This window comes from Xenopus laevis, chromosome 6S, assembly GCF_017654675.1.
Source record: "Xenopus laevis strain J_2021 chromosome 6S, Xenopus_laevis_v10.1, whole genome shotgun sequence".
Lineage (NCBI taxonomy): Eukaryota > Metazoa > Chordata > Amphibia > Anura > Pipidae > Xenopus > Xenopus laevis.
In genome coordinates, this window is record NC_054382.1 from 136098758 (window position 1) to 136169679 (window position 70922).

General features: G+C 43.3%; 3 protein-coding genes and 5 non-coding genes across 10 annotated transcripts in view; 3 read left to right on the forward strand and 5 right to left on the reverse strand.

Annotated features, from left to right (window-relative positions):
* The first annotated feature begins 1292 nt into the window (after window positions 1–1292).
* LOC121395214 (lamina-associated polypeptide 2, isoforms alpha/zeta-like) lies at window positions 1293–3336 on the forward strand. Of its 2 annotated transcripts, XM_041568244.1 has the most exons (3): window positions 1293–1774; window positions 1862–1900; window positions 1985–3336. In XM_041568244.1, the coding sequence occupies exons 2-3, from the start codon at window positions 1872–1874 to the stop codon at window positions 3267–3269; spliced, it is 1314 nt and encodes a 437-aa protein (XP_041424178.1). In that variant the 5' UTR covers window positions 1293–1774; window positions 1862–1871; the 3' UTR covers window positions 3270–3336. The 2 variants fall into 2 exon arrangements, with proteins under 2 accessions (XP_041424178.1, XP_041424177.1); XM_041568243.1 differs by lacking the exon at window positions 1293–1774 and having other exon boundaries at window positions 1782–1900.
* Window positions 3337–22684: 19348 nt separating this feature from the next.
* LOC121395275 lies at window positions 22685–22803 on the reverse strand. Its single transcript, XR_005962379.1, has one exon. It is a non-coding gene; the product is annotated as a 5S ribosomal RNA (ribosomal RNA).
* A 2837-nt stretch (window positions 22804–25640) lies between these two features.
* Window positions 25641–25759, reverse strand: LOC121395286. Its single transcript, XR_005962383.1, has one exon. It is a non-coding gene; the product is annotated as a 5S ribosomal RNA (ribosomal RNA).
* A 2632-nt stretch (window positions 25760–28391) lies between these two features.
* Window positions 28392–28510, reverse strand: LOC121395277. The gene has a single exon (XR_005962381.1). It is a non-coding gene; the product is annotated as a 5S ribosomal RNA (ribosomal RNA).
* A 2340-nt stretch (window positions 28511–30850) lies between these two features.
* LOC121395297 lies at window positions 30851–30969 on the reverse strand. Its single transcript, XR_005962388.1, has one exon. It is a non-coding gene; the product is annotated as a 5S ribosomal RNA (ribosomal RNA).
* Window positions 30970–33285: 2316 nt separating this feature from the next.
* LOC121395308 lies at window positions 33286–33404 on the reverse strand. The gene has a single exon (XR_005962399.1). It is a non-coding gene; the product is annotated as a 5S ribosomal RNA (ribosomal RNA).
* Window positions 33405–35109: 1705 nt separating this feature from the next.
* On the forward strand, window positions 35110–46018 carry cyhr1.S (cysteine/histidine-rich 1 S homeolog). The gene is given in 4 exon segments (NM_001127677.1): window positions 35110–35422; window positions 40404–40642; window positions 42135–42346; window positions 45497–46018. Coding segments are annotated over 4 exon segments (1098 nt in total). The 5' UTR covers window positions 35110–35167; the 3' UTR covers window positions 45889–46018.
* A 9383-nt stretch (window positions 46019–55401) lies between these two features.
* LOC108695481 (tonsoku-like protein) overlaps window positions 55402–70922 on the forward strand; it is a 17919-nt gene continuing 2398 nt past the window's right edge. The window contains exons 1-13 of one of the 2 annotated variants that reach the window (XM_041568233.1): window positions 55402–55703; window positions 57575–57670; window positions 58016–58158; window positions 58631–58793; window positions 59345–59474; window positions 61297–61468; window positions 61608–61722; window positions 61998–62143; window positions 62254–62406; window positions 63496–63621; window positions 64842–65004; window positions 68483–68544; window positions 68642–68731. In XM_041568233.1, coding sequence (XP_041424167.1) covers window positions 55682–55703; window positions 57575–57670; window positions 58016–58158; window positions 58631–58793; window positions 59345–59474; window positions 61297–61468; window positions 61608–61722; window positions 61998–62143; window positions 62254–62406; window positions 63496–63621; window positions 64842–65004; window positions 68483–68544; window positions 68642–68731 — 1581 coding nt within the window. In that variant the 5' untranslated portion in view covers window positions 55402–55681. The remainder of the gene's footprint in view (window positions 55704–57574; window positions 57671–58015; window positions 58159–58630; window positions 58794–59344; window positions 59475–61296; window positions 61469–61607; window positions 61723–61997; window positions 62144–62253; window positions 62407–63495; window positions 63622–64841; window positions 65005–68482; window positions 68545–68641; window positions 68732–70922) is intronic. The other variant, XM_018224011.2, reaches the window with a different exon arrangement.

Here is a 70922-nt window from a genome sequence, read left to right on the forward strand (position 1 = left end):
CACAACCTCAATAAAGCTGAATTATCAGTCTATAACCCACTGACAAAAGATAAAATGCCGGATGGCTCACCTGGAATGAAGGGGAAATCGCGGAATACAGCTTTGGATCAGGCAAGCCCTGAAAGTAAGCGACGTAAAGACTGTGCATTAAAAAACAAGATGGCAAACGGGAGTCACACAGATATCGCGCAAGTACCAATTCAGTTACAAAGTAACAGGCGCGATGATTTCAACTACAAACAAATAGCTACAGAAGTAGCAAACTTAATTAAACTTTAGAAAAGACTATTGAAAAGGCAGTAAGCACATTGAGACTAGACATAAATAAGCCTACAGAACAACTTAACCTCACAAAATAACATGATGCTGGAAATGGAGGAAAGAGTCTCCTCACTGGAAGATAATTCCTCAACCATTAATAATAAAATGGTATTTCTGCAAAAAAAAGTTAAGGCGTTAGAAACCAAGACCGAAGACCTAGAAAACAGGTCTAGAAGAAATAACTTACGTTTTATTGGAATATCAAAACAATATACACAAGAGTCTCAGCTACAGTTATCTCCCAATGGCTCCCCAAATCTCTAAACATACAAAATGACATTCCAATATTAAAGATTGAGTGAGCCCATAGTAATACAGAGAAACTTTTTTTGAAAAAACAGGTTACAAAATATATATAATTTATATATAATGATTATTGCACTTGGACACTTTGAGATAGAACATGACTATTTTGTAACCTGTTTTTTCAAAATTGATTGTTTCTCTGTATTACACATAAGGGTTACATTTCTTGTATTCCACATAAGGGTTAAATACGGGGGAAAGTTGCATGATGGGAAAAGAAGGCGTGGGAAGTTGGGTTTAAATGGGTTACTGCACTAAGAATTGTATCCTGATGAAGGGTGGGTGTTCCCCCCCCTGAAACGTTGAATGTTTGTTCCCCCCCCTGAAACGTTGAATGTTTGGTGGCTGAATAAAAGGGGATACTCTCCGACTGCATTAACCAGTGTGTGTGTGCGGATCCGTTTTCTATACACATTCTTGACAAATGCAGCACTCAAATTCATAATACTCAGAAAAAATATAGATTGCTAACTAATTTTCTTGAACAAACCAGTTTAAATGATACCTGGTGAATACTAAATCCTTCTGAAAGAGAATTTACTTTCTATTCACATTCTCATGGTACAGCGACAAGAATAGGCTACATATTTACTTCCACTAATCTATTGAACCACATTCATGAAACAAAGATAGGTAACTTCACCTACTCAGATCAGGAATTTCCTGTCCTTTGCATGGCAGTGGGCCAATAAGGGGTTAATCCCCCGCCGGAAGGCGGCACAGGAAGTACAATAAAAGTCCATCCGGGTCCCCCCGCGCCCATCTCAATTTTCCTGTCGAAGATACCCCCCATACCAGAGGTGCTACTCTCTCCCTCTGAAGCGCCTGGGACCGAGGTTCTTACCTTGTGTGTGTTCCAGGGGAAGCCGGCGGGCTTCTGGCCTTTGTTGCCGATGGCGCAATCAGCCGCAATGCTGCCTTAACGGAGGTAGCGCATGCGCGATAAGACGCCAGCGCCCATCTCTCTAATGGCGCCTACGTTTTCACGCTGCGAATTTACGCACGCGCCTTTTCGCGCCGGTTTAAAAGGACGAGCGCATCACAGGTTAGTTCCTCTTATGATTTCAAACGAACTGGCTGGTGTTCATTTCTGGCAAGACAAGACTGAGGAATCTGTGTGCACCTGTATTCTCGATTGATCCCAGGTGTAAATTACATGGAGGTTTTAAACGCTGGAGCCTTATTCTTTGGAATATCTTTTTAATTACTTGACAATGTTATTTATTTCCTCCAGACTGTCAATTATGAGCTGCAGACGCTCAGGCTCCAGGGGGTAAGGCACTAAGAGAGTTTTTTTCCATCGTGATTGATACAAACTACAAGCAGCGGTGAGTAATTATAATACCTTATTTTTCAGGAGTCCCCCATTAAGAGAGGAATCTCAAAGAAGGAAGACTCCCAGAACTGATTGTATTGCATGCGGAGAAGCAGCAATTCTAGGCAAAAGGCTCTGTGAGAAGTGTCTGCAGGAAGTGGCTGGGCCCTCCTCTGATCAACTGCACTCTATTAAAGACTGGATGCAGACTACCATAAAAAAATCTATGAGTGATATGGTCAATGTAGTTACTGAGAAAGTACTACACAATCTAGATGAAAGACACAAGGCGCCCTCCTCTATGACTGAGGTCAGTGACAGACCTCACAGGAACACGCACTACTCCAGTGTTTCTGAAGGGGAGCTATCTTTAACCGATCAAGAAGAAGAAGAACAGTCTGAAGATACCTGTTCTTTCAACCTTGAATACCTAGAGCCACTCATCAAAGCAATGAGATTTTCTCTGGAACTTGACAATACTGAGGATACTCCTAAACATGACAAAATGTTCAGATCAGCGGTCAAAAAAGGAGAAAAATTCCCGGTACACAGAGTCATTAAAGAAACCATTTTAGAGGAATGGAAGACGCCAGATAAAAAACGTAATTTCTCCAGAAGACTTAAAAAGATGTATCCATTCGAAGAAGAGGACTCAAAACTCTGGCAAGCCTCCCCTAAGGTGGATGCGGCCATCACTAGAGTGGCTCGACGTACTACCTTGCCTGTGGACGAAGGAGTCTCGCTAAAAGATGCGATGGAAAGAAGACAAGACATGACACTCAAAAAATCGTATCTAACATGTGGAATGTCCAACCAAGCCTCCATAGCCATTACCACTCTGGCCAGAGCCAACCACATTTGGATAGAAGAACTGGAACAAGCTGTCAAAGCGGGAACAGACAGAAAAAAGCTTATTGAAATGATCCAAGATGTCAAAACCGCAAACGAATTCACTACGGAAGCATCCATGGATCTTGTCAGACTCTCGGCCAAAGCTATGGGCCTTAGTGTGGCGGCCCGTAGAGCTCTCTGGCTGCGCCACTGGCATGCTGACCCGCAAAGTAAACATAACCTTTGCTCCCTCCCATTTGAAGGGTCACTTCTGTTTGGTGAAAGACTCGACAAAATCATATCCAAAGCCTCTGCAGGAAAATCGGCTTTTCTTCCTCAGGACAAAAGAGACAAGAGGCCCTTTAGAAAAAATCCCCTGCAGGAGGCCAAACAGTATAGACCGGGAAAGCCCTTTACTAGGCAACCCTGGAGAAGAAACCAGGGACAAGGGGCACCTGGAAGAAGGGACTTCAAACAGGACAAAAAATCGGCATGAGGGTGCGCGAGCCCCTCTGTCTTGCCTTGGAGGAAGACTTCAGAATTTCAGGACAGTGTGGGCTCAACACGTATCCGATCAATGGGTTGTAAAAACCCTAAGCAATGTTATGCCCTGGATCTTCAAAAATTTCCGACGTTTTACTTTGTGTCTTCAGAAAAGCCTCGATCCCCACTAGCTGTTTCTACCCTAAAGATGATCCTTGGGGACCTACTAGACAGAAAGATCATCACAGAAGTCCCCAAAAGAGAACATTACAGAGGTATATATTCTCACCTATTCTTAAGAAGAAAAAAGAATGGGGATTTCAGAGTAATTCTGAACTTAGGCCATCTGAACAAATTCCTCAGAACAAAAAAATTCAAAATGGAGACACTGAGGTCTATATGCCAGTTCATAAACCATGGAGACTGGATGCTCAAGATAGATATACAAGATGCCTATCTGCATGTTCCAGTGTGGGAACCACACAAACAATTCCTACGGTTCCTGATCCTGGGAAAGCACTTTCAATACCAAGCGCTCCCATTCGGACTAGCTTCAGCCCCAAGAGTTTTCACCAAGGTGCTTGCTCCCATGATGGCTTTCTTAAGGCTAAAGGGGATCCAGATTTTCGCATATCTAGACGATATATTGGTGAAAGCTCCTTCCAAAAAACTCCTCCTACAACACCTGAGTATAGTTCTAGATACTCTGAAAAAATGGGGGTGGCTCGTCAACTGGGAAAAGTCCATGTTGGAGCCAACACAACAGATTCAATTTCTGGGAGTTATCATAGACTCCAAAAAACTTCAAGTAAGTCTAACAGAGGAAAGAATTTCAGACATACAACACCAAGCAGATTATCTGTCTCGTCATCCATCCTTGACTGCCAAGAGATGTCAACAAATTCTGGGGAAACTTATGTCCACCATAGAGGCGGTGAAATGGGCACAAATTCAAGCAAGACCTCTCCAGATAGAATTCTTGAACCAATGGAACAGGAATCACCTGGAAAACTCCCAGTTGATTCACCTATCACAGACGACGATCACTCATCTCTCATGGTGGCTCAGGAGAGAGAACTTGCAAGTTCCTGTATCTATCGCCTCCCCTACTTGGGAAACACTGACCACGGATGCAAGCAGAGCGGGGTGGGGAGCACACTTCAAACACTTCCAAATTCAAGGGAAGTGGACACCCATAGAAAGCAAAAAATCCTCCAATTGGAGGGAACTGAAGGCGGTGCTACTAGCGATCCTACACTTCCAAAAACACCTCAGAAAAAAATCTATACTGATCAAATCAGACAACCTAACCACAGTGAGTTATATAAACAACCAGGGAGGAACCAGATCCAAACAACTGTTGTGCTTGACCACAACTATTTTCGAATGGGCTCAAAACAATGCGAACCATCTCAAAGCCTCCTACATACCAGGGACATCGAACACCTTAGCAGATCTCCTCAGCAGGAAATTTCCGGCTATCGGGGAGTGGGAGTTGAACCAGCAGATTTACGACCTAATATGCCGAAAGTGGGGTCACACATCCATAGACCTGATGGCTACCTTTCAGAACAAGAAGAATCTAGTGTTCTGTTCGTGGGACAAGGACCCCAGAGCGACCTTTTGGGATGCTTTCTCATTCCAATGGAACTTTCAACTGGCTTACATCTTCCCTCCAATCTCGATGTTAGCAAAAACCATCAAAAAAATTCAGGAGGACAAAGCTCAAGTCATCCTCATAGCTCCCTGGTGGCCGAGAAGACTCTGGTTCCCCCTCTTACTTCAGATGTCTCAGGAGGAGCCCTTCAGACTCCCTGTAACTCCGAACCTTTTACACCAGGGATCCCTACTGCACCCAGACCCAGGGTACTGGGCCCTGACTGCTTGGAGATTGAAAGGATAAAACTCAGAAAGGAAGGACTCTCAGAGGGAGCAATCAACACTCTTATTTCTTCTAGAAAGATGTCTACCTCTTCCAAATATAACAAAATCTGGGAGAAATTTTCCAGCTGGGGGTTAGAGAAATTTGGATCGTCTTTCCTCATCTCAGAGGTCACCATCATCGAATTCCTGCAGTCAGGTTTAGAGGCCAGTCTCAGCGCTTCTACCTTGAAAGGTCAGATTTCTGCCATATCTGCTTATACGGACATTCAATGGTCCTCATATCCTCTGATCAAAAAGTTTTTCAAGGGCCTCATCAGAATCCATCCTCCAGTTAAAGACACAGTCCCTCCCTGGGACCTCTCCCTAGTACTGGATGCACTGACCAAAGCACCCTTTGAACCTTTAGATGATTTACCATTAAAAATCCTGACGTTGAAGACGGTCTTCCTACTTGCCATTTCCTCAGCAAAAAGAGTGGGAGAACTACACGCTCTCTCATCTGATGCAACTAAGATCCAGTTCCTTCATGATAAAGTTACTCTAAGAACTCGAGAAAACTTCATTCCCAAGGTTGCCACAAAATTCCACATGTCCCAAGACATAGTGCTTCCTACTTTTTTTGAGAATCCCAAGAACGAAGAAGAGAATAGACTCCACAATCTCGATGTGGTGAGATGCCTAAAGCGCTATATACACAAGGTGTCAAGTTTCAGGAAATCTGAAAATCTTCTTATTCTCTTCGGAGGTCCTAGACAAGGCATGGGAGCTTCCAAAAAAGTAATCTCAGCATGGATTAAAGAATGCATTCTCATGGCCTATTCCTCTCAAACAGTACCTGGGCCATCATCAGTCAAAGCACACTCCACCAGAGGTATAGCGGCGTCTTGGGCCTTCCATGCCCAAGTTCCAGCTGACGAGATCTGCAAAGCTGCTACCTGGAAAAATTTACATACTTTCTCAAAACACTACTGTTTCGATGTTTATTCAAAAAACCTAGCTGGGTTTGGGCTAAGTGTCCTCTCAGCTGCTGCAATAAAAGTTCCTGAATAATCCCTCCCTATGTGTTCTGCTTTTTACATCCCCTTATTGGCCCACTGCCATGCAAAGGACAGGAAAACAGAAAATCTTAACATACTTACCGTGATTTTCATTTCCTGGACTGTAGCATGGCAGTGGGCAGGGGTTTCCCTCCCTATTAGGGGGTATTGTCTCCAGTCGTTGAGATGGGCGCGGGGGGACCCGGATGGACTTTTATTGTACTTCCTGTGCCGCCTTCCGGCGGGGGATTAACCCCTTATTGGCCCACTGCCATGCTACAGTCCAGGAAATGAAAATCACGGTAAGTATGTTAAGATTTTCTGTTTTCCCTTCATTTCTAGCTGATAAGCAAGAATTCCACACAATGCTCAAAAGTCGATGGGATACCTTCCTCAAGGTCAATGATGAACATAAAGACAACCCTCACTTACTTTGGGAATCTTGGATGCCCTACATACAAGGAGAAATAACTGCATTCAAAATCTCATTTACTAAAAAACTAAATGCTCAAGTACTGAAGTTAAGTAAAGAACAAATTTAAAACAAACCCTAATTACAATAAAAGAACAGCTCTAGAAACATCTATTAAAGAGATAAAAAATTGATCAAACATGAGGGATTCAATTCATCAAAGGTATTTCAAATCTAAATATTTCAACCTAGGTAACAAAGCAAACAAACTAATGTCCAACCTTACAAAATATTGATCAAATCAGAAGCTGGTTAATATTAAACTACCTAATGGGAAACTAACACATAATCCAATAGAGATAGTGGATGCATTCAAAAAATTTTTATGATCAATTATATTCCAGTTCTGAAACTAATTTTGAGAAAAGAAAAGTCATATTGGAAAATATTAACTTTCCTCAAATATCTCAAGATGATTTTTCGGAGCTAAATTCCCCAATCACTGAACAGGAAATTTGATCAGTTATTTCATCTTTGAAACTTTGGCTCAATTGTTCAATACAATAATTTCTCAAAAGAAACCTCTACCCTCTAGTATGCATTCTTTGACAAGAATAATTCACAAACAAGATAAGGATCTTTCAAAAAATTAGTCATATAGACCAATTGCTCTACTAAACCAGGACCTGAAAATTTTAACAAAAATAATGGAAACCTGCCTTTCTCTAAGCCTCCCAAAAATGATTTCTCCAGAGCAGGGTGGTTTCATAAATGGTAGATCAGGCACTAGAAATATAAGAACAATTATCAATATCATTCAACTAGTCAAATCTAAGAAAATACCCACTACTTTGATTGGAATTGGGAAGAGAAGGCCTTGGATAATATCTGTTGGAAACATTTAATGGACTCTCTTTCTACTTTTGGGTTTCAAGGTCTATTCATTGATTTAATTCAAATATTAAATTAAGACACGCATAATTGTTGCCAGCTAGATGTCAATACATCTGAGAAGAGGTACAAGACAAGGATGTCCGCTCTTACCTTTATTCTTCAACATATCTCTAGAACCCCTTATTAGATTTCTTAAGAACTCAGCTGCCCTGCCAGGATTACAATTTAACAAAGATACATCAAAATTAACGATGTTTGCTGATAACATGCTTCTCATTGTAAAGGACCCCAATGATAACCTAGAAAACATATTTTCTATACTACAAATGTTCAAATCCATATCTGGTTTTAAAATAAATATTAGAAAAAATTAACTCATGGAGATTTATGGTCACACCTCTACCAAGGTTCTAAAACTATTAGGTATTGAAAAAAAAACAGTCCTATATAAAACATCTAGGCATCTACATCCCAGTTGACTTAAACAGATTATATTCTCTCAACATTTCGCCAATGATCAAAAATATCACCAATATTTGCAAAAAATGGATAAACATTCCTCTGAACTTAAAAGGGAGAGGAAAGATACCAAAGATATCCCTTCAGAAACTAAAATACCCAAAATTATACGGAGGATTGGGTTTACCCGACTACAGATCATTCAAATAATCAGCTATAACAAGATATATAATAGAATGGATAAATCATAAAGGAAAATTTGTAAATGTACTGTTAGAAACAACAACTGTCTTTGGAGAAAACATTTTACTACTACTTCAAAAACCATTCAAAAAGCATCCAGTGGAACTGAAAAATAACTCAATATATACTGCAGCAAAGATATCCCATGTTCAGAGCAATCTCAGATGAACACTACCTGGAAAAAGAAGGGAATACATTTTTTACAGGACATCATATCTCCATTAACCAGCAAAATTCTAGGATGGGATGAATTCAAACAAAAATTTCATATTATTCAAGACAAAGAGAAATTATTCTATCTTCAACTCTCACACTGGTTTAACCGACTTGAATCAAAGGATTCCTTAAATGCTTATAATTCTAATATCTCTTCTTTCTTTGATACATTTTTTGATTACAATATAGAGGTTAACATCAATCAATCAAACCCATGGAATAATATTGATTCTACATATCATCCAATGGATTCAACAGCAAAAAGATGGTCTAAATATATTCAAAAAGAAGTTACCATAGAGACTGTTTAATGCTATAGATAGGGATGCACCGAATCCACTATTATGAATTCGGCCGAACCCCCGAATCCTTTGCGAAAGATTCGGCCGAATACCGAACGGAATCTGAATCCTAATTTGCATATGCAAATCAGGGGTGGGAAGGGGAAAACATTTTTTACTTACTTGTTTTGTGACAAAAAGTCACGCAATTTCCCTCTCGACCCTAATTTGCATATGCAAATTCGGATTCAGTTCAGCCAGGCAGAAGGATTCGGTTGAATTCGAATCCTGCTGAAAAATGCTGAATCCCGAACCGAATCCTGGATTCGGTGCATCCCTAGCTATAAATAATTTTGACAAATTAATCTCATCTGAAATATGGAGAGAACAAAATTTCAGATTAGTCCGTTTGGCATACAAAGGATTTAATATCCATTCAAAGGATTCCAAATTTCTCAACTCCTGTCCTAAATGTGATGTTCCTGCCCCAAATTCACCTACTGTGGGAATGTGTTTTCATTAAGAATTTCTGGACAGATATTGAAAACCATCTAAAGACCATTTTACATTCACAGATTTCATTGTCTTCGCAATCTGCCCTCTTAGGGATGACCAACTCAATAAAATTAACTTCAATAGCACGGAGAATTAAAGACTGTAATGCTTCACACATTTCAAGATATATAAAACTAATTCTAGCATCAGCTAGAGGAAACATCTTCAAAAACATCTTAGAAAAATCTATACCAACCATGAGCGAGGTGATACTTGAATTAAAATCCCTTCACACCAACGAAGCTTTTGGTTATAGATTTGACAATACTCATAGTTGCCTAAACTTCAATTCCAAATGGAAGATTTTCTCTCAAAACATGAATACTATAGAAATAGACAAAATCAACAATATCCTTGGTTGTTCCATGAGATCTTAGAGCCTATATAGTCTAGTCCTGATAGCAGAGTTATACTAAAATGTATCCTATGTAAACCCTATCATTTTATTGATCGTTTTTTTTTTCTTTTATAGCTTTATTCTTGAATTAAAAAAAAAACTTGATAAAGCTCTGAATAATTGTATAAGGCAGGAAAATAAACCAAAAATCTCTATTGAAAAATTGAGAAGCCCTAAAGCATTAGGAGGTCTTTCTCTCCTGGATTTTTGCAAATTGAATCTATCTTCCATCTCCATGTAATTGAGTGGTTAATAGGTAAATACAAGTTTCCCAAACCCAAATTGGAATTAGTAAGTGATTCTAAAACACATATTTCTTTGCTCCATAAGAAATGGTCAGATCAATCAATTGGTATCAAAAATAACCCTTTATATAGAGATACGATGATAACCTGGAAATTTATTTCTAAATTTAATAAAACAAATTGTGAATTTTCCCCTTTTGTATCCCTATTTTGCTTGTTTAGTTTTTCCAAAATGGGTGGGGAACAAAACAAATAATACAAAGATGGGGGAAAAAAAGGAATTTCCCAAAGAGGGTCATGGGGCCTCTCCCCATCAGGAGCTCAGTTATGTAAACTTACCCATGCTTCTTTTCCCTCTTTTGAAGACTGCAGAGAAAACATTGATGGGTATTTGAAAACTTTTGAGACTGTGGGGCAAATTCACTAAGATTCGAAGTTGCGCCAGGCACAACTTCGCCAGGCGTAGTTTTGGCAGCACTCTGCAAATTCACTAAAATCCGAAGTTGCGCTCAGGGGTAGAGTAAGGTTGCGAAGTTGCGCTAGCGTTGATTCGCTATGTAAAGCGAAGTTACGCTAGCGAAGGCTAATTTGCATACGGCGCCAAATTCAAATTTCAATGGAGGAACACGTATCAGCACTACAAATGCCAAGAAAACCTTCAAATCATCAAATAAAAATTTTATTTTGCCCTACACATGTGCCCACTGTCTAGGTAAGTTGCCATGAGTCAGGAAATGTAGGGGGGAAGGAAGGGAGCCCCAAAAAATTTTTCGACCTTTTTCAGCCTATCACCCATAATGTAGAAAACACGCCAGCGTTTTTTGGGACTTAGAAAAAAATTTGACTTTTTTTGAAACAATCCCTATCTACTCTATTGCGCTTCGCCAGGTCTGAGGTGGCGAAGGAAGTCTAGCGTAAAAGGTAGCGTTCAGTACACTGCGCAAGTTAGTGAATTTGCATAGTTACGTCGCTAGCGAAAATTCGCCTGGCGTAAGGGTGCGAAGTAACACTAGCGAAACTACGCCAGCGTTCGTTAGTGAATTTGCGCAGTAACGAAAATGCCAAACGCTACCGAATTAACGCTAGCGTTCGGCGCTTAGTGAATTTGCCCCTATGTGTGAGGACTATGCGGTTTTCAAAACTGAGTAGACCAAAATATTGGTTGGCAAACGTACAAGGAAGGCCTATGATACCTAATGGGAAATTCACATACAACGTTCCAACTATAAGGAGGTGAGAAATAACTATGCCATATCCTCAGAGACTTCTCACCAGTCCTTCCAAAACTTAAGCAAAGTAGGTGGAGACACCTACTGGGAACTTCTTTGGCAAAAGGCTGAGGAGAGCCTTTGATCAATGGGTTACCACCAGCCAAGTTCAAACTCATGAGGAGCCAGTGTTGGACTGGGACACCAGGGGCCCACTCAAAAATCTTTCACTAGGGGCCCACCAATTAATCTTAGAGCAGGGGCCCACTCTCAGTACTATAATTCTTTCTCTCCTCACCTCTGTTCTCCTACTCTCTTTTCTTAACATACTATAATCTGTTATTCCATCTATATGGCCACTTTGTTCTCATAAAAATAGGGAATGGCCATGAAATAGGCCAAATGTCTAGCAGCAGGAGGGCCCAATGACACCTTGGCCCACCGTGACTTTTCCTGATATCCCAGTGGCCAATCCGACACTGTGATGATCTACGTCAACTATGCCTACTTGAACAGGTTTTAGAGAAGTGTGCCCCAGATAACAGGGGATGGGTTTGGGATCACTCCCCAAAACCCTAGAAGCAAAACTGGCTGACAAATGCTTAGAGGGACAAGCCTAGGCTCAGAACCTATAAGTTAACCCTATGCTTTTAGCAGGTGAACCCCAGGGTGGGGATAGAGGAAGGGGTGGACCACGCATGCCCCAAATTATACCTAGGATGTCCTGGCTCCCTGCACACCTTCCCTCGACTGCTACTAGGAGTTGTTTTTGCTGTGGATCCAACTTAAACCTTCAAGCACAGTGCCCACATCCTCCCAATGTTCCTGGTATGCCTACACCTTGACCAGTAGCTGCTCTTGCACAAGAAGCCTCCATAGCTCAGCAGCAATCAGTACAGACTGTTCGGGAGTTCACCCAAAGTACATCAGACCTTCACTTCACTGACACCTCAAACCCTAATGAATATGTGATACTGGGGTTCAATGGAAGGATAAGCAACAATGTTCTAATCATATTATCCCAGTGGCAATAAATGGCAAACCTGCTGAAGGCTTCTTGGACTCTGGGGCTTATATCACCTTGGTGGAGCCACATATCCTCTTACTTACAGACATCATTCCTGGACATACAGCCTGTATCTGTCTAGCAGGTGGCACTAAGAGGGAGATTCCTGTGGCCAGGGTCACCCTAGATGTTTGTAATGGGTCCACCCTTCATCTTGTGGGAGTCATGGTCCAACTGCCAGCCACAGTACTGGTGTAGGTGACATCTGCTGCAGCATTACACAGACCAATCTTCCCATGGGAGCAATTGATATTCCTACAGGGATGACACTCTCCAACTCATCTGGACAGGTAACCACTGACAACATAGTGACTGACCTTTTAGCCCCAATTTTAGGAATGCTCAAGGAGCTGACCCCACTCTAGCAGCCCTAAGGGAAAGAGCAGAAGTTGCAATTGACTTGGTTGGTCCACTGTCCAAACCTAGCCACACAGGGAAACAATATATCCTTACGCTTGTAGATTAAGTTGCTCGCTACCCAGAGGCAATGGCACTCCATCACATTGATGCTGTCGCCGATGCCTTGATCCACATATTCTTCAGGGTGGGATTCCCTAGTGAAATCCTATCAGATCAGGGCCCTCAGTTCATGTCTCAAATCCTGCAGTGCCTTTGGCAGCGATGTGGAGTCAAAGCCATCCACTCCTCACCATATCTTCTCCAACCAATGGGTTATGCGAGAGGTTCAATGGGACCCTCAAGAATATGCTGAAAACATTTGTGGAGTCAGGTGAAAAGGACTGGAAGTGCTATCTACCCCATTTGCTGTTTGCCTACAGGGAGGTCCCCAAGAGTCTACAAGCTTCTACTTCTTTGAATTAGTGTATGGGCAGAGGGTACATGGTCTGCGAGGGGGGACCCCAATACTTTGACACCCCCTTTGTAAGTTACGTACTAAAATTCAGTGAGAAACTAGAGCAAATGGCAGTTATAGCCCACCAACACCTCTCCATAGCTCGACAAAAGCAGAAGACCTGGTATGACAAACAAGGCCAGTTACTTTGCTTTCTGAAGGGGGATCAAGTCCTTCTCCTCCTCCCAACTTTCTAATATTGAAGTGTAAAGTCTCATGTTTCCCCTTCTAATGTGTTTGTGAAGTGGCTGTGGGAGGGGGGTCAGCGATCCTGTAACTGATCCATGAGTGGAATCCCTGAGTTTCATTAACCCTTTGCCTGCCAAGCACGTACGCTGTACGTTCTGGCAGGCAAGGGCTTTAACTGCCAAGCACGTACATTGTACGTTCTTGCAGTTTAACATGCTGTACTCTGCATCAGCGGCTTTAGCCGCCTCTGCAGAGACTTAGCAGTGCTGACAGCCCCCTGGGCAACAAGGCTGGGGGGCTGTCATGTCGGTCCTGCAACAGGATTGTTGCAGGATCGACCTAAAATCGCAAAAAGAAGCAACTTACCAGCTCCTCCGTCTTCCTTCTGCTCTCTGCTGCTCTGGCGACGCCCACGCACTTCCTGACTGCAGTGACTCAGCACACACGCTGCTGAAAGAGGATTAGACTCTCTCCCCTGCTCCAGCAATGGTAAGTGGCCTTTATTTGCTAAATTACACACTACACAAACACTACATACACACTACACTACATTGTATAGATCTGTACACAGTTACACAGTCATTTTAGTAAAGATTTTTTTTTTTTTTTTTTTTAATTTTTTTGGAAAGTTATGTACACTTATTTGCACTTATTTCACACTTATATACACACTGTCACACCACTTTTAGAAGTGTATACACATGTATACACAAAAAACTCACAAAGAGGGATTTTTTTTTTTTACTTTTTCATTTTACTAATTTGTGTTTTTTTACCCCTAAAAACCATTTGTTTTGGCAGCATGACTATTGGGTAATCGATTTTGGCCACTAATTATGCTGTTGGATCAGTAATTTTGTTATTTCATTGATTTACACAATTTTTGTGGTTTTATTGCAATTTTATCCCTGCATTATTTTTCCTTATGTATCTTTAGTATAGTTTTGCTGTTTGGTGCTTTGGTATAGAATGATAGATTTTACTTTGTTTGATCCGTCAGAATATGTACTTTCCAAAAATGTATGCTGTTCTGGGGGCTTTTTACAGTTTGGGGGTCTTACAACACATAACGCAAAGTTGGAGTACTGTTTTCAGCAGCTTAGTTGGCTAGTGTGAAAATTCATATGCATGTTTTTCATTTGGGGTCCGTACACACCACATACTTGGGTAAATCTATGCATATTGGGCATCAAGCTATTCATCAGACCTCTGACGTCCATATTTAGGGTGATTTTTCTTTGTACGTAAAACATTGTGTGCGAAAAATGCGGCAAACTGCAGCATTTTTAGGCAATTTTCAGAAATGTTGTAAAAACCTCTAAGTTTAGAAAAGCTTTGCAGTTTGGTAGTTTGGTGTAGAAAGACGTCTTTATCTTTGTTGGATTCGTCAGAATGTGTACTTTCCAAAAACATATGGTTTTGGGGGGTCTTTGCTGTAAGGAGGGTCTTGAGGCACATAATATGAAGTCAATGGTCTATGTTCACAGAAGGCGAATCGGCAGCGGAGAAAACTCATATGCACTATTTTTATTTGGGGTCTGCACATGCCAGCTGCCTTGGTGTATCTATGCATATTGGGCATCAAACTGTTCAGTCGTCCCTTGGCATAAATATTTATGTTATTTTACAATTGTATGCAAGAAATTGGGTGAGATAAATGTGGCCAATTGCAATATTTTTAGGCGATTTTCAAAAATGTAAAAACCGTTGCTTTTATCGCCAAATTTAGGAAAGACTTGCGACTTGGTACTTTGGAGTACAAGGACATGTATACCCAATTTAGATTCCTGGGAATGTGTACTTTCCGAAAATATATGGTTTTCTGGGGTGAACTTACTTTTATCTACATTTGCCCCCTTCAAAACAATATAAATGTGTTGATTTTGCAGTATCTGAAATGACAGACCATATGGGGGTCTTCTTTTGGGGCCCCTATATGCCACATGTTTAGGTACACCTATACATATTGGGCATCAAACTGTTCAGAGGACCCTAAGCTTTCATATTTGGGGTGATTTCTCTTGATACCTAAAAGTATGTGGGTAATACGATGCTGCAGGGTAGAAATTTTGAGGTGATTTTTGGAAATGTCACCGAAATCACCACATTTAGGAATGATTTGCAGCTTGGTACTTTGTAGTACAAAGACATGCATACCCAATTTAGATTCGTGGGAATGTGTACTTTCCGAAAATATATGGTTTTCTGGGGTGAATTTACCCTTTTCTACTTTTGCCCCCCCCCAAAACGATGTAAATGTCTTGATTTTGCAGTATCTGAAATGACAGACCAAATGGGGGTCTTCCTTTTGGGGCCCCTATATGCCACGTGCTTGGGTACACCTATACATATTGGGCATCAAACTGTTCAGAGGACCCTAGGCTTTCATATTTGGGGTGATTTCTCTTGATACCTAAGAGTATGTGGGTAATACGATGCTGCAGGGTAGAAATTTTGAGGTGATTTTTGGAAATGTCACCAAAATCACCACATTTAGGAATGATTTGCAGCTTGGTACTTTGTAGAACAAAGACATGCATACCCAATTTAGATTCGTGGGAATGTGTACTTTCCGAAAATATATGGTTTTCTGGGGTGAATTTACCCTTTTCTACTTTTGCCCCCCCCAAAACGATGTAAATGTCTTGATTTTGCAGTATCTGAAATGGCAGACAATATGGGGGTCTTCTTTTGGGGCCCCTATATGCCACGTGCTTGGGTACACCTATACATATTGGGCATGAAACTGTTCAGAGGACCCTAAGCTTTCATATTTGGGGTGATTTCTCTTGATACCTAAAAGTATGTGGGTAATACGATGCTGCAGGGTAGAAATTTTGAGGTGATTTTTGGAAATGTCACCGAAATCACCACATTTAGGAATGATTTGCAGCTTGGTACGTTGGAGTACAAAGACATGCATACCCAATTTAGATTCGTGGGAATGTGTACTTTCCGAAAATATATGGTTTTCTGGGGTGAACTTACCCTTTTCTACTTTTGCCCCCCCAAAACAATGTAAATGTCTTGATTTTGCAGTATCTGAAATGACAGACCATATGGGGGTCTTCTTTTTGGGGCCCCTATATGCCACGTGCGTGGGTACACCTATACATATTGGGCATGAAACTGTTCAGAGGACCCTAGGCTTTCATATTTGGGGTGATTTCTCTTGATACCTAAAAGTATGCGGGCAATACGATGCTGCAGGGTAGATATTTTGAGGTGGTTTTTGGAAATGTCGCCAAAATCACCAAATTTAGGAATGGTTTGCGGCTTGGTACTTCGGAGTACAAAGACGTGCATACCCAATTTAGATTCGTGGGAATGTGTACTTTCCGAAAATATATGGTTTTCTGGGGTGAACTTACCCTTTTCTACTTTTGCCCCCCCAAAACAATGTAAATGTCTTGATTTTGCAGTACCTGAAATGACAAACCATATGGGGGGGGGTCTTAATTTTAGGGCCCTTATATGCCACATGCTTTGGTACACCTATACATATTTGGCATCAAACTGTTCAGGGGACCCTAGGCTTTTATATTTGGGGTGATTTCTCTTGATACCTAAAAGTATGTGGGTAATACGATGCTGCAGGGTAGAAATTTTGAGGTGGTTTTTGGAAATGTCGGCATAATACCAAATTTAGGAATGGTTTGCGGCTTGGTACTTTGGAGTACAAAGACATGCATACCCAATTTAGATTCCTGGGAATGTGTACTTTCCGAAAATATATGGTTTTCTGGGGTGAACTTACTTTTTTCTACTTTTGCCCCCCCCCAAAACAATGTAAATGTGTTAATTTTGCAGTACCTGAAATGACAGACCATATGGGGGTCTTCCTTTTGGGGCCCCTGTATGCCACGTGCTTGGGTACACCTATACATATTGGACATCAAACTGTTCAGAGGACCCTAGGCTTTCATATTTGGGGTGATTTCTCTTGATACCTAAAAGTATGTGGGTAATGCGATGCTGCAGGGTAGATATTTTGAGGTGATTTTTGGAAATGTTGCCAAAATCACCAAATTTAGGAATGGTTTGCGGCTTGGTACTTTGGAGTACAAAGACATGCATACCCAATTTAGATTCGTGGGAATGTGTACTTTCCGAAAATATATGGTTTTCTGGGGTGAACTTACCCTTTTCTACTTTTGCCCCCCCCAAAACGATGTAAATGTCTTGATTTTGCAGTATCTGAAATGACAGACCATATGGGGTCTTCCTCTTGGGGCCCCTATATGCCACGTGCGTGGGTACACCTATACATATTGGGCATCAAACTGTTCAGAGGACCCTAGGCTTTCATATTTGGGGTGATTTCTTGTGATACCTAAAAGTATGTGGGCAATACGATGCTGCAGGGTAGATATTTTGAGGTGGTTTTTGGAAATGTCGCCAAAATCACCAAATTTAGGAATGGTTTTCGGCTTGGTACTTTGGAGTACAAAGACATGCATACCCAATTTAGATTCGTGGGAATGTGTACTTTCCGAAAATATATGGTTTTCTGGGGTGAACTTACCCTTTTCTACTTTTGCCCCCCCCAAAACGATGTAAATGTCTTGATTTTGCAGTATCTGAAATGACAGACCATATGGGGGTCTTCCTTTTGGGGCCCCTATATGCCACGTGCGTGGGTACACCTATACATATTGGGCATCAAACTGTTCAAAGGACCCTAGGCTTTCATATTTGGGGTGATTTCTCTTGATACCTAAAAGTATGCGGGCAATACGATGCTGCAGGGTAGATATTTTGAGGTGGTTTTTGGAAATGTCGCCAAAATCACCAAATTTAGGAATGGTTTGCGGCTTGGTACTTTGGAGTACAAAGACATGCATACCCAATTTAGATTCGTGGGAATGTGTACTTTCGGAAAATATATGGTTTTCTGGGGTGAACTTACCCTTTTCTACTTTTGCCCCCCCAAAACGATGTAAATGTCTTGATTTTGCAGTATCTGAAATGACAGACCATATGGGGGTCTTCCTTTTGGGGCCCCTATATGCCACGTGCGTGAGTACACCTATACATATTGGGCATCAAACTGTTCAGGGGACCCTAGGCTTTCATATTTGGGGTGATTTCTCTTGATACCTAAAAGTATGCGGGCAATACGATGCTGCAGGGTAGATATTTTGAGGTGGTTTTTGGAAATGTCGCCAAAATCACCAAATTTAGGAATGGTTTGCGGCTTGGTACTTTGGAGTACAAAGACATGCATACCCAATTTAGATTCGTGGGAATGTGTACTTTCGGAAAATATATGGTTTTCTGGGGTGAACTTACCCTTTTCTACTTTTGCCCCCCCAAAACGATGTAAATGTCTTGATTTTGCAGTATCTGAAATGACAGACCATATGGGGGTCTTCCTTTTGGGGCCCCTATATGCCACGTGCGTGGGTACACCTATACATATTGGGCATCAAACTGTTCAGGGGACCCTAGGCTTTCATATTTGGGGTGATTTCTCTTGATACCTAAAAGTATGCGGGCAATACGATGCTGCAGGGTAGATATTTTGAGGTGGTTTTTGGAAATGTCGCCAAAATCACCAAATTTAGGAATGGTTTGCGGCTTGGTACTTTGGAGTACAAAGACATGCATACCCAATTTAGATTCGTTGGAATGTGTACTTTCGGAAAATATATGGTTTTCTGGGGTGAACTTACTTTTTTCTACTTTTGACCCCCCCAAAACGATGTAAATGTCTTGATTTTGCAGTATCTGAAATGACAGACCATATGGGTGTCTTCCTTTCGGGGCCCCTATATGCCACGTGCTTGGGTACACCTATACATATTGGGCATCAAACTGTTCAGAGGAACCTAGGCTTTCATATTTGGGGCGATTTATCTTGATACCTAAAAGTATGTGGGTAATACGATGCTGCAGGGTAGAAATTTTGAGGTGATTTTTGGAAATGTCGCCAAAATCACCAAATTTAGGAATGGTTTGCGGCTTGGTACTTTGGAGTACAAAGACATTCATACCCAATTTAGATTCGTGGGAATGTGTACTTTCCGAAAATATATGGTTTTCTGGGGTGAACTTACCCGTTTCTACTTTTACCCCCCAAAACGATGTAAATGGCTTGATTTTGCAGTGTCTGAAATGACAGACCATATGGGGGTCTTCCTTTTGGGGCCCCTATATGCAACGTGCGTGGGTACACCTATACATATTGGGCATCAAACTGTTCAGAGGACCCTAGGCTTTCATATTTGGGGTGATTTCTCTTGATACCTAAAAGTATGTGGGCAATACGATGCTGCAGGGTAGAAATTTTGAGGTGATTTTTGGAAATGTCGCCAAAATCACCATATTTAGGAATGGTTTGCTGCTTGTTATTGTGGAGTACAAAGACATGCATACCCAATTTAGATTCGTGGGAATGTTTACTTTCCGAAAATATATGGATTTCTGGGGTGAACTTACTTTTTTCTACTTTTGACCCCCCCCAAAACGATGTAAATGTGTTGATTTTGCTGTACCTGAAATGACAGACCATATGGGGGTCTTCCTTTTGGGGCCCCTGTATGCCACGTGCTTGAGTACACCTATACATATTGGGCATCAAAGTGTTCGGAGGAGCCTAGGCTTTCATATTTGGGGTGATTTCTCTTGATACCTAAAAGTATGTGGGTAATACGATGCTGCAGGGTAGAAATTTTGAGGTGATTTTTGGAAATGTCACCGAAATCACCACATTTAGGAATGATTTGCAGCTTGGTACTTTGTAGTACAAAGACATGCATACCCAATTTAGATTCGTGGGAATGTGTACTTTCCGAAAATATACGGTTTTCTGGGGTGAACTTACTTTTTTCTACTTTTACCCCCCCCCAAAACGATGCAAATGTGTTGATTTTGCAGTATCTGGAATTACAGAACTGATAGCTCAAATGAGGTGTCTATATTTTAGGGCCCCTATATGCCACATGTTTGGGTACACCTATATATATTGGGCATCAAATTGTTCAGCGGACCCCAGGCTTTCATATTTGGGGTGTTTTACATTGATACCTAATGATTTGTGGGAGATATGATTCTGTAGATTGGAAGCTTTGAGGTAATTTTTCAAAAAATTCACCAATTTCTATAAAACATTATAACTTTAGGAAACAATTGCAACTTGGTAGTTTGGAGTACAACGATATATTTACCCATTTTTGATTCACCAGAATCTGTTCTTTCTAATAATGGGTAGTTTTCTAGGGTAAACCTACTGTTAGTGGAATGTTTGGCCTTGAAAGCAGAAGTATGCCGTTTGGGGAGCGGAGCTTTGGAAATTTGGTTGTGTACTGCTTTTAGATTTTGATCTATACAAGTGAGAAATCTCCATAAAACTATATATATTTGGTATTGCCGCGTTCAGGAGACATAGACCTTTCCAAATAGGCTGTGTTCTCATACATAAAGTAAATGATGTTTCTGATATATGTGATTGTTCTTTGTGAAACATGATTTTTTTCATTTTATTGGACACTTAGAAGCCAATATTTTTTTACAGAAGTAGAATTACACCAAAATTCCTGCATATTTTGAAAGTTCAGGTTGTCCTGAAAAAAACAATATATTGTTTTGCTGGGTAAACTAAAAGACCGCCCCAGGAAAGGCCCTTAAAGTGAAAGAGTGCAAAATATCTAAAAACTGCTTGGCAGTAGATGTTCGCATCTAGGACAAAATGGCTGGCAGGTAAAGGGTTAAAGGCATCTATTAGAATTGATACAATAGTTGCCTTTGGGTCTATGAGAAATAAGACTGGGGTGATTCTGGCTGGGGCCCACCTGCTACTGGCCGCTCCAACCCAGACTAAAAGCAGAAGACAAGAATCTGTAGGGCATTGGATTCTTCATGTCAGTACAACAATTCTGTACAGATACCGTTCATGGATTTGTGCTTTTGACAGTTTTATTGTCTATATCAGTGACCCCAAACCATTGTCTCATAGTCCAGCACGACCCTCATTCTCCTGCAGGAAGGGGTATTGGCTACATTGATTTAGATTCCCGAGCCACAATATAATTATTGTCCCACCAGATCAAAGACCAAGATTTGCTGTTTAGTCAAATGTTGGGCTGTGTCCCTGTTCCCCCTATATTGGCATATATATTACTCCCACCCCCACAATGTAGAGGCACATTTATCAAGGGTAAAATTTCGAATTTATGTGAGTTTTTTTAAAATTCCCATAAACTCACATGAACTCTAAATTTATTATAAAAATCAAAATTTTTATACTCGGGTGAATAGGATTGACCCAAAAACTCAAATCGAATTCGATCAGAATTCGATTCGAATTTTAAAAACTCGATTACAGTATTTTTATCAGGAAAAAAATTGAATGTCAGGAAGGCTTCAAACAACTCCAAATTGATCCCTGGATGTCTCCCATTGACTTTAATAGCAATTCTGCAGGTTTTAGGTGGCGAATAGTCAAATTTGAGTTCTTAAAGGGCCATGATAAATCTCGAAAATCGAATTATAATTTTTTGAAAAACTCAAATCTAATTTGAATAACTCCCTAGTCAAAGTTGACAGTGTTGACCATAAAAAAACTCGGAAAAAAAATGTAGTCACTGACTTCTACATCCAAATAATGTTGCCCCGAGGGGAAACTCCTTCTGCTCAAAGCCTGAGCCCAGTCCTTCATAAATGTTGGGGTCTGTGGGCGACACCAGTCTGTGGGTGAGTAGGAAACAGATTTCCTGTCGCCAGATACATCACCCTCAGCCATGTTTGTATCCCAGCTAAGCCTGTGAGTAAAGTCTCTGAGATCAGATCCACATCCAGATCCCCTACAGCAGGGACCTTTATATCATGTCTCTCTCTGCCCCCCTCATTATCTGCAGCTCCATGTGATTCCCGTTCCTGTAGGACAGTGAGTGGATCTGCCATGTTGCACAGCTCCTCAATGTGACGGATCTTCCTGGACAGCTCGTCCTTCTTTATTTCCAGCTGCTCCATCAGATCAGTGAGTGTGAGTGAGAGCTTCTCTTTCTGGCTGGAGATGTCACTCAGGAGTTGCGTTACCACAACTGCAGGGAAACACTACATTATATTTTAATTACTTTAAAACACTTTCATTTTCTCATGAATGTTCTTTTAAATGTGGAGAAATCCAGCTTTTTCCCTCCTCTCATCGACCCACTGACACCCCCTCCCCCACTTCTGATATTAAGGGTCTCGTCCTTTTTTTTCCTTTTAACGTTTCACGTATTTATACAATAATTTAGTATTCCTGTGACTCCTGACTGCAATGCTATTTCCGTGAGTACTTTAGCCTGTGGGCTAGCCTTTCCCAGCTGATATATTGCAGAGATGCCCTTGTCTAACAAAGTTTGCACGTGTAAAATTCAGAGTTTTCGTGGCTCCCTTCTAGGATTGTCTGTGCAACACCAGCTCCTGCAGCTTTGTGGCTGTTCCAGGAATGAAAATCATAGAGGAGACTGCCCCCTGCTGGTCACAATATCAAAGTGCAAAAGCCTACGACACCTGGTATTCCCAGGCGGTCTCCCATCCAAGTACTAACCCGGCCCGACCCTGCTTGGCTTCCGAGATCAGACGAGATCGGGCACTTTCAGGGTGGTGTGGCCGTAGGCGATGAAGAGTTGACTTTTCCTCCTCTTTTGCTTCAGGTGTAGCAGAGATCTGATCTGAACTGAATGTGCAGCTTCTCTGTAAGTGAGGACAGACTCACCAACCTCTGTGTGACCAGTAACTTGGTTGCTTTATAGAACTCAGTATAAAGACTTCAGTATAACGTGTGTAACAGGACGTTTCATAGAGATTATACACAGGAACAGGAAGAATAAAACACTCAGGGTTACAGGTCAAACATGACATCACATTGCTAAGCAACCATAGACCCTCCCTGCATTAAAGGAATTGTTCAGTGTGAAAATAAAAATAAATAGGCTGTACAATATAAAAAATGTATCTAATATAGTTAGTTAGCCAAAAATGTAATGTATAAAGGCTGGAGTGAGTGGATGTGTAACATAATAGCCAGAACACTACTTCCTGCTTTTCAGCTCTCTAACTCTGAGTTAGTCAGTGACTATAAGGGAGGCCACATGGGACATAACTGTTCAGTGAGTTTGTAATTGATCCTCAGCATTCAGCTCAGATTCAAGTCTCTGATTGGTTACTGCCTGGTAACCAATCAGTGGAAAGCAAGAGAGCTGAAAAGCAGGAAGTAGTGTTCTGGCTATTATGTTACACATCCAGTCACTCCAGCCTTTATACATTACATTTTTGCCTAACTAACTATATTAGAAATATTTTTTATTGTGCACAGTCTATTTACCCAGTTTTTATTTTTACACTGAACTATTCCTTTAAGTAACATCCACTGGAACAATCTCTTGTTGTTTTCCAACACCCCTTCTGAACAGTATGGAGATTATTTCACAAGATTCATTCTTTCAATCAGTTTCTCAAAATGATCCTTGGCCAATGGTTGGGTTAATGCGTCTGCAACCACAGTCTCTGTTGGACAATTCTGCTATTCAATGATGCCCTGATCTTGAGAGTCCCTCAGAAGGTGACATTTCACATCAATGTGTTTCATACGCTGGTTCACCTTTTCTGTTTGTAACAACTTATTACATCTTTGGTTGTCTTCCAATAGTAGGGTTGGTTCATGTATTTCCATAAGTCCATCAAGAGTTGATGGAACCAGATAACTTCTTGACAAGCTTGTGCTGCAGCAACATATTCAGCTTCTGTTGATGATAAGGCTACTGTGGCTTGTTTTCTACTGGTCCAACATATGGTGACTTTTCCAAGTTGAAACAAAAATGCTGTAGTTGACTTGTGATCTTTTACATCACCTGCCCAGTCTGCGTCTACATAACCAGTTGACTTTGCTATGTGTACTGCTGGCAACTTCAAACTCTTATTGATAGTCCCTTTCAGGTATTTTATAATACGTTTTACTGCATTCCAATCTCGCTGATGTGAATGTGCAGCTTCTCAGTAAGTGAGGACAGACACTGTCAGACTTCTGTGTATTCTCTCTATGAAACGTCCTGTTACACACGTTATACTGAAGTCTTTATACTGAGTTCTATAAAGCAACCAAGTTACTGGTCACACAGAGGTTGTGAGTCTGTCCTCACTTACAGAGAAGCTGCACATTCAGTTCAGATCAGATCTCTGCTAACACCCCGTACAACCTTCTATTTCCCAGGAAAAACAAACCTTCACCCTGCTGCTTTCCATCCTCCATCCCTTTCACCCCTTTACTTACACCTCTCTGTACTCTCTCCCCCTCACTAATATCCTTCTTAAGGTCTGGAGCACAAAACTCACCCCAAAATCCAGGTCTTACCAGGGACCAACAAAGAGCTCAAAATTAGGCTTTTGCCCTACCACCACCTAATGCCCAGTTATACCTACTTTATTTGCTTTGGTAGCCGCTGAATGACAATGCCTAGAATTGAATAACTTATTATCTACAACCCCCCCCCAGAGCCTTCTCATCTAAGGATACCACTTGAATGAAACGCTTTAGCAAAGTCTAAGCACATCACATCCACCACTATCCCAGAGTCAAGGTTCCTGCTCACCTCGTTTGTCATTTGGTGAGATCTGTTACGCATAAAACGACGCTGGCCCAGACTCATTAGCCATTTTGATGTTCCATGTAGTCCAGTACCTCCTCACTTATTACTCCTTCCGAAATCTTTCCTGCCACTGAAGTCAGACAAACAGGCCTGTTGTTTTCAGGCCCGGGATGGGATCTCTTTTTGCAGCCCATTGGCCATGGGCCAGTCTCTCGGCACCATACCAGAAATCATTGTGTCATGAAAAATTAAGAAAAGAGGTTTAGCAGTCACAGCGTTTCTAAGTTCGATCAGTACCCCGCATGAACGCAGTCCAATCCCAGACATGAGTTTACCTTTACGCACTTGAGTCTCCCTTGAGTCACCTCCCAAGCGACCTGCACATCACTAGTTATTTCATTTGAATTGAGTTGATTGTAAAAGAATCCCTTGTTAGCCATTTCCCTTGTTAGCCGTTTCCTTCTCCATTGTGTAGACAGAGGCAATTGTGAGAAATTCAGCTTTTTCCCTCCTCTCATTGACTCACTGGCACCCCCCCTCCCCCACTCCCGATGTTAAGGGTCCCACCTCTTTTTATCTTTTTTTTCCTTTTAAAGTTTTATTTATTTATACAATAATTTAGTATTCCTGTGACTCCTGGCTGCAATGCCATTTCCGTGAGTACTTTAGCCTGTGGGCTAGCCTTTCCCAGCTGATATATTGCAGAGATGCCCTTGTCTGGCAAAGTTTGCACGTGTAAAATTCAGCGTTTTCGTGGCTCCCTTCTAGGATTGTCTGTGCAACACCAGCTCCTGCAGCTTTGTGGCTGTTCCAGGAATGAAAATCATAGAGGAGACTGCCCCCTGCTGGTCACAATATCAAAGTGCAAAAGCCTACGACACCTGGTATTCCCAGGCGGTCTCCCATCCAAGTACTAACCCGGCCCGACCCTGCTTGGCTTCCGAGATCAGACGAGATCGGGCACTTTCAGGGTGGTGTGGCCGTAGGCGATGAAGAGTTGACTTTTCCTCCTCTTTTGCTTCAGGTGTAGCAGAGATCTGATCTGAACTGAATGTGCAGCTTCTCTGTAAGTGAGGACAGACTCACCAACCTCTGTGTGACCAGTAACTTGGTTGCTTTATAGAACTCAGTATAAAGACTTCAGTATAACGTGTGTAACAGGACGTTTCATAGAGATTATACACAGGAACAGGAAGAATAAAACACACAGGGTTACAGGTCAAACATGACAACACAATGCTAAGCAACAATAGACCCTCCCTGCATTAAAGGAATTGTTCAGTGTAAAAATAAAAACTGGGTAAATAGATAGGATGTGCAATATAAATAATGTATCTAATACAGTTAATTAGCCAAAAATTTAATGTATAAAGGCTGGAGTGAGTGGATGTGTAACATAATAGCCAGAACACTACTTCCTGCTTTTCAGCTCTCTTGCTTTCCACTGATTGGTTACCAGGCAGTAACCAATCAGAGACTTGGGAGGGCACATGGGACATAACTGTTGCTTTTGCATCTGAGCTGAATGCTGAGGATCAATTACAAACTCACTGAACAGTTATGTCCCATGTGGCCCCCCTTATAGTCACTGACTAACTCAGAGTTAGAGAGCTGAAAAACAGGAAGTAGTGTTCTGGCTATTATGTTACACATCCACTCACTCCAGCCTTTATACATTACATTTTTGCCTAACTAACTATATTAGTTTCTCAAAATGGTCCTTGGCCAATGGTTGGGTTAATGCGTCTGCATCCACAGTCTCTGTTGGACAATTCTGCAATTCAATGATGCCCTGATCTTGAGAGTCCCTCAAAAGGTGACATTTCACATCAATGTGTTTCATACGCTGGTTCACCTTTTCTGTTTGTAACAACTTAATAGATCTTTGGTTGTCTTCCAATAGTAGGGTTGGTTCATGTATTTCCATAAGTCCATCAAGAGTTGATGGAACCAGATAACTTCTTGACAAGCTTGTGCTGCAACAACATATTCAGCTTCTGTTGATGATAAGGCTACTGTGGCTTGTTTTCTACTGGTCCAACATATGGTGACTTTTCCAAGTTGAAACAAAAATCCTAGTTGACTTGTGATCTTTTACATCACCTGCCCAGTCTGCGTCTACATAACCAGTTGACTTTGCTATGTGTACTGCTGGCAACTTCAACTTCTTATTGATAGTCCCTTTCAGGTATTTTATAATACGTTTTACTGCATTCCAATCTCGCTGATGTGAATGTGCAGCTTCTCAGTAAGTGAGGACAGACACTGTCAGACTTCTGTGTATTCTCTCTATGAAACGTCCTGTTACACACGTTATACTGAAGTCTTTATACTGAGTTCTATAAAGCAACCAAGTTAGTGGTCACACAGAGGTTGTGAGTCTGTCCTCACTTACAGAGAAGCTGCACATTCAGTTCAGATCAGATCTCTGCTAACACCCCGTACAACCTTCTATTTCCCAGGAAAAACAAACCTTCACCCTGCTGCTTTCCATCCTCCATCCCTTTCACCCCTTTACTTACACCTCTCTGTACTCTCTCCCCCTCACTAATATCCTTCTTAAGGTCTGGAGCACAAAACTCACCCCAAAATCCAGGTCTTACCAGGGACCAACAAAGAGCTCAAAATTAGGCTTTTGCCCTACCACCACCTAATGCCCAGTTATACCTACTTGATACCACTTGAATGAAACGCTTTAGCAAAGTCTAAGCACATCACATCCACCACTATCCCAGAGTCAAGGTTCCTGCTCACCTCGTTTGTCGTTTGGTGAGATCTGTTACGCATAAAACGACGCTGGCCCAGACTCATTAGCCATTTTTATGTTCCATGTAGTCCAGTACCTCCTCACTTATTACTCCTTCCGAAATCTTTCCTGCCACTGAAGTCAGACAAACAGGCCTGTTGTTTTCAGGCCCAGGATGGGATCTCTTTTTGCACCCCATTGGCCATGGGCCAGTCTCTCGGCACCATGCCAGAAATCATTGTCTCATGAAAAATTAAGAAAAGAGGTTTAGCAGTCACAGCGTTTCTAAGTTCGATCAGTACCCCGCATGAACGCAGTCCAATCCCAGACATGAGTTTACCTTTACGCACTTGAGTCTCCCTTGAGTCACCTCCCAAGCGACCTGCACATCACTAGTTATTTCATTTGAATTGAGTTGATTGTAAAAGAATCCCTTGTTAGCCATTTCCCTTGTTAGCCGTTTCCTTCTCCATTGTGTAGACAGAGGCAATTGTGAGAAATTCAGCTTTTTCCCTCCTCTCATTGACTCACTGGCACCCCCCCTCCCCCACTCCCGATGTTAAGGGTCCCACCGCTTTTTATCTTTTTTTTCCTTTTAAAGTTTTATTTATTTATAAAATAATTTAGTATTCCTGTGACTCCTGGCTGCAATGCCATTTCCGTGAGTACTTTAGCCTGTGGGCTAGCCTTTCCCAGCTGATATATTGCAGAGATGCCCTTGTCTAACAAAGTTTGCACGTGTAAAATTCAGCGTTTTCGTGGCTCCCTTCTAGAATTGTCTGTGCAACACCAGCTCCGGCAGCTTTGTGGCTGTTCCAGGAATGAAAATCATAGAGGAGACTGCCCCCTGCTGGTCACAATATCAAAGTGCAAAAGCCTACGACACCTGGTATTCCCAGGCGGTCTCCCATCCAAGTACTAACCAGGCCCGACCCTGCTTGGCTTCTGAGATCAGACGAGATCGGGCACTTTCAGGGTGGTGTGGCCGTAGGCGATGAATAACAGACTTTTGCTCCTCTCGTGCTTCAGTGTTGCCGCCCACCTTCTCCTCGTACCACCTTCTATTTCCCAGGGAAAACAAACTCAACTTTCACAGTCTATCCTGCTGCTTTCCATCCTCCACCCCTTTCACCCCTTTACTTACACCTCTCTGTACTCTCTCCCCCTCACTAATATCCTTCTTAAGGTCTGGAGCACAAAACTCACCCCACAATCCAGGTCTAACCAGGGACCAACAAAGAGACAAAATGATATTAATTTCATTTGTTCTTTTATTCATCTTCAAGTCTCTCCTTCTCACCACTGCCTAGTTGCTAGGGTAAACTGGACCCTGGCAACCAGAATGCTGCTGAAATCAAATTCTAATGACACAAACTAAGGGAAGAATTTAGGGACAATTTAATCCTAGTGGCACAAACTAAATCAGATGCACCCATACTTTACATGAGTGATGTGAGATCTACTATTAGTAATGATGTCCCATTATGATCTAACATCCATAAAAGCATTGTGTTCCATGGAAAATATTACTTAAATACAGATTTATGAGAAAATCCATATTGTTATACTTCACTATTGAAATAATTCTCTGAATGAAAAGAATGAAACAGGAGGGTGATATAAACAAGCTGTTTGTTGACAAAGTCTTGAGATCTACTGATCATCAACTAAAGATCTACTGATCCACATCTACCTGACACTCCTGAACTAAGGGAAGCATCTAGGGACAATCTAATCCTAATCGTGCCACTAAGGGAAGGAGCGAGAGTAGGGTGATTAGAGGAATGAGGGGTTGGGTGAGTAGGAGAATGAGGGGGTTGGGTGAGTAGGAGGATGAGGGGGTTGGGTGAGTAGAGGAATGAGGGGTTGGGTGAGTAGAGGAATGAGGGGTTGGGGTGAGTAGAGGAATGAGGGGGTTGGGTGAGAAGAGGAATGAAGAGTTGGGTGAGTAGAAGAATGAGGGGATGGGTGAGTAGAGGAATGAGGGGTTGGGTGAGTAGAGGAATGAGGGTTGGGTGAGAAAAGGGTGAGTAGAGGAATGAGGAGTTGGGTGAGTAGAGGAATGAGGGAGTTGGGTGAGTAGAGGAATGGGGGGTTGGGTGAGTAGAGGAATAAGGGGTTGGGTGAGTAGAGGAATGAGGAGTTGGGTGAGTAGAGGAATGAAGAGTTGGGTGAATAGAAGAATGAGGGGATGGGTGAGTAGAGGAATGAGGGGTTGGGTGAGTAGAGGAATGAGGGGTTGGGTGAGTAGAGGAATGAGGGGTTGGGTGAGAAAAGGGTGAGTAGAGGAATGAGGAGTTGGGTGAGTAGAGGAATGAGGGAGTTGGGTGAGTAGAGGAATGGGGGGTTGGGTGAGTAGAGGAATGAGGGGTTCGGTGAGTAGAGGAATGAGGATTTGGGTGAGTAGAGGAATGAGGGGTTGGGTGAGTAGAGGAATGAGGATTTGGGTGAGTAGAGGAATGAGGGGAGTGGGGTGAGTAGAGGAATGAGGAGTTGGGTGAGTAGAGGAATGAGGGGTTGGGTGAGTAGAGGCATGAGGGGTTGGGTGAGTAGAGGAATGAGGGGTTGGGTGAGTGGAGGAATAAAGGGGTTGGGGTGAGTAGAGGAATGAGGGGGTTGGGTGAGTAGAAGATGAGGGGTTGGTGTGAGTAGAGGAATGAGGGGGTTGGGTGAGTAGAAGATGAGGGGTTGGGGTGAGTAGAGGAATGAGGGGTAGGGTGAGTAGAGGAATGAGGGGTTGGGTGAATAGAGGAATGAGGGGTTGGTGAGAAAAGGAATGAGGAGTTGGGTGAGTAGAGGAATGAGGGGTTGGGTGAGTAGAGGAATGAGGGGTTGGGTGAGTAGAGGAATGAGGGGTTGGGTGAGTAGAGGAATGAGGGGTTGGGTGAGTGGAGTACCCCGCATGAACGCCGTCCAATCCCAGACATGAGTTTACCTTTACGCACTTGAGTCTCCCTTGAGTCACCTCCCAAGCGACCTGCACATCACTAGTTATTTCATTCGAATTGGGTTGATTGTAAAAGAATCCCACCTCTTTTTATTTATTTTTTCCTTTTAAAGTTTTATTTATTTATACAATAATTTAGTATTCCTGTGACTCCTGGCTGCAATGCTATTTCCGTGAGTACTTTAGCCTGTGGGCTAGCCTTTCCCAGCTGATATATTGCAGAGATGCCCTTGTCTGGCAAAGTTTGCACGTGTAAAATTCAGCGTTTTCGTGGCTCCCTTCTAGGATTGTCTGTGCAACACCAGCTCCTGCAGCTTTGTGGCTGTTCCAGGAATGAAAATCATAGAGGAGACTGCCCCCTGCTGGTCACAATATCAAAGTGCAAAAGCCTACGACACCTGGTATTCCCAGGCGGTCTCCCATCCAAGTACTAACCAGGCCCGACCCTGCTTGGCTTCCGAGATCAGACGAGATCGGGCACTTTCAGGGTGGTGTGGCCGTAGGCGATGAATAACAGACTTTTGCTCCTCTCGTGCTTCAGTGTTGCCGCCCACCTTCTCCTCGTACCACCTTCTATTTCCCAGGGAAAACAAACTCAACTTTCACAGTCTATCCTGCTGCTTTCCATCCTCCACCCCTTTCACCCCTTTACTTACACCTCTCTGTACTCTCTCCCCCTCACTAATATCCTTCTTAAGGTCTGGAGCACAAAATTCACCCCAAAATCCAGGTCTAACCAGGGACCAACAAAGAGACAAAATGATATTAATTTCATTTGTTCTTTTATTCATCTTCCAGTCTCTCCTTCTCACCACTGCCTAGTTGCTAGGGTAAACTGGACCCTGGCAACCAGAATGCTGCTGAAATCAAATTCTAATGACACAAACTAAGGGAAGAATTTAGGGACAATTTAATCCTAGTGGCACAAACTAAATCAGATGCACCCATACTTTACATGAGTGATGTGAGATCTACTATTAGTAATGATGTCCCATTATGATCTACATCCATAAAAGCATTGTGTTCCATGGAAAATATTACTTAAATACAGATTTATGAGAAAATCCATATTGTTATACTTCACTATTGAAATAATTCTCTGAATGAAAAGAATGAAACAGGAGGGTGATATAAACAAGCTGTTTGTTGACAAAGTCTTGAGATCTACTGATCATCAACTAAAGATCTACTGATCCACATCTACCTGACACTCCTGAACTAAGGGAAGCATCTAGGGACAATCTAATCCTAATCGTGCCAACTAAGGGAAGGAGCGAGAGTAGGGTGATTAGAGGAATGAGGGGTTGGGTGAGTAGGAGAATGAGGGGGTTGGGTGAGTAGGAGGATGAGGGGGTTGGGTGAGTAGAGGAATGAGGGGTTGGGTGAGTAGAGGAATGAGGGGTTGGGGTGAGTAGAGGAATGAGGGGGTTGGGTGAGAAGAGGAATGAAGAGTTGGGTGAGTAGAAGAATGAGGGGATGGGTGAGTAGAGGAATGAGGGGTTGGGTGAGTAGAGGAATGAGGGTTGGGTGAGAAAAGGGTGAGTAGAGGAATGAGGAGTTGGGTGAGTAGAGGAATGAGGGAGTTGGGTGAGTAGAGGAATGGGGGGTTGGGTGAGTAGAGGAATAAGGGGTTGGGTGAGTAGAGGAATGAGGAGTTGGGTGAGTAGAGGAATGAAGAGTTGGGTGAATAGAAGAATGAGGGGATGGGTGAGTAGAGGAATGAGGGGTTGGGTGAGTAGAGGAATGAGGGGTTGGGTGAGTAGAGGAATGAGGGGTTGGGTGAGAAAAGGGTGAGTAGAGGAATGAGGAGTTGGGTGAGTAGAGGAATGAGGGAGTTGGGTGAGTAGAGGAATGGGGGGTTGGGTGAGTAGAGGAATGAGGGGTTCGGTGAGTAGAGGAATGAGGATTTGGGTGAGTAGAGGAATGAGGGGTTGGGTGAGTAGAGGAATGAGGATTTGGGTGAGTAGAGGAATGAGGGGAGTGGGGTGAGTAGAGGAATGAGGAGTTGGGTGAGTAGAGGAATGAGGGGTTGGGTGAGTAGAGGCATGAGGGGTTGGGTGAGTAGAGGAATGAGGGGTTGGGTGAGTGGAGGAATAAAGGGGTTGGGGTGAGTAGAGGAATGAGGGGGTTGGGTGAGTAGAAGATGAGGGGTTGGTGTGAGTAGAGGAATGAGGGGGTTGGGTGAGTAGAAGATGAGGGGTTGGGGTGAGTAGAGGAATGAGGGGTAGGGTGAGTAGAGGAATGAGGGGTTGGGTGAATAGAGGAATGAGGGGTTGGTGAGAAAAGGAATGAGGAGTTGGGTGAGTAGAGGAATGAGGGGTTGGGTGAGTAGAGGAATGAGGGGTTGGGTGAGTAGAGGAATGAGGGGTTGGGTGAGTGGAGTACCCCGCATGAACGCCGTCCAATCCCAGACATGAGTTTACCTTTACGCACTTGAGTCTCCCTTGAGTCACCTCCCAAGCGACCTGCACATCACTAGTTATTTCATTCGAATTGGGTTGATTGTAAAAGAATCCCACCTCTTTTTATTTATTTTTTCCTTTTAAAGTTTTATTTATTTATACAATAATTTAGTATTCCTGTGACTCCTGGCTGCAATGCTATTTCCGTGAGTACTTTAGCCTGTGGGCTAGCCTTTCCCAGCTGATATATTGCAGAGATGCCCTTGTCTGGCAAAGTTTGCACGTGTAAAATTCAGCGTTTTCGTGGCTCCCTTCTAGGATTGTCTGTGCAACACCAGCTCCTGCAGCTTTGTGGCTGTTCCAGGAATGAAAATCATAGAGGAGACTGCCCCCTGCTGGTCACAATATCAAAGTGCAAAAGCCTACGACACCTGGTATTCCCAGGCGGTCTCCCATCCAAGTACTAACCAGGCCCGACCCTGCTTGGCTTCCGAGATCAGACGAGATCGGGCACTTTCAGGGTGGTGTGGCCGTAGGCGATGAATAACAGACTTTTGCTCCTCTTGTGCTTCAGTGTTGCCGCCCACCTTCTCCTCGTACCACCTTCTATTTCCCAGGGAAAACAAACTCAACTTTCACAGTCTATCCTGCTGCTTTCCATCCTCCACCCCTTTCACCCCTTTACTTACACCTCTCTGTACTCTCTCCCCCTCACTAATATCCTTCTTAAGGTCTGGAGCACAAAATTCACCCCAAAATCCAGGTCTAACCAGGGACCAACAAAGAGACAAAATGATATTAATTTCATTTGTTCTTTTATTCATCTTCCAGTCTCTCCTTCTCACCACTGCCTAGTTGCTAGGGTAAACTGGACCCTGGCAACCAGAATGCTGCTGAAATCAAATTCTAATGACACAAACTAAGGGAAGAATTTAGGGACAATTTAATCCTAGTGGCACAAACTAAATCAGATGCACCCATACTTTACATGAGTGATGTGAGATCTACTATTAGTAATGATGTCCCATTATGATCTACATCCATAAAAGCATTGTGTTCCATGGAAAATATTACTTAAATACAGATTTATGAGAAAATCCATATTGTTATACTTCACTATTGAAATAATTCTCTGAATGAAAAGAATGAAACAGGAGGGTGATATAAACAAGCTGTTTGTTGACAAAGTCTTGAGATCTACTGATCATCAACTAAAGATCTACTGATCCACATCTACCTGACACTCCTGAACTAAGGGAAGCATCTAGGGACAATCTAATCCTAATCGTGCCAACTAAGGGAAGGAGCGAGAGTAGGGTGATTAGAGGAATGAGGGGTTGGGTGAGTAGGAGAATGAGGGGGTTGGGTGAGTAGGAGGATGAGGGGGTTGGGTGAGTAGAGGAATGAGGGGTTGGGTGAGTAGAGGAATGAGGGGTTGGGGTGAGTAGAGGAATGAGGGGGTTGGGTGAGAAGAGGAATGAAGAGTTGGGTGAGTAGAAGAATGAGGGGATGGGTGAGTAGAGGAATGAGGGGTTGGGTGAGTAGAGGAATGAGGGTTGGGTGAGAAAAGGGTGAGTAGAGGAATGAGGAGTTGGGTGAGAAAAGGGTGAGTAGAGGAATGAGGGTTGGGTGAGAAAAGGGTGAGTAGAGGAATGAGGGTTGGGTGAGAAAAGGGTGAGTAGAGGAATGAGGAGTTGGGTGAGTAGAGGAATGAGGGAGTTGGGTGAGTAGAGGAATGGGGGGTTGGGTGAGTAGAGGAATAAGGGGTTGGGTGAGTAGAGGAATGAGGAGTTGGGTGAGTAGAGGAATGAAGAGTTGGGTGAATAGAAGAATGAGGGGATGGGTGAGTAGAGGAATGAGGGGTTGGGTGAGTAGAGGAATGAGGGGATTGGGGTGAGTAGATGAATGAAGGAGTTGGGTGAGTAGAGGAATGAGGGGTTGGGTGAGTAGAGGAATGAGGGGATTGGGGTGAGTAGATGAATGAAGGAGTTGGGTGAGTAGAGGAATGAGGGGTTGGGTGAGTAGAGGAATGAGGGGTTTGGCGAGTAGAGGAGTTGGGTGAGTAGAGGAATGAGGGGATTGGGGTGAGTAGAGGAATGAGGGGAGACGAGATATTGGAGAGAACTACAGCTGTTGCCCACCAGAAATATGGCGGCAGTGACGTTCCGAGTAGAGCGCAGCGTCTCCGCAGGGTCAGTCACATGACAGTGACGTTGCGCGGGGGGCGGTACCGCTGCAGAGAGCTGAGGAGAGGAGGCAAGATGTCGGCTGCGGGTTTCTGAGCGGAGCCCAATAAACGAGATGTCTGAAGAGCGGGAGGCACCGGGGCCACTGGCCTCCTCCTCGGCGGGTCTGGGAGCGGAAGTGGGGCAGGAGGAAGTCCCCGGGGGAGCGGGTCCGGCTCGGCTGTTGTTACTCCCCTCAGACTCGGACGGGCCGCCCAAGAAGCGACTGCGCTCAGAGGCCGAGCCCGGGAGTGTCCGGCTGGAGGAGAGACTGTACTCGGTGCTGTGCTGTGCCGTCTGCCTGGACCTGCCCAAAGCCTCTGTGTATCAGGTGAGGAGCCAGAGCTGCCTGGTCCCGCCCACACGGTTCTGTCCTTTTGGTACCGCCCTATAAGGGGCACAAACCTGTCACACTTTGTCCCGCCCACCCAGGGGCAACGACTAACTGTTGTCTCTGCTGCTCTCTCCTTGTGCCCTTAGTGCCCCACCCTCTTCATAGAGTCACTTCCGTTCTGTCACACCTGGTACCGCCCACACGGAGCCCCACACTGTTACTGTAATGGCTGCTGTCCCCAGAGTGACCGGTTACAGCCACTGTCTCGCTACTGCGCATGTGTGAGTGTCAGGGCTCTGATTCAGGATAAAGGGATGGAGGTGGGATGAATGAGGCCTGGGTGGGCCCTGCCAGACTGTGGCCATCCTGATATACACACATTATATATATATATACACTTCAGTTGGACTTGCCCTTTAGTCTGCACAGAGCTGGTGTAACTGGGCGTTATTGGCAGCAGTGCCGCTTGGCTACTCCATGTCACATGACCTTGGTGGCATCACAAGGGACCTGCGTCTGCTGTTGCTTCACGGGCTCCACTTGGTGTCTGCGATCCTGTTGTGCTGCTCTTGTCTTTTCTAGACACCACCCCTGCAATCTCCTTACTCTATGTTAGCTGGGGCTATTGGCTGTAGGTGCATCAACAGGGACATGACAGCTTCCCACCCCCCCAAACAATTTATCAATGTGAGTGAGGGGCCCAGCACCGGACTGAGAATTAAAATAGGCCCTGGTATTTCAGGTACACAGAGGCCCAAACAGCCCCCACCAGCCCACTAAATACTGACTTTCTATAGAACCTTATAGCAGCCCCTCTGGCATTTGCCAGAACTCACAGATTGCCAGTCCGGGCCTGGAGGGGCCGAATTCTCCAATTCCCTCCATTCTGTGTCAGACTGACAGTTGCGCCATATCCAGCTCAGTAACAGGAGTGTGGCCCTCTCAGCTCCACCAGTTTGAGTGGTACAAGCCAGCACTGGGCAACAATGGCTTTAGCCTCACGTTATACAACCGAGAGCAAGTTGCCCTAACTGCCGGTTGCCCAAATGTGCCTAAGGCTCCCAGTCTCTCTTGCCCTTGGGGGGTAACAACACTTGTATTTGCCCAGTCCGACTGTCACTGGATAAAAAGGCAAGAGCCAATCACAAGCAGCGTGAGAAAACACCAATGGTAGAGGAGTATTAAGAGCTCCGTGAAATATAAACCAATAAAAACATGACAATATCAGGTGACGGCACAAACTGTCAGCTTTACTTTTTCTTTAGATTTATTCCCCCCTTGTCCATTAGAATCCTGGCAGGTGGCAGTTGTATAGTGAGTGTTGCCGGATCTTGTGTATTGTGCCGTGTGTGTGACAGTTGCACGTCACATGTTTCCCACCCCTCTCTGGGGCTCAGCATGAGTGCCTCTCAGTGGCAGTATTTAGGGGCCCAGCCTGGCATATTAGGGACACAAACTAAAGACACCACAGTGTTTTTCTCCCAGCCCCCACCTGTTAGATGTTTGTAGTAAGAGGAGGCGCAAGGGCAGGTGTTGGTGTCAGTTTTCTGCCCCCCTTTATGGGGCTGTTACATGAGCAGAGGGAGGATTATTGGAGAGATGTCAGGATTCATCCCATCCCCCTTCCCTCCTGCCGCCCTGTAAAGAAAAGACATTTGTACTGCAGGGGCCCCTGGTCTGGCTCTAACCAGCATCACCTTCCCTAACCTGCTTGTGTGTTTGGCCTCAGCTGCACTCTCATTGGCTGCTCTCTCATGTCATGTGATCTGCTAGGAACGACTGGAATGTGGATTAGGATTTAGATCAGAGCTCAGATTCCCCGGGACTGGGACAGAGGATTGGGGCCTGCCTGTAGCTGGGAATTCTGGATTATAACTCCCAGGGGACTTCACCTCAGTCACTGACATTTTAGGGAGAAGCACCCCCTCGCCCCCAAAGTGTTACAGCAACATAAACTCAAACCCTATATAATAACAGCAGGGAATTAACCCCACTGTCCCTACAGGCTGAGTTATACAGGGAACTCTGAGTATCACTCATGTATTATAAGGGATAATGTACCCCCTACTGTAAATGATAAGGATATTAGAAGTCACTAAAGGCACAAGGCTGCAGGCTGAGTTATACAGGGAACTCTGAGTATCACTCATGTATTATAAGGGATAATGTATCCCCTACTGTAAATGATAAGGATATTAGAAGTCACTGAGGGGTTGTTCTGTGACCATATAAAGGCACAAGGCTGCAGGCTGAGTTATACAGGGAACTCTGAGTATCACTCATGTATTATAAGGGATAATGTACCCCCTACTGTAAATGATAAGGATATTAGAAGTCACTAAAGGCACAAGGCTGCAGGCTGAGTTATACAGGGAACTCTGAGTATCACTCATGTATTATAAGGGATAATGTATCCCCTACTGTAAATGATAAGGATATTAGAAGTCACTGAGGGGTTGTTCTGTGACCATATAAAGGCACAAGGCTGCAGGCTGAGTTATACAGGGAACTCTGAGTATCACTCATGTATTATAAGAGATAATGTACCCCCTACTGTAAATGATAAGGATATTAGAAGTCACTGAGGGGTTGTTCTGTGACCATATAAAGACACAAGGCTGCAGGCTGAGTTATACAGGGAACTCTGAGTATCACTCATGTATTATAAGGGATAATGTACCCCCTACTGTAAATGATAAGGATATTAGAAGTCACTGAGGGGTTGTTCTGTGACCATATAAAGGCACAAGGCTGCAGGCTGAGTTATACAGGGAACTCTGAGTATCACTCATGTATTATAAGGGATAATGTACCCCCTACTGTAAATGATAAGGATATTAGAAGTCACTGAGGGGTTGTTCTGTGACCATATAAAGACACAAGGCTGCAGGCTGAGTTATACAGGGAACTCTGAGTATCACTCATGTATTATAAGGGATAATGTACCCCCTACTGTAAATGATAAGGATATAAGAAGTCACTGAGGGGTATTATAAGGGATAATGTACCCCCTACTGTAAATGATAAGGATATTAGAAGTCACTGAGGGGTTGTTCTGTGACCATATAAAGGCACAAGGCTGCAGGCTGAGTTATACAGGGAACTCTGAGTATCACTCATGTATTATAAGGGATAATGTACCCCCTACTGTAAATGATAAGGATATTAGAAGTCACTGAGGGGTTGTTCTGTGACCATATAAAGGCACAAGGCTGCAGGCTGAGTTATACAGGGAACTGTGAGTATCACTCATGTATTATAAGGGATAATGTACCCCCTACTGTAAATGATAAGGATATTAGAAGTCACTGAGGGGTTGTTCTGTGACCATATAAAGGCACAAGGCTGCAGGCTGAGTTATACAGGGAACTCTGAGTATCACTCATGTATTATAAGGGATAATGTACCCCCTACTGTAAATGATAAGGATATTAGAAGTCACTATTAGTACATGGTGTATAATACACACACATCATTTGTGCATTACAGTAACACTTTGTGCATGTGTATAATTAATCACACAAGTATCAGTAGAGTTCTGGGGTACATGTGTAAGAGAAGAAGTGTTCCCCCCTCCCAGATTGTTATAAGTATGTGTTTCATCTGTATTGACAGTAACAGGTGGGCTGGGCTGAGGGGCTGCAGGCAGGGGGTCTGAATATCGGAGGAGAGGGCTGAGACTTTGCTTTCTGCTTCCAAGAGGGAGAAAGAGGAAAGTGTGTCCTTCTTGGGGAATCATTGGCTTCTGGTGCATAATCCCTTTAATCTGATTATTTGTGCCATTATAGGAGGAAGGATCCCATTAGGAACGACTGACAGCGCCACCTGTTGTGATGTGTGTGCGTTGCAGTATGTTTCTCGCCTCCGTTACAATAACACCACACAAATGTCCTTTTCCAAACACACAAGCTTTTCCCACTCTCATGTTTTCTCTCCAACTCCAGACCGGCTTTCACTGGGTTCTGTTTGAGAAATGGCTTCTTTCTTGCCCCCCGTAAATAACTAGGGTGAAACTTGGTGTTTTACTGGTCTGATTGCTAAAAATCATGCCAATGTTATAACAGAGAAGAAAGATACAAATATGGGAAGGCTGATATTTTTACTGAAAAAAGATGACAACCCTACTTACAGTGGTACAGGCCAGCGTTATGCAAAGCTTTCCATAGGTTGATCCAAACATAATATGACATAGGGGGCTCGTAGCATCACAGTGAGGGGCTGCTTTTCATAGGACGGAAGAATGCTGGCAATTCTTGCAAATGAACCACATTAAAACTCAAACTCTAGGTACCATAGTCATCCCAAGTGCAATGATCCCAAACCTGAGGTAGTCATCCCAAACATATGTAACACTGGAGAATCAAAACAAAGAATGAATGCCCTATAACTGCCAATCACAGCCCTACCTGATAACTGTGTCATCTGACCAACCAGGAGCAAATCTGCAAGAAGAATGGGCCCAGATCCCTACTACACAGTGCAAAGATAGTGCCTACTTACCCCTGAAAGGCTTAGAGCTGTAAAAGATGGAGTGAATGATTGTAACCAAAGAATACAAACACATACAGTAGGTGCTATAAGTCTGTAGGGTGACACTGTTAGCTCCCTCTACATGAGGGTCACTTTAAATGACAAACGAGTTAACTAGACCTTCCCCTTAAATTGATAATGCACAGTGTCGTATTATGGAATAAGTCCCTGCTGGCTATGGATCTCACCAAATCACAATTCTCTGTTCTAACGTAATACTCCTTTTTATGCACCCCTTAAAGCTACCGGTCACCACTTCCCACATTTTTAGAATTGGATCTGGGCAGAAGCTTTTAAAGAGAAGTTACAGTGATACTGTCCAGACCAGGAACCTATGGAGTATGTTGAGTTTACAGGCTAAATGTTGGTTCCTATGTAGACTGTCTTATATTGAAGTGGATGGACACCCGTGGCTAGACTTCCCTTATTTCCCTTCTCTATTCTGCAGTGCACTAATGGGCACCTCATGTGCGCCGGCTGCTTTATCCACCTCCTGGCAGATGCTCGGCTTAAGGAAGAGCAGGCCACTTGCCCTAACTGCCGCTGTGAGATTAGTAAAAGTTTGTGCTGCAGGAATCTGGCCGTGGAGAAGGCCATCAGTGAGCTGCCATCAGATTGTGGCTTCTGCCTAAAGCAGTTTCCCCGTTCTTTGCTGGAAAGGCACAAGAAGGAGGAGTGTCAGGACAGGTAATGTAGCCACCTGCATGACAAGGTCTAGTATCTAAGTATGTGCTCCTATACACACCCTCCTCTATATCTTACACTCCACAATAGATGCTATGGTTAAAGGGATACTGTCATGGGAAAAAAAAATTTTTTCATAATGAATCCGTTAATAGAGCTGCTCCAGCAGAATTCTGCACTGAAATCCATTTCTCAAAAGAACAAACAGATTTTTTTATATTCAAATTTGAAATCTGACATGGGGCTAGACATATTGTCAATTTCCCAGCTGTCCCAAGTCATGTGACTTGTGCTCTGATAAACTTCAAATCACTCTTTACTGCTGTACTGCAAGTTGGACTGATATCACCCCCTCCCTTTTCCCCCCAGCAGCCTAACAAAAGAACAATGGGAAGGTAACCAGATAGCAGCTCCCTAACACAAGATAACAGCTGCCTGGTAGATCTAAGAACAACACTCAATAGTAAAATCCAGGTCCCACTGAGACACATTCAGTTACATTGAGAAGGAAAAACAGCAGCCTGCCAGAAAGCATTTCTCTCCTAAAGTGCAGGCACAAGTCACATGACCAGGGGCAGCTGGGAAACTGACAATATGTCTAGGCCCATGTCAGATTTCAAAATTGAATATAAAAATATCAGTTTGCTCTTTTGAGAAATGGATTTCAGTGCAGAATTCTGCTAGAGCAGCACTATTAACTGATTCATTTTGAAAAAAAAAAATTTTCCCATGACAATATCCCTGTAAGTTTGCTAGGTCAACAGCAGTCTTTTCTGATCTGCAAATAATGGTTGGTTAAAGATGATTCAGGAGGATAACTGGTTGGTTTGAGATGGAAAGACAGATAGAGGTGGTGGATATGAATAGGGAGGTGGTGATGGACTAGCAAAGGAAGAATACATATAGATTAGTCAGTGGAAACAAAACTTTATTGGTGTGGATGGATATGTGGGGTTAATATAGGGGGTGGAAGACTAGATAGAGACAAAGGTCAATGGAGAAGGAAGATTGAATTGCAATGGAATGAGGGACAGGAGTTGTTTGAGTTGATGGAGATGGAAGGGGAGATGATACTGAATTACAATAAATGACTAGTTGAATGTTGAAGGCATATGGTAAGGTGTGACTATATACTGTAGATCAAGATGAATGGAAGAGTGCAGTGGGGTGGATAGGTGGGTGCTTGCTGAGAAAAGGTGCAGGGTGATTGGTAATTTCTACAGAGTAAAATGCAAGGTGTAGAGAAGATGCCATGAATGGGTGACGCTATAAGGATGTATGCAAATAAAAGGCTCAGAGACACAGATGAGTAGACTGAGGTAGAAAGGTGGATGGAAACAATTGAATGTAGGTGTAGGTGGATATGATGAAAGGGAATAGAGAAATGCAAGAGTGGAGAAGTGAATATTGACTGGGAAGTTCCTGCACCTAAAAGCTTCCCACTGGCTCAGCATTAACACAAGCCCCTAAAACTCCCTGTCATTTCTTCTTGCAGGGTAACTCAATGCAAGTACAAAAGGATCGGGTGCCCATGGCAGGGCCCATATCATGAGCTGACAGTGCATGAGTCTGAATGCTGCCACCCTACTAAAACTGGCAATGAGCTGATGGAGATCTTGGATGAGATGGACCAAACGCACAAGAAAGAGATGCAGTTGTACAACAGTATCTTTAGCCTGTTGAGCTTTGAGAAGATCGGTTACACAGGTAAGGCCTCAGCCCCATCCATGTTGGCTAACTACAGATGCTTATGTGTTGTCCTTGGGGCTGTCACTAATCTGTGGGAGAGCTTGCTACACAATATGCAACTGTTCTTTGTGTATATATATCACTCTTGTGCTTTCTAGGTACCAATAAGGATCTAATTATCACACTAAGGAACAGCGTGCGCCGGAAGAGCTTGCTAACTTTGTGGGTAGTTAAACCATCTTGACCAATGTTGTATTGAAGAGGGTCACCTACAAAAGTCTGGCAGCTGTCACTGAGAATCAGCTGCTGATCTTTATCAAGTGACCCTCCATGATCAGCTTCCTTGATCACTCGCCTTTCTCTGTACGTGTTTGGAAGATACTGTTAGGAGAGATGTTTAATCATCATCTTTTATCTCCATATTTATTTTCCTTCAGTGGTGAGATGTGGGTGGGTTGAAAGTGTTTTTGTTGTTCTTTGATATTAAGAACCAGGATTCAGAAGAAGATGGAGAGAGATATCTCATGTATAAGCAGGAGTGGTTTCCATTTAATGCAGGGTAAGAGGGGAAAGAGCGAGCTCCTCTCCACTACCCTATTCCCTTCACCAACCCTTCTCCTTGATTGGCGACAGTTTTGGATTACGAAGTCCTATCATCTTGATCTTTCTGGTGGGAGGTAAGGCAGCATTGTTTCATCTTGTGATCAGTATTGCTACAGCTTGTTTACCAACACGGGCGGTTCTACTTGCGCTGCAGGCCATTCCTTTCACTCTACTTTCTCCTCTAGTAACATAGGAACATAGGAAGTTACCTGCTTCAGAAATATATATGTTGCCTAAGAATAGCTAGAAATTGCTGGATTGTCTCTATCTCTTTGGAGTGAGTTCTCCTTTTATAAGCGGATGTGCTTCTTCTGCAGCTTCTGCCTTTGAATGGTTCCTAAATAACCTCATTTTTCTCCCAGTCCCTGTTGGACACAATCCTTAGTAACTTCTCAGCTAAGCTCTACTTTGCTGGCTGTGCCTGCCACTGATCAGATGAATAACGTCCTTGAAAAAACATCTTGATTTTGGTACTTTAAGCCTTGGGGTGTGTTATTGGCTTTTGTAATATGGCAGCTTCCTTTCCATTGAACGATTAGGCGTATGTCTGAGTGACTGAGGGTGTTGTGATGAGGTTTGCTGTGCAAAATGATTTAATCAGATGGCACATCACCTGTCTGTGCTAGGAACGTACCAGGTAAGTACTTATAGGCCGCTAATTTTGTAGGATGTCTTGCTCAGGTTACCATATAATTCAACTACAAACAAGTGCAACTGTACGTTTTCCCCCCCTTTACTATGGACTTCATTTTCTAGTTGTGAATTTGAGGGGGGAGATGGGCAAGTCATTCCGTTGGGCATGTGATGTAGAGACTGTACATGTGGGTTCGTGGTATTATTACAGCTCATAATCACGTATGTAAATGTGTTTGACCTTCTTTCTCTGAACTCAAGACTTGCTCAGTGATCTTGCAAATGCTTCCATGTATATTCTGATGGACTGGTTCCTTTGGGATTGTCTCTGTTTTATCAGTCAAACCTGTACCTGCATTTACTAGCTGTGTATCACCAAGTTGGAATAAAATGGCTTTATTCTTTAAAATAATCTGTGTGTGTGTTCTTACAAAATCCCTCTTCCAGGTACTGATATCTGTACCTAAGTGTAGTCCCTAATCATCAGATAATTAAAGCCTTAGCTGTCACGTGAAGTGGCTATATGAAAACGGGATGCAAGATCAACAGTCTGATAACGTGTTCTTCTTTGGTCTGGTCAGTCCGGCTACAGATACCTATGAACAAAATTAGGAAGGAGGTTCTGCTTAAGAAAAGCCGCAACAGATTGGATGCTGCGCTCTCTGGTACCATAGGAGAGCTTTACATTGTGCTCAGGGCAGTTTGTAGGATAACTGTAGGGACAATTCAGGCTAATGCCACAGTGATTAGCATATCTTTAAAGGGGTGGTTCACCTTAAAGTTAACTTTTAGCATATTATAGAAAGGCCAATTCTAAGCACATTTTCAATTGGTCTTCAATATTATTATTTTAAATTTGGCTTTTTCTTCTGACTCTCCAGCTTTTAAATGGGGGTCACTGACCCCATCTAAAAACAAATTTATTGTTATTGATACTTTTCTTTCCTCATATTTCTATCCAGGCCTCTCCTATTCGTATTCCAGTATCTTATTCATATCAATGCATGGTTGCTACGGTTATTTGGACCCTAGCAACCAAATTGCAAACTATATAAAAAGCTAAATAACTCAAAAACCACAAGTAATAAAAAATGAAAACCAATTGCAAATTATCTTAGAATATCCCTCTCTACATCATACTAACAGGTTAACTCAAAGGTTACCAACCCCTTTCAATTCAAGGTTATGCCACCAGACATTTGGTAGGGTAGCTGTAGATTAAGTTTAGGGTAATGCTACAGAACAGTTGGTAGGGTAGGAATCTATTTGCTCTTAAGTTTTTAGGGCCATTCAGTGCCACAGGACATCTGTTAGAGAACTGGAGTCTGTCGCATGATTGTACAAACCTGAACTCATCTATTTGGTCAAGTTCCATTGGGTAATGAATTTATCAGACTGGCATGAAAATGACATCCATGTTGCAAGAACTTTATTGAGCTGCTGCTTATATGCCCACCATCCATCAAGAACTAAGTGAATTCCTCACTATTTTTATTTGCCTTCGAGTCAGGGCATACAAAGTCTCTTCATCTACTGCAAGAAATGCTGTTCTATTCATGTAGCCAGGTTGTACCAGAATAACAAGGATGAGCCTGTAGGGCTGACTAATGCCCCATTCCACCCAGATTCTGTGTCTTGTTTCCTATTGCTTGTAATGGGATCCATGATAAGTATTTTTGCTCCCATCCAGCACGGGAACGACTCCTCTTTATTAACTTGTACTGCTCATGCTTATCAAATGAAGTTAGATTGTCCATCTTTCCCCTCTTTAAGAAAGTATAAATCCTTGTGAGGGAAACCAATGCAGGAGCGGCCAGAACAACGGACGGTGCAGGTAATGTGGTGTTGTAGTGGGTGCGTGCCATGATCTGTTCCGACACTAACTGTGTTTCTGTTTTTTTTTTCTCTTTTCCTTCCTTCTGTTTGCTACAGAGGTACAGTTCCGCCCTTACAGAACCGATGACTTCATTACCCGTCTGTACTACGAGACACCGCGCTTCACCGTTCTCAATCAGACCTGGGTGCTTAAGGCTCGTGTTAATGATTCTGAGAGGAACCCCAATTTGTCATGCAAGCGTACCCTATCCTTCCAACTCATCCTAAAGAGCAAAGTCAACTCCCCCATGGAGTGTTCCTTCTTACTTCTCAAAGGCCCTTATGACGATGTCAAAATACACCCCGTCATCTACCAATTTGTGTTCACCAATGAGAACAACGAGACTGAGTATGTGCCGCTGCCCATCATAGACTCTGTGGAATGTAACAAACTGCTGGCTGCAAAGAACATCAACCTCCGGCTCTTTATATTCCAGATCCAAAAGTAACAAGCTACTGCCCTGCAGAACCATACATACCTCAGCCGGCTCCCTGTGTCTCCACTTGGAAGGATTCGTTCTATTGGCTTGGACTATTTCTTTTCTTGCTTTAGACTAAAGGCATACTGTATGAAGATTAGTTGGAAAATGTTTCTTTTGTGTTGTTTTGTAATTTTAAATTGATTCATTTACATTTTTGTGTGCTTCTATAAGCAAGGGGCGTGTTCCGAGTTTGCAGGATGAGCAGCGTATCTATCTTTTCCCCATTTTCATATTTCTTTTTTGTGTAAATCCTTTGTTCTGTGCTGCTCTCCTCCCACTGGTGCCTCTTCTAACCCCCTTTCCTTCTTTGCTTTGACCAGACCATTTTTGTCTTGCTCATTGCTGCACTTCTTTTCTTGCCTTTGACTTGGTCTCCTCCTCCTCTTCTTGGCATGCTATCAGCTCTGCTTCTTCCCAGCTAGACCCATTATACACTTCTTTCCCTGCTCCTCTCAGCTTGTTTTCTTTCATGTGTCGCTTGCTCTTGGCATGCTCTACTTACCTCTTTTCTATTTTCATATTGTTCATGTTGATTTGAGTGTCGTGTACCTTTTCTGTTCCTCAGCCTCCATTTCCTATATCTGATTTCTCATTTTGTTTGTGTGCTTTCCTCTGCACGTTTCTTCCATTAGTATGGTACCACCTTCTCTCCATCTTCCTGGCTGTACTGCTTTACTACTTTTAACATATAAACCACCTGTTTTTATATTTACTTTCGTTTATATTTATTTTAATTCCCTCTCTTGTTTTATTTCCGGTGAATCCTTCTTCATCTGGTTTCTTCCACTGGCCTTAACACTGCTGTTAGATGCTGCACCAAATTGCCCTTCTTATAGAGGAAGTGGTTTTAGAAAAGTGAAATAGTGTTCGTACATCTAATCCGGGTGTCAGTGGAAAGTGGTTCCTCAGATACAGAAGTTGTGTAGAGATACCTCAGCTTAGTGACTACATGCGACCATTGCTTGTTGCTCTTCACCGCCATTAGGTAGATGACCTCCTTAGCTTTTCTGACTATTTATTATTTTATCATGAACGATAAGTCTTTTAATTCTGCAGACAAACACAAAAGGGTGTTGCATGGAATAGAGTAAGCATCCAGCTTTCCAGAAACATCCCTCTGGGTGGGGTCTGTATAAAGCTGTACAATATAAGGTGATTTTCTTCCAACCCCATGTTTGGTGTTATTTGATTTATTCTTTACTTGGAGTAGAGGAATGAGGAGCAAAGAGTGTTAATGCAGATTCTGCCTGTTATTGTTATGTGAAGACACACACAAAACAGGAATTTGTCTGCGTAATGTAATGGGCAGTGCTAGCGGACAGGCTTTGGCAAGCAGTGTTATGAATGCACATGGCTGGTGGCATTGGCTGAACGCCCCAGTTGTACATTAGTCGTGTTCCCAGGAGTGTTGCGTATGAGGTTTAATGTCAGTGAGGCTACCATCACTGAAGTGATCACCCTGATGTCAAACAATGGGAAATATGCCTTATAAGCTCATTTATAACTGTTGTCTGGAGAAATATAGGGAAGCCGTTACTGCCCTAACACTAAAGCCCAAATGTATCAGAAGTATCTGTTCATGGGTAAATTGACTTGAATGCTCCATGTAATGGTTACTGATCGGTTCTAAGCCAGGCATAGCCGACGTATTCATGAAGGTTGCTGGAGATGACGGCAAAGCACAGGGTGACGCTACTTAGCTGGGAGAGGGTTACCCAGTTTTAATTTGACTGACTGTAGCACCACCTTAGCTGAAGTGAATGGATATCAGTGCATTCATGCTATGCCTGTAGGTCTGTCTATGTTTATTTTTATTGCTGAAACATTAAATTCTTTCATGCACACCATTCCCTGTGCCAATCTGTGTGTTTATTGCACATTGGTTCTGTTAGAATTGTCACTCTTGTGCAGACGCCCTTATTGTAAGTAGGGATGCACCGAATGCAGGATTCAGTTCGGGATTTGGCCAAGATTCTGCTTTTTTTCAGCAGGATTCAGATTTGGCCAAACCCCAGCTGCCTGGCTGTACCAAATCCAAAAAATCACGTGACTTTGTGACGAACAAGGAAGTCAACATTTTTTTTCAACTGAATGCTGCACACTCAGTTCTCTTTCCCCCTTGTTTCCCTAATTTGAATTAGGGTTCAGATGCAGCATGGTTTTCGGCCAAATTTACTGGATGCTCCCTCCCAGTGGGGTCAGTATAGCGCTCACACAGCTCTACCCTTTAACTGTTAGCTAACTTCATGCTACAATGTTTTTTCGGGCCCCAGGCATAGCTGGCAATTGACTCTAAATACGTTTTGGATAGCAATAACTCCCTTAAATGGTCTTTATTGTGACAGGGCAGGATAAAAGCCTTGTTTTAGCAAAAAATATAATGGGTTCACTTCGCAAACTTCTCCTTGCTAAGTGAACCCATCCCCTCTGCTCCTCAGAGGCCAGCTGTTACTTTTAGAAAGAAACTGAAGGACAAAAAAAAAAAAAAAACGAAAAAGCAACACAACGTTTTGTAATCTTTTTACTTTACCTCCTATATTCTCTTATAAAAAGGAAGAAATATTGGGAATTAGTAAGCTATAAAAATCATTAAAAAAATGGGGACAACAAAATTAACAAATACACAACTAAGTGCGTACCCTTGCCTGAAATGTGGCCATTGTAAGGGTATTCTCAAACTGAGCACTGTTACATGGGTCTGCTTGCGTAAACCCGTGCCAAACCTTTACCAGCAACCCAACCCGCACCTACCACACCACTATACCCCCTGCCCAAAATCACTACCTGCACCACCCACAAGAGTTTACTTCCCATCAGACCAGTGTGACGGAAGTGACATCACTGTGTACTGGAAAGGACGTCACTATGGAGGCAAATCAACCAGGTAAAGGAAAGGCTGGACATGACAAGTCTGGGAAAATAAGTGGATATGGTCCCTACAAACACACTCCCCCACAAGGTTTAAATGAAGACGTCAGTTGTACTTGTTTTTGTAACAATTTATGCGTTATCTATGGCAGGTATATGTTGCAAATGAGTTCTAAACTGGTTACCTTCTCTATTATGCTCCCTTGAAATCTGTCCTTATTACAGACAAGAAGAAATCCTTTAGTTTGATTTAAAGTAAAACCTCAATTTTACATCTCACTAGTGCATTTCCCAGATTTTACGCTTGTGTGGATTTCACATCAAAGAACAATAAGTTGCTTTAACACATTTCCCTGATTGTACATTTTCCCAGATTAAACTAAATGTAAAATGGGGGTTCTACTGTAATTGCTTTATAAGGTTCTTCATTAGACCTGTTACATGGAAAGGAATGTTTTTTTTCTGATTTTACTAAACCTCACACTTTTCTCAGATCAAAGGTTTGTGGTATTAAATGTTGAGATACTAGAACAGACAAAGCAGCGCACTCTCTGAACCCACCCTCTGCTGGATAACCTTTATTTTGGACCTTGTTCATCTCTTATAGACTATCAAGATGGATTTATCATATTGATAAATGGGTGGGGTCTTTTGCACTTAAATATTCATACTGAGTAACACCTGATGAAGGCACATGCCCCAAGAAACATTGTTTGAACCCATTCAGCCTCAGAACTTATTCAGACAAAGAGCTCTCATTCTCTCTACTTGTTGCTCCTTTATTGGTCTGGTTCGCTTATTGCCCTGTTTATCTCTACTTGTTGCTCCAATTCGCTCTAATTATTGCTCCAATTTTCCTTATTGCTCTGATTCACTACTTATTGCTCCAATTTTCCTTTTTGTTGATTCTCTCTACTTGTTGCTCCAATTGTACTTATCTCTGATTCTCTCTACTTGTTGCTCCGATTTTACTTATTGCTCCGATTCACTTTGCTCAGATACGCTTTACTTGTTGCTTCGTTTCTCTCTACTTATTGCTTCTGGGCTCCCTCCGGGAAATTGAATTCAGTTCCTCCAAACACGTATCCAGGTACAGAACTTAGATTCTCTGTACTTTCAGCTCTTGGAGCTGCTTTCTTTCCCATGGTCAGACAGAATCCAAGGTTCTTTGCAGGAAAGGGCAGCTAGTTCAGATACTCGTTTTGCTGACGTAATAGCTACTAAGAAAACAACTTTAAGGTATAACCATTTAAGTTCACATGATGCAAGTGGTTCAAAGGGAGGTTTCTGTAAGGCATTCAGCACCAGTGGTAAATCCCAGGTTGAAAGTGGTTGTTTCATTGGGGGATGAGCTCTGGCCACGCCTCTAAGAAATTGTTGGATCTCCGTTTTGTCAGCCCAATGTATATGAGTTAAGACTGCTAGAGCTGACACCTGCGACTTAAGTGTACGTAGAGAGAGACCTTTCCGGAACCTGTTGGTGAGAAACTCAACTTAATTCTAACAGCTGTAGAATTACTGTTCCAGTGGCAACCATGGTGATGGCACCAGACTATGAAAGTCTTCCACACTCCATAGTATGCTTTAGTCGTTGATTGTTTGCGTGCTTGAAGTAAGATTTCGATGGCATTCTTTGAGTACCCTTGTTGGGTCCACCAGTCGGTCTCAATAGCCACGCCGTCAAACGCAGTAGAGGTAGGTTGGGGTGATGGATTGGCCCCTGAGTGAGTAAGTCGGGACGATCGGGCAGTCGCCATTTTTTGGATATAGACAGTCGGATTAGATCTGTGTACCACACTCTGTTGGGCCAGTCGGGTGCTATCAGTATAGTGGTGGTGTTGCTTTGTTTTATCCTCATGATGACTCTGGGAAGAATAGCCAGGGGCAGAAACGCGTACACCATCTGAAAGTTCCAGTGAGAGACCACGGTGTCCACGAACGCCGCACCTGGGTCATTCGTTCTGGCACAGTAAAGTGGCGTTTGTTGTTGTGTTTTGACGCTAACATATCGATCTGTGGCGTGTCACATCTGTGTTCTAACTGTTGAAACACTTTGTTGCTGAGTGACCACTCTCCCTGATCGAGTGTAGTTCTGCTCAGATAGTCCGCTTCCCAATTTAGTATTCCTGGTATAAACATGGCTGAAAGATTGGTTACTGTAAGCTCTGCCCACTGTAATATCCTGGTCACTTCCTGCATGGCCAGTCTGCTGCGGTTGTCGCCCTGTTTGTTGACAAATGCCACAGCCGTGGCATTGTCTGATTGTACCCGGGCTGCTTGGAACTGTAGGAGGGCCGTCCAGCCCTCTAGTGCTGCTGTCCTCCAAGTGCCCTGTAGAGTATGGTTGTGATAAATTGCTCCCCAGCCTCTGAGGCTGGCGTCTGTGGTTATTATCTCCCATTGAGAGGGGGCCCAGCCTTTGCCCTTGTGACGATTGGCTGGATCCATCCACCACTCTAGGCTTTGTTTGGTTGTGTTGGATATGTTTATGACTTGCTATAAGTCTTTGTGATTCTTGTTCAGAAGTGGACGCAGATGGAATCTGGAGAATGGGATTGCTTCTAGAGCCGACACCATAAACCCCAAAAGACGTAGACAGTCCGCTGCTAACGTTGTCTTCGATGTGTGGAACGTTTTGGCTGCCTGAATTCATGTTTGTATCTTGTCCTTGGTAAGAACACTTTCTGCAACTGAGAGTTAAAGTTGAGGCCCAAGAATCGTATTTTCTGGGTTGGCTGAAGTGCTGAAGAATCGGTGTCAGTACTGGACTGTAGCTGATCAGACGTCCTTATCTGGGCAGAGAACATCTTCCTGCTCTGAATCTGAAACCAATCCCTCCTCAGAGTCTGAAGAGGATTCTAATGTTAATGTGGCTTTATGCTTTTTAGTTTGCTTAGTTGTCTGAGTACTATCTACATTTGGTTGAACGGATTTCATTATCCATTGTAGAAAGTCTCCAAACTGTGGGTGAACCTGATCAGAGGAGCTTGTTGAAGGTTGATTCCAGAGTGGAAGTGGGGAGGCGTCCCCTGTGCCCAGGTGTGGGGTGGCTGGTGTTGGTGATGCTGGCAGGATTGGGGGTGGAGAAGATCTCCTATCCTCTGTATTTGGAGTTGAAACTGGGTCAACTGGTGGTTGTGATAAAGTATATTGCGGGGTCAATATAGGTGGCCCTTGAGTATCTGTTTTTTTATTGCTGACTTTACAGTCTGAGCAAAAAGTTCTTTCTGACGTTCTTAATCAATGCCTGCAAGTTTTACACTTTGGTAATTGTTCTGTTTTTTTTTGCTTTCTTTACAGATTGTATGTCTGCCCTTAGATCGGTTAGAGAATTTGTTTTCTCCATGTCTAGCTGTGTTAATCAATTAAAAACAGCGTTTTGAACTCACCCCCAGTCTGGGACTTATTATGTACTGTCTCTTTATTTTGTTCCATTGCGCTTAGCTCTGTCTGCGATGCGCTGTATATATATGCAGCTCCCTTGGAACTCCTTATGTGCCCAACTGTGTCTGTAGTTTTTGGATGCATTTAGTTCAGTTGGCAATGTTGCACCTGAGGAACAGCTCTGCATGTCCAATAGGTGTTATCTGTGGAAAAATATAAAAATAAAATAAAACAAGAAAAAGAGAAAACTGTCCCAAAGAACTGAGGAGAGAAGGCACATATGTAGTCAGGAGGAGGGGCCATGAGTTAACAGTTTCTTTCCTGCCTCCTGAGGTGAAGGATAACATAACCTACAACATCTGCACTGACAGGAGGGCCGATTAGAGAAAACCTGTTTTTGGGTGGAGTTCAAAAATACAAAAAAATATGAAGATCAATTGCAAACTGGTTTCAAATACCACTGTCCACATCCCACTAAAAGTCGTTAAAGGTTAACTACCACTTTATCATTAATGGGGGTGACTTCTGTGCCAGTTTGTCTGCAGAATGGAAGCCACTCAAACATTGAAAAAACCTGAATTTGTAAGTGTCAGAAGTTTCTCAGCTGCAACAATGATTTTGTACTTCGCGCTTCCAATTCCTGGGCTTGCTATGCAGTTTCACAAGTGAATTGGGCCAAATAAGCCCCTGCCTCACTATTGAGTTGTTGCAGAGACAGTGCACATCCTAACATGACTTTAGGTGGCCAATCTCACGTGGCATATGATGGCCTGCTGGAGAAAATAGAGCCCCCCCATGTGTGCAGAGTAGGTCTCCTCTCCCACAATCCCCTACACAGCCATGGGGTCTGCTGTAGTTATGCTACAGTTAGTTACACAACAAATACTCACTATGGGGTCCTGACACAGTAGCAAATAAACACCTTTCAGTTCCTACAAACCTCCATCCACTTAATGTAGGTGCACATGTCATCCTCACTACAAAGGACAGATACCCCGCTTTAGGACTATAGCTTCCAACCTGTCCGGATTCTCACTTCTTGCTTTTCAAACCTCACTCCTGGGAAGGAATAACCCCAGTGTTGCAATGGTGCCCAACACACAAAATGCAGTATCGTTGTTGGTGGTAAGGTATCACTATGGTCATGCAATTTGCAAAATAGGAACTACAGACAAAACTTATTGTAGGAACACTTTTTCCCATCCAATTTTACTTGCCCACAGAGAGTGCAAGGGTGACTTGACGGCCCAAATCATTAGCCCTCTGTTGCAGTTGCTGTGCCAAACTGGGTGAAAACTGTGCGTGTGGTTTCTATTTTGCAAATTGCATTAGGAAGGAAGCCACAGTTAAAAAATGAAAAAATAATAATTACCAGAAACCAATTGGAGAGTTGCTTAGAATTGGCCATTCTATAACATACTAAAAGTTAACAAATGTGAAGTACCCCTTTAAGTAGGCCACAGCCTGAGACAGAATAGCTCAGAGACCATGTAGGCCAGAACCTGAAGTAGCTCAGAGACTAAGTAGGCCAAAGGCTGAGACAGAATAGCTTAGGCCTGAGGAAGGAGTAGTTTAGAGCCTAAGTAGGCCAAAGCCTTGGGTAGAAGTAGGTCAGAGCCTAAGTAGACCCAAGTCTGAGGTACAAATAGCTCAGAGCCTAAGTTGACCAAAGCATGAGGTAGTAGTTCAGAGACTAAGTAGGCCAGAGCATGAGGTAGAAATGGCTCAGAGACTAAGTAGGCCAAAGTCTGAGGTAGAAGTGTCTCAGAGACTAAGTAGGCCAAAGTCCGAAGTAGCTCAGCGCCTAAATTGGCCAAAGCTTGAGGTAGAAGTAGCTCAGAGACTAAATAGGCTAGAACCTGAGGTAAAACTAGGGGCGTCTGAGGTAGAAGTTGCTCAGAGACTAAGTTGGGGCCAAAGCCTGAGGTAGAAGTTGCTCAGAGACTAAGTAGGGGCCAAAGCCTGAAGTAGAAGTTGCTCAGAGACTAAGTAGGGGCCAAATCCTGAGGTAGAAGTTGCTCAGAGACTAAGTTGGGGCCAAAGCCTGAGAAAGAAGTTGCTCAGAGACTAAGTTGGGGCCAAATCCTGAGGTAGAAGTTGCTCAGAGACTAAGTTGGGGCCAAAGCCTGAGAAAGAAGTTGCTCAGAGACTAAGTTGGGGCCAAATCCTGAGGTAGAAGTTGCTCAGAGACTAAGTTGGGGCCAAAGCCTGAGAAAGAAGTTGCTCAGAGACTAAGTTGGGGCCAAATCCTGAGGTAGAAGTTGCTCAGAGACTAAGTTGGGGCCAAAGCCTGAGAAAGAAGTTGCTCAGAGACTAAGTTGGGGCCAAATCCTGAGGTAGAAGTTGCTCAGAGACTAAGTTGGGGCCAAAGCCTGAGAAAGAAGTTGCTCAGAGACTAAGTTGGGGCCAAAGCCTGAGGTAGAAGTTGCTCAGAGACTAAGTTGGGGCCAGAGCCTGAGAAAGAAGTTGCTCAGAGACTAAGTTGGGGCCAAATCCTGAGGTAGAAGTTGCTCAGAGACTAAGTTGGGGCCAAAGCCTGAGAAAGAAGTTGCTCAGAGACTAAGTTGGGGCCAAATCCTGAGGTAGAAGTTGCTCAGAGACTAAGTTGGGGCCAAAGCCTGAGAAAGAAGTTGCTCAGAGACTAAGTTGGGGCCAAAGCCTGAGGTAGAAGTTGCTCAGAGACTAAATTGGGGCCAAATCCTGAGGTAGAAGTTGCTCAGAGACTAAGTTGGGGCCAAAGCCTGAGAAAGAAGTAGCTCAGAGACTAAATAGGGGCCAAAGCCTGAGGGAGTTGAGAGCCTGAAGGCCTAGTGAATTGTGCCAATGACATCAGGGCGCTTGTAAAGAAGAATCAGACGTCGGGTGATGACAAGACTCTGTCTCTGCCGTTCAATAACCAATTCCCAGGGATTAGGAAGCGCCGGGGGATTTTGCCCCGTTAGTTACTGTTCCCCGGGACTTCCTGTGACTGTGAGGGGGGACGAGTAGGAGAGAACACGCTGAAGCCGTAAAGTTGTTTGGGAAGTAAATAGAAGACTCTTCCCCAGAACACGAGATGATTGTGAGTAAAGCTCAGTGTGACACAAGTCCCGCCCGTCTCTCTCTCTCTCTCTCTCTCTCTGCAGACATTACCATAAAGGGGAGGAGACAGGTCAGCCGTGAAACACGATAGGCTGGTCACTGTCATGGGGCGTTTCTGAACCCGATCTTATGTGTCCGAATGCGCGATCACGTGATCAGATTCCGAAGAAACGAAACTTAGCGCCTATTGAGTAACATCATGTTAGGCTGCTCTGTCCCCATTGGCTGAAAGGTCAGTGTGTGCGCCGAGACTGAGACCCAACACCTCAACTGGCCGGAAAAAAGCCCCTGGGAGTGCGGAACAAATAGAGAAACATCAGTTGTCACGTGTCCCTAAGTCACTTTCCTCTCCACAAATACGAGTCGCTCTCTGTACCGCATGGGCGGGGCCTGTGACATCACAAATCACTGACTGAACTGGGACAGAATGAGTGAGCGGGAAATCAGAGGTGAGTACTGCCCCCCCATATACTGACACTGACATCAGTCCTACTCCCCCGAGTAAATCAGGGACCCCCCAACCTGTAGCTCGTGAGGAACATGTTACTGTCCGACCCCTTGGATGTTACTCCCAGTGGCCTCAAAGCTGCACATTCTTTTTCAATTCCAGACTTGGACTGAACTGAGTCTCTTGTGACTGTCAGTCCTCTCAGGGCCTGTCTGTAGCCAATCACAGCCCTTACTGGCCCCCCAGCATCTCGTTATATTGCAATCTGGCTCACCAGTAACAACCAAGTGGGGGACTCCCGAGTAAGAGTGTGAGTAAGAGATGTGAGCAAGGGAGTGTGAGTAATGTATGAGTAACGGAGTGTGAGTAAAAGTGTTAGTAAGCATTGAGTAAGCAAGTGCAAAAAAGGGAGTGTGAGTAAAGTATGAGTAAAAAAAGTGTGAATAAGACAAGGTGAGTAAGGTATGAATAAGAGTGTATAATCGGGAGAGTGAGTAAAGTATGAGTAAGAGAGTATGCTTGTTAGTAAAAAATGTAGTTTATTACATAGTTTTTTAAAAACATTAAACAATCCCCTTATAGCACCTAACGCGTTTCATGCTTCCTAGCACTTAGTCATAGGCAGTGTGAGTGCTAGGAAGCATGAAACGCGTTAGGCACTATAAGGGGATTGTTTAATGTTTTTAAATAACGATGTAATAAACGACATTTTTTTTTACTAACAAGCATACTCTAGAATATTATTGAAGTATATATGGTTGTACCTCTGTTTGGTCACTAGAGGATTTCAGCATGCTACCATAACGTTTACTAGACTCTACTCCCAAGTTTACTAATATAATGAATAAGAGAGTGCATGATTGGTAGAGTGCGTAAGGTATGAGTAAGAGAGTGCATTATTGGTAGAGTGCGTAAGGTATGAGTAAGAGAGTGCATGATTGGTAGAGTGAGTAAGGTATGAGTAAGAGAGTGCATGATTGGTAGAGTGAGTAAGGTATGAGTAAGAGAGTGCATGATTGGTAGAGTGCGTAAGGTATGAGTAAGAGAGTGCATGATTGGTAGAGTGAGTAAGGTATGAGTAAGAGAGTGCATGATTGGTAGAGTGCGTAAGGTATGAGTAAGAGAGTGCATGATTGGTAGAGTGCGTAAGGTATGAGTAAGAGAGTGCATGATTGGTAGAGTGCGTAAGGTATGAGTAAGAGAGTGCATTATTGGTAGAGTGCGTAAGGTATGAGTAAGAGAGTGCATGATTGGTAGAGTGAGTAAGGTATGAGTAAGAGAGTGCATGATTGGTAGAGTGCGTAAGGTATGAGTAAGAGAGTGCATGATTGGTAGAGTGCGTAAGGTATGAGTAAGAGAGTGCATGATTGGTAGAGTGAGTAAGGTATGAGTAAGAGAGTGCATGATTGGTAGAGTGAGTAAGGTATGAGTAAGAGAGTGCATGATTGGTAGAGTGAGTAAGGTATGAGTAAGAGAGTGCATGATTGGTAGAGTGCGTAAGGTATGAGTAAGAGAGTGCATGATTGGTAGAGTGCGTAAGGTATGAGTAAGAGAGTGCATGATTGGGAGAGTGAGTAAGGTATGAGTAAGAGAGTGCATGATTGGTAGAGTGAGTAAGGTATGAGTTGCCATAAGTGTGTAGAACAGAGCCAGGTGTCACTATAGCCAGTAAGTGAATGGAGGTGAGTTTGTTGCAGACTGAGTGGGAAGTCCAGGGGGCACAAGACAGAGGAACATTGGGCAGGAAAACAATTTGCTCAGTGTTGATTGTTTTGCACCTCGTCCTGTAGCTCCAGCCCTGAATTCTCTGTATATCCAGTTTATACTGGTGAAGGGTAATTGTGCTGTAACATTGTGTTGCTTGTGCCCCAGAACTAGAGAAGGCAAAATGCAAAGCTCAGAGGTCGCACAACCTAAAGGAGGAGGAGTCCGTGTGTAACCAGCTGGGGGAGCTACTGGCCCACAATGGTGAGTTATTATTGGCTTCTGTGGCTTCTCTCCTGCTTCATTAGCCTATAGAAACCCAGCAACTGCTGCAGTATAGGTGGGACCGGCAGCCATATTTGCTACTGGCAGTTTGGACTGGAGAGCTGTTTATATGGAATGCAGTCCTGCTGGAGAATAGCCACCTCCATACTGGAATGCCAACGAAATCCTCACATTCTCTTATGGTGGCTTTTATTGGCCATTCTCCATTGTCCCCTGCCCCCCCAATGACTGTTTCTGATTAATTCTGTGCATCAGAGAGTGACCCGGGGAACATCATGGAAGTAGGACATTTGCAACATGTTTTCCCCTTTTTGTCTCCATTAGGACGTTTTCAGGAGGCTATAGAGGAACATATCCGGGAAGGGATGATCTGTGAGCAGTTAGGGGATGTGATTGGCTGTGCCTTGGCCAATGGGAAAATTGGAGAGTGCTTGGCCAAATTGGGGAACTATGAAGCAGCACTGCAGGTAACTCTTGGGGCTATGTGGGTAGTGTGGATGGCAGCTCTTGGTGGGTACTAGGTGGGCAGTACAGAAGGTAAGTCTTGGTACTGGGTGGGCAGGACAGAAGGTAAGTCTTGGTACTGGGTGGGCAGGACAGAAGGTAAGTCTTGGTACTGGGTGGGCAGGACAGAAGGTAAGTCTTGGTACTGGGTGGGCAGGACAGAAGGTAAGTCTTGGTACTGGGCAGGCAGAAATGAAGGCAACCGGTGGGCAGCACTTAGGGTAATGCAAGTAACAAGGGAGGCAGCTGTGAAAGTGAATCCTGGTTATATATCAGGTCAGAGGGTGGAGTTACAGGTACAGGTGAGGCACATGGAGGCAGATGTTTATGGCTGATATTACTGAGTGAGGGGTCTGTGTGGAGAATGTGTGTGAGGATTCTGAGGTACAGAGACCACATTTGAGAGATGGAATGTTATATTGTTTGTCTCTGCAGCACCAGCACCTCCATTTGGATCTGGCACTGTCTGACAATTGTGCCGTAGAGGAGCAGAAAGCCCTGGCCTCCATGGGCCACTCCTACCTGGGCATGGCCGACACTGGGCACGCAGAGGAAGCCTGGCTGAGTAGCCTGGACATATTAGATACAAGACTGCAAGGTAAAGTGCAACCACTGGGGTTACTCTGTCCCTGGTCTGGAATCTACTGGGGATCTGGGGAGTAACAACTGGGTATTGTTGTCCTTGTGCTCTGAATACTTACTGATGGGGGTACTTGCTCTTGATGATGTGCTTGATAGGGTTAAACACTGCACTGTGGGTCTGGACTGTACGATAGGGGGGCGCTTGAGCTTTGCGCTATTGCTCTGCATGATGTGCTTGATAGGGTTAAACACTGCACTGTGGGTCTGGACTGTACGATAGGGGGGCGCTTGAGCTTTGCGCTATTGCTCTGCATGATGTGCTTGATAGGGTTAAACACTGCACTGTGGGTCTGGACTGTACGATAGGGGGGTGCTTGAGCTTTGCACTATTGCTCTGCATGATGTGCTTGATAGGGTTAAACACTGCACTGTGGGTCTGGACTGTATGATAGCGGGTGCTTGAGCTTTGCGCTATTGCTCTGGATGATACGTCGAGCGTTGCTTTGGGGACACAGGGTTGAAGAGTTGGGGGTGTCTCTGTACATAAGGGGCTTATTTGCCATTTAGCAGAGGTCCCTGAGAGAGAGCTGAATGAGATGAGAGCCCGACTGTACCTGGATCTGGGACTCCTGTACGACCAACTGAATGACACCGACAAGTGCAGCTTCTACATCGGGAGGAGCATCTTCATTTTTGAGTAATTGAATGTCTCTGTTTGTGGCCCCGGCCCTGCCATGCATTTACTCACATTGCCTGGGGCCAACACAGACTCCTCACTTTTCTCTCTCTGGCTGTGACTCCAAAACACTGATTTCTATGCTCTCTGTCTGTCTCGCTCTCTTTTTTTGTGGCTCCACCAATTCTGTGGCGACGTTGGGAAACAAGCAGGTGTTCCCATGATATGCCCTCCATGAGCTGGACAACATCGGGATGATTTGATTGTTTAGCAGCTTTGATTGGTCTGTGTTTGTCGGAGGGCCCCACACAGATAAGGGATGGCTAGGTAGCTTATCTGTCCACTAGATGGGTGTCCTAGTCCTTTGGGCTTGACCCCAGGCCAAGACTTACACCCTGGGGGAAGCTTTGGCAGAACCCAGGGTAGACGGGACTCCCCCCTAGCTGCAAGGGGAATGGGAGTCCAAACGGCCCTAAGCCCCCTCGGGGGGCGGGGATGGTGGGGCTCACTCTAGTTCGCAAAGGTGGACCCACCAGCTCATGCTGTCCTTTTGGCCTAGCCTGGGACACTTGAGCAACGGAGCCCATGCCTTCGTATAGGACTCGGAAAGGATGATTCCATATCATCTGTCCATGTATGGGGCCCTCTAACAGGCCTGATTGATATCTGGTTGAAAATTGGCTCAATATTGATCAGACAGGTTTAAAAATCCCATTAGGGCGACGCCTGAAAGGATAAGTAAACCCAAAGGTGCCAATTTGGTGTAGATCTGTTTAGATGGAATGCGGTTGGGGTCAGTGCACCTTGCTGGAGAATAGCTGCCTCCATACTGTACTTTTGTAATATACATTCATTATTTATTTGGTTTTTATCCCAAGATATTAAGGGATACATGTGCTGTTAATATGAATGAATTGTGTTACAACAGCGCCACCTGCTGGTCAGTTTCCCACCAGTCTGACCAGCAAGTAGTCAAGGAAGTTGTCAGGAGAAAGAAAGAGGCTGATGTTCTTCTGCTTAGGAAAGATGTGAGAAAGGTTTCTAATTTTATTCCTAAGCAGAAGAACATCAGCCTCTTTCTTTCTCCTGACAACTTCCTTGACTACTTGCTGGTCAGACTGGTGGGAAAATGACCAGCAGGTGGCGCTGTTGGAATAAAATGTATTCATATTAACAGCACATGTATCCCTTAATATCTCGGAATAAAAACCAAATAAATAATGAATGTATATTACAAAAGTACTTAGAATAGTCCCCTCATCCATTTTACATTCACTTATTATAAAGGTCTACTTATCCTTTCATTTACCATCGCTGCAATCTGATTGGATCAGCCTGGTATAACCCAGCTTGGCAAATGGTCAGACCTTTATGTGAATGTCCTGCTTAAAGGGGAACTATCTTGAGAAATTGACATTTAACATAAGCTTCAGCATTAAATATTCTGCATTGTTTCTGAAATAATCAAGTTTATCTTCACTATTCCTCTCTCAGCATCTGTTTCTCTTCATTCTGTCTTCATGCAGCAGTTGGGTGTCAGATATTCACTGACAGTTAGATCCAATATATCTTATAGGGGGGCTCCTTTTGCCTAGAAGATGTATTAGAGGTCACTCTATTAAACTCACCAGACATCATGTCTCTCTACATGCAGAATTTGTGCAAAAGGCAGTTATTTTGTTACATTTTGTTTGTACTGGAATCAGTTATTTGAATGACTTATTTCAGTATGATGCTCATATTAAATTTTAATTTTCACAATAGTTCCCCTTTAAGTCTGTGCTTTCTGCAGCAATTCCATCATTCTGTTTATGGCTTTATCTTATGTCCATGTCTCCACTAGACAGTACCAGCTGTACCAGGACCTGTACAGAGCCAACATCAGCCTGGCAGGGATCCATATGCGCAATAAGGAGCATTCCAAGGCCATTGAATGTGGGGAGGCTGCTGGGAGGTGGGCGCGCTGTCTGCGTGACAGACACAAGGAGAGTGAATGCTTTCAAATCGTTGGCCAGGTAAGAGCTGTGAGTGCTTGGGAGGCTTTAATACTGGGGGGCATTATAAATTGTACTGGGGAACAGAATGAAACACACTCTTATATCAACATCACAAATTGCTTCACTTCATGGGCTCCATCCCCTCATCTCATCTCAGGCGTTACTGTCCCTGGGGAATTTATCTGCTGGAAAACGCGCCATTAGGAAATCCTTTATTCTGGGTTCCCGGGATCTGAAGGACTCAGATATCATGTGCAGGAACCTGAAATACGGTAAAGTATTTTGTCTGCTGATTGTACAGTGAGAGGAAGGTGATCAGGAGATTTGGTTAAAAGGATAGGCATCACCAGCAGGAGGAAAGATACTTTCTTGGCACTTTACAGATTTTTTTCTTATGTTAAACCAGTAACCAGTTAGAGCCTTTTATTCCATACTTATGTTCCTTTATACAAGATATTGTGCAACAGGGTGTGCAGCTGATGGCACCCCCCCTAGTCCCCAAATTGCCTTCCAATCAGTATGTGACCACCTCACTTCTCTCCTGCAGCGATGAAAGGTTGCCGACTGGAGGAGGCCTTGTCTGAGCTGAGTGAAGAGGATCAGCAGGGGGCGCTATGTCTCTATGAGCAGCTGGGTGACCTCTGTTGTAAACTTGGCTGCTACACAAGAGCCGTAGAGTACTACAAACTGCAGGTAAGTACCACAAACCCACAATTCAATTGCCCTATGGCTCTGGTTGCTGTATACTGTAATTGGACTGTTGTCATCTTGTGACTCGAATCATATTTCTCCCCTTGTCCCAGCTCAACTGCGCTGAGTCACTGGGAAAGTCGGAGCGGGAACTGGCAGTTATTCACGTGTCCTTAGCTGTCACCTTTACTGACCTGAAGAACCACACACAGGCTGTGAAGCATTACCAGGCTGAGCTGGAACTGAGGAAGGGGAATCCTTCTGAGGTGAGTTCACCCAATGGATTCATTTAGTATAGTCATGGAGGCAAGTAAAAAAGGCAACACAAAATCACACACTGGCAAGTGCATTGTCAATGGGCAAAACGCAGCCCTGTATTAGCGTTTAATGCTCTGCTGCACTTTGTTCCTGCCTGCTCCGCCAAAATTATACCCCTAAATGATTCACAAGTTGTGATAGGGGCACCTACTTCCTGCCTGCCACCCCCCCCACATAATCACCTGCAACTTATGGTTATCACTTTGCTATGTACCATGGGTTGTGTTGGCAGCGCAGGAGAGTATATGCTACGGGTGAGATCTCTACCCCTGTCCTGAAATGAGGCCTCCAGTGCTTCAAGCATAATTTGGTTTTGTCTGGAGCACAAGTTGGAACTGAAAGTATTGTGTGGGAAATCATTGACAAACAAACAGACACAACGTTTCAGCCTTTCCCTCTGCTTTGTCTCAGAGAAGTACAGAGAAGATGCGGAGATGACCGTCGCCTCCATGCCAGGCAGCAGCTTGCTAGTTACGGGTTGCAGTAGAAAGTAGTAGTAGAATGTATGGCCCGATCGCACATCCTGGCCTTCTGTAAATAATGCCCGGTGCTCGGTGAAGGGGGGTTCGGCACCCTCTCAAACATATAATTCCAAGAAAATCATTGGCACTCACAGCTGATTCAAGCAGTAGAAAGTAGGACATTGCAGTTAAGAAGTATACAAAAAATTCAAGGTGGGAGTTATAAAGACTTTATTAGGATATACATAAGCCTAACGCGTTTCGTGCCTGAGTGGCCACTTACTCATAGCCTATGTATCTCCTAATAAAGTCCCTCGGGCGCAGGAAAGGTAACTGCTATGGGGGAGGGGGTTGAGGCGTCACAGGAACAGGAGGGGATAGACTTGCCTCTGCTCCCTGTGCAGTTGACTAGGTGGCACCATAATCCAGCTCTACGCTACTCGCTGGCTTTGCTTCATTATAAAAGCAGAGTAATAATTTTTCTTCCAGACCATGACCCAGTCCCTAAGCCCAGGCCCTTTACTGTAACGAGTCCGTCCTGAGAATAATCCAACCTGTCCCTCTGTCCCTATGTAGGAATGTAAGACTTGGATGAGCATTGCTGTGTGTTATGAGGAGGATGGACGAGAGCTCAGAGACATACAGAGTTGCCTCTCCAGTGCATTGCAGTGTGCCCGGCGGGCAGGGAAATCTGCACTGCAGGTAAGTTAACTCCTCCCACTGCACAACTCCCCGCATACTCTCACTGTCTCCATCGTGTGTAAGTTTTCCCAGTGTGCAGATCAGAGGAGCGGCTGTGTCTCTGCGTTACACTATTAAGTACAAACACATTCAATTCATTGTTTTTGGAATTGACAGGAAAGATTGGGCTGAATATCAAATCAAACAACATGATTTATATATATATGAACATTTGAAAAAAAAATAAACAATTTGCATGACCTGTGAAGGATCTGACATAGCATGGTAACATAATAGTGACATAGTGAGTGAGGTTGAAAAAAAGACACCCAGCCATCATCAATTCCATTCCCTTTATCAGCTCAGTCGCTCTTCTCTGTACTTTCTCTATTTCATTACTGCCCCCCTTATATATTTATATATAGTAATCATATCCCCTTATATATTTATATATAGTGATCATATCCCATTTATATATAGTGATCCTATCCCCCTTATATATTTATATATAGTGATCATATCCCCTTATATATTTATATATAGTGATCATATCCCATTTATATATAGTGATCATATCCCCTTATATATTTATATATAGTGATCATATCCCCCTTATATATTTATATATAGTGATCATATCCCCCTTATATATTTATATATAGTGATCATATCCCATTTATATATAGTGATCATATCCCCTTATATATTTATATATAGTGATCATATCCCATTTATATATAGTGATCATATCCCCTTATATATTTATATATAGTGATCATATCCCCTTATATATTTATATATAGTGATCATATCCCCCTTATATATTTATATATAGTGATCATATCCCCCTTATATATTTATATATAGTGATCATATCCCCCTTATATATTTATATATAGTGATCATATCCCCTTATATATTTATATATAGTGATCATATCCCCCTTAACTGTCTCTTCTCCAGTGTAACAATCACAACTTGCTTTCCCCATAACTGATCCCTTCCATTCCCTTTGTACATGCAGATATACATACAGAACTGAATGGATATAAGAGACGTTTTTACTCTGTAGAAGCTCAGAAATGGCACAAGTGCAGGATGTACTAACATATATATTTATTTCAGTTGAAATAAGCGCTGCCATACTGCTGGCTGCACTAACACCAGTGTTCGAGTGTATGGCATGTCTATTTCTGTTGGTAGATAGATGCTGAGACTTTGTTGTTTTTATTGGTTCTCAGTGGAAGGTTTTTCACCAGCTGATGGACCTGCAGGAGAAGTTTGGGAACCAACAATCCAGGGGAACAAAGGCAATGTTACAGAAACTGCACTCAGACCCTGATGGGGAGAGAATTGACGAGGAGGAGAGTGAGCCCCTGCGGGAGCGAGACCTGGAGCTGAGTGGTGAGAACTTGTCTTTCTTTGTACCCTCTTCTTTCTGCCCACACCTGCCATTGTGTCTCCCATCTTCTATTACTCCTTGTTCAGCCATTCTCTCTCCCACCTTAGTTATTGCCTGTGCCTGTTATTCTCTCTCAGCTTCCCATTAAAAACTATTTTCTATTATGTCCTGGGGACACGGGAACAATGGGGTTATTTACCCTAGAATGAAGAGTAGGGCTCAATATATGATCACAGATCACTATATATAAATATATAAGGGAAGGCAGTAAAGAAATAGAGAAAGAACAGAGAAGAGCAAATAAGCTGATAAACTGGAGAAGAGACAGTTAAGTGGGATATGATCACTATATATAAATATATAAGGGGATATGATCACTATATATAAATATATAAGGGGATATGATCACTATATAGAAATATATAAGGGGGATATGATCACTATATATAAATATAAAGGGGATATCATCACTATATATATATAAATATATAAGGGGGATATGATCACTATATATAAATATATAAGGGGGATATGATCACTATATATAAATATATAAGGGGATATAATCACTATATATAAATATATAAGGGGGATATGATCACTATATATAAATATATAAGGGGATATGATCACTATATATCAATAAATAAGATAATTAGGGCCAAGTCATGTCTGGAGCCCACGCAGAGGATGCTCTTCTGGATGAAGGTCTTCTTAGTGGAAACAAAGGAGTAAGAGAGCTCATATCTGGCACCTTATCCTATTCTACATTCTAATGTTTCGTTACTGCATGAGGGTCAGGGCCACCATCAGGGGGCCACAGGGGGTACAAGTGCACCAGGCCTGAAGAGGGGCCTGGCAGTGCTGAACTTTTCAAAAGAGCCGGGTTCCCCTTTACAGCTCCGAAGCCGTGCCGCCCTTCCGAAGTCCCAAATGCAGAAGTGCAGAAAAGCCTTAGTCCCGAAGTGGCGAAAAGACCCGAAGTAACGAAACAGCCAAAATTTAAGTCCCGAAGCGATGAATAGACCAGAAGTCCCGAAAACAGCCAAAATTGAAGTCCCGAAGCGATGAATAGACCAGAAGTCACGACAACAGCCGGAATTGAAGTACAGAAGCAGCAAAAAGACCTGAAGTCAAGATAGGAGGCGAAGCTGAATTCCTGAAGCCACAGGTTCAATTTTTTTTAACTTCTAAGGCGGGCCCTGGCGCCAATGTTTTTTTAAAAAATATTCTTTGGGGCCCGAATTTTTTTTGCTTGTAAGGGGGCTCTGGCACCAATGTTTTTTATAAAAAAACTTATTGGAGGCCCTGGCGCCAATGATTTATTTTTAGTTACTTATAAAGGGGGCCCCGGTCACCAATTTTTTAAGAAAACTTTTATGGGGGCCCTGGCACCACAGGTTTTTTTTTACTTATAAGGGGGCCCTGACCATCAGTAGCTTTTTATAACTTGTGGGGGGTTACCTTTTTAGCGCTGATGTCTGTGTGGTCTTTTAACTGTGGTGTGGGTGGGATCTTGGGTGGGGCTTGGGGAAAATTTTGTTGTACGGGGCCCCGTGATTCCTAATGGCGGCCCTGATGAGGGTTCTTGATGTCAGTAAGTATCGCCTAAGAAAGCAGTCTCAGGCCTTGTAGAGGAATATTCTGTCTTTTTTAAAAAAAGTTTGGACATCTCATTCAGAGAATCTCTCGCAGTTTACAAGTTTTTTCCTTCCTTGTTGGTTTCACCCTTTTTATTAAGGTAGAATGTTTGTGGAATCTGTGTAGCAGATGAAAACCACAGGTACCAGCCTTTCAATCTGGGGAACACCTTCTAAATCCAGAATGGGTCAACCAAGAAGTTCACACTAATCAACGTCTTAGAGATCAGATCATACATTGGGTGCAAACACATTGGAAAGATCAGTTAAGAGCACCGTCTGTAAGAGTTCCATCTTTTAAAGCAACTTCAGTGCCATTTGCCAGTCACCAGGGTGACCAGTTCTTTTATTGGACAGACATACATGCCAGGTCCAATGGACTGATAGCCAACGATCTCAACTGCCAACAGGTAGATGTAATGGAATGGAGACTGTACCCATCTTCTTGAAGGACACAAAGCAATCAAAGGGGTAAATGCAACAGCCTCTGAGTTTTTAGGTGTTTTTCCCCCATTGCAGTGATATTCCCAAGAGGATAATGAAAGAGCTGGGCACGTTTATTGTGATTATTCCTTATTGAGCAAAAAGATCCGACTCAGTATTCATATCCCTAGTTCTATCTTCATGTAATAATTCCCTGAGCAGACTGACTCCATAGACTTCTGTAGGTCTGAATGTCACATGAAGGAATGTATGGCTGGAGAATGTTGAGGAACAGAGTCATTTGTAGAGATGCGCCACTGCCTAGGAGAGCCCCATGTGCATTTATGTCAAATATGAATATAATGGCTGCTACTTTTAAGTGGAGGGTAGAAATTACCTTTATGTTGAAAAGTAATGTTAAAATGTCTTTTAGCTAAATTTTGGGCTAGGTGTAGTATTCTATGTGCACATTCAAATCTATCACAGTAATTGTAGTCTACGTAGTCATAGTCGTTTACAAGTTTATGGATAGTGGATATACTGTATATACTCGAATATAAGCCGTCCCGAGTATAAGCCGAGGTACCTAATTTTACCTCCAAAAACTGGGAAAGCTTATTGACTCGAGTATAAGCCGAGGGTGAGAAATGCAGCAGCTTCTGGTAAGTTTCAATAAAAAAATTGAGGGTTTCTGCTCCCATTGGAGGTGCCGGCGTCTCGTTTTTGGATGCCGGCGACCATTCTTGGACGCCGGCGACCATTCTTGGACGCCGGCGAATATTCTTGGAGAGTGTTTTTTGATGCCGGCGACCATTCTTGGACGCCGGCTAATAATCTTGGAGACTGTTCTTGGACGCCGCTGACTGTTCTTGGACGCCGGCAACCGTTTATGCGCTTGACCCGAGTATAAGCCGAGGTAGAGTTTTTTAGCATATTTTGGGGGCTGAAAACTCGGCTTATACTCGAGTATATACGGTACCTCAAGCCAGTTCTCCCATATTTTTCCAAACTTGGACGCAGAGTCACGTGCTTCATATGTAAGTTTAATAAGTGGCAGCATTCGGTTCACTAAGTTTACCCAGTAATTAAATGATGGAGGATACTGATATCTGGGGGGAGGGGGATTTGTTTGGGAAAATCATGTGTAATCTGTTGGGCATCAATTAGTAAAGATGAAGGATCTTGAAGTTTATTAACCTATCCCTAGTTGAAAACTATACAGTATAGAGTATCTGTGGCTTCCTCCCAAATATCATCTATGATTTCCGGTTAAATAGCTTGGCATTTCTGGCGAGAAAGAAGTGGTTTTTGCAAATCTCTGTTTAATTCTGATACTAGTTTCTGGGGTTCAACTGCTCTAAGTATATTTTCGATTTCACCTGAAATATTAATCAGCTTTTTCCGCTTTTTTGCGCAGATGATGACGAGGATCTTGAATGGTATGGAGTATTTGCTCATGGCAAGCGGAGAGTGAACCAGGTGAGACAGGACGTCCAAAAATAATGGTGTATAAGGAGATTGCAAGCTCACAGGGTTGCTCTTTACTTACTCGGTTTCATGCTTCTTTGTCTGACAGTTGATCCGGCGAAATAAGAAAGGCGAGACTGATCTGCACCGTGCCTGTATTAAGGGCGACATTAACCTTGTCAAGACTTTGATAGAGAAGGTAACACTTTTCTAATGCTGATCCATAATAAGGCTTGGGCCACATGACACGGATTCATGGCCTGAGGAGAATCCGCTGCCTCTTCTTCTGCAAGTGGTGGATTTAGTCGAGAAATGCAAAATCTTGCGTTTCGTCTGCCTGCACCAGAGTGGAGGTAATGATCCGGGGCCCCTAACAGAAGCAGAGCAGTGGATTCTCAGCCTGAATTTCTCCACAGGACGAGGTGTGGGGCCCTAGCACTGAATTCACTTGTGCATTTCCCCTAAACCACCCATTCTGCTTCCCATTGACTTTCATGGAAACAACTGAACACACAAGGTACAGGGAGTTTTCCCTTGAAAACAAGCGTTAGAGTTGAGACAAATAACTCCCTGGATCTACTGGGTCAGGTTTCCAGTGGGGATCAGTGGGGTGGTTAGAGGCTGGTGGAAATACGACGGCATAGAAACCAAGTCTTGTGATATTATCTTTAGGGTATTCAAGACTTTGCAAGGGCTGCACCCCTCCTCTGGAACTCTCTCCCACGGTCTGTCCGACTTTCTCCCAACCTTTCTGCTTTCCAGAAATCCTGAAAACGCACTTCTTTCGAGAAGCCTCCCCTCACTCTGCTTAACTACCAAACGCAACACCACATACAGTACCACATTTCTCACCCACTTAATTCCATCTTGCCCACTCCCACACCTTGTGTATTACTCCCTTCCCTTTAGAGTGTAAGCTCTTTTGCATAGGGCCTTCCTCACCTTTTCGTACCTGTATTGATTGTGATGTTTGTTACTCCATATGTTCTATGTATGTAATTCATGTGATTTAGTTGTATAATCACATTTACTTTACAGTGCTACGCAATATGTTGGCGCTATATAAATACATGTTAATAATAATAATAATAAAGGGTAATGGCAGACATGATATATTGTATCTTATCCAGCACAGGAATCAAAACATCCAGAGTCCTATTCCTACCAGGATTAATGTGAATCGCCGGTGTAAAAACATGTGCATCTGGCACCAGCTGAAGTTGCCTAAAGTTCATTTCTGCCTTTCATATGCCCTTGCCTTGGATTTTGATTGTGTTGTGCCCATCTACAACAGGATTATCCACGGGGTTGTTGCACTCATTTTGTTAACATTGCACTGACACAATTGTGTAGGAAGTGTTATGATTTAGTTGATTCCTTCCGCACCCCTCCAACCTCCTCAAGAACTATTTGCTTCTTGAGCAGTCGCCCTGTACTTAGAATAATTAATAAAGAGGAAGTTCCTCTTCCTGAGAAACTGCTGGACATTAAATAGCCGCAGTGTAAGAGACATCTCTTTGGAACGAGAGTGCAAGCTTCATGTGAACAAAATGAGCAGAAGCAAAAGAAGTGGGGCAGTCAGGATCTGAGGAAGGAGCCTTCCACCAGCGACACCTGTTTTTTAGTTTTGGAATCTGAGACTTCGGGGCAGATTCACCAAAGGGCGAATTGTCGCCAGCGACCGGTTCACACACATTGCACCACTTTGGCAGGCGCTACCACTACGCTAATTCACTACTATGCGAAACTGCGCCCTGGGTGCCGAATGCTGGTGACTTTTCACTAACGGCAGTGCGAGCATTTCATAGCGAAGATGCGCTAGCGATCGTTTGTGCCTAGTGAAAATTTGCTAGTGATCTTGCACTTAGGTCAATTTGCATACAGCGGGTAATTTAAAGTTGTATGGACGTCTTTATTATAAATGTTGGTGCAAATGCTTGAAGTTACCACTTTTTATTACAAATGTCCAGGGATCCTTAATAAAGACAAGAGAGTTAATATAATGCCCTACACATGAGCCCACTGTAAAATTAATGTTCCATATGTTCTGAAATGTCTGGAGAAAACCGGTTACCCAAAAAAAGTTTGTTAGGACTTTTGCAGGCAATCCCGCTTAAAAAAAGGAAAAGTCGGCAGCGTTTTTGGAACTTTAATGCATTTTTGGCTCACAGGATATGATGTAACATTGAGGAAGATGTAGCTTCTGTTTAGCACTTCATCGTGTCTGAGGTGGAGAAGTCAAGTCTGTTGAAAGAGGTAACGTTCAGTAAAATCCGCACTTTACTGAATTTGCATAGTAACGACCTTTCGCCAGAGCGAAAAGTCGTTTTGAAATAGAGTGCGAATAAACGCTAGTGGCGTTTGCGATATGCTGCGGATGGTAAAGCTTG

Coding starts and splice junctions, on each gene's coding strand:
- LOC121395214 (XM_041568243.1), top strand. CDS start 1,842: ATGTTATTTATTTCCTCCAGACTGTCAATTATGAGCTGCAGACGCTCA. Junction 1,901..1,984: donor AGACGCTCAGGCTCCAGGGG/GTAAGGCACTAA, acceptor CTTATTTTTCAG/GAGTCCCCCATTAAGAGAGG.